This window comes from Ictidomys tridecemlineatus, chromosome X, assembly GCF_052094955.1.
Source record: "Ictidomys tridecemlineatus isolate mIctTri1 chromosome X, mIctTri1.hap1, whole genome shotgun sequence".
In the NCBI taxonomy this organism is placed as follows: Eukaryota; Metazoa; Chordata; class Mammalia; order Rodentia; family Sciuridae; genus Ictidomys; species Ictidomys tridecemlineatus.
Window position 1 is genome coordinate 46,708,474 of NC_135493.1, and position 72,089 is coordinate 46,780,562.

At 34.8% G+C, this 72,089-nt stretch overlaps 2 pseudogenes; one reads left to right on the forward strand and one right to left on the reverse strand.

The window, feature by feature from the left end:
* Positions 1-16,321: 16,321 nt before the first annotated feature.
* LOC101960470 (pseudouridylate synthase RPUSD4, mitochondrial-like) lies at positions 16,322-22,559 on the reverse strand (annotated as a pseudogene).
* A 1,912-nt stretch (positions 22,560-24,471) lies between these two features.
* LOC101960765 (11-beta-hydroxysteroid dehydrogenase type 2 pseudogene) lies at positions 24,472-31,293 on the forward strand (annotated as a pseudogene).
* The last annotated feature ends 40,796 nt before the right edge of the window (positions 31,294-72,089 follow it).

Below are 72,089 nucleotides of genomic sequence, written 5' to 3' on the forward strand. Positions count from 1 at the left end.
ATTCTGCAATTCTCCAACAACAATCAAACTTTTGTCAATTTATTTCAATTCTGTAACTAATTCCTGGAGTTATTTCTGGCAGAACTTATAGGTTAAGAACTACCTCCTGTAAGACATATCCTATTTCAGATTCCAGTCACAAATAGAGTTTCCAAGGTAACCATATTTCTTCCTGATCATATACAAGTTTAGAGGGATTTTATAGCCTTTTCTAAAGGATCAATAGTTTTCTAGAATGTCTTACAGTCCTCAGTGTTGCCAAAAGTTTGGTGTTTATCCTCAAAACCAATTCAATAATAAAAACAAGAAAAAGAAAAAAAAGTTTTTTTTTTTGTTTTGTTTTTTTTTTTTTTTTTTACTAACAAAGGAGAAACACAGGGGACTCCTGTCCCAGAGTATATGAATCTGATCATCAGGGGGAACAGGATTTTTTTTTTTTGCGAGGGGGGGGTACCAGGAATTGAACTTGGATGCCCTGAGCCACATCCCTAGCCTACTTTGTGTTTTGTTTAGAGATAGGTCTCCCTGAGTTGCTTAGTGCCTTGCTTTTGCTAAGTCTGGGTTTGAACTCCCAATCCTCCTGCCTCATTCCAAGCAACTAGGAATACAGGTGTGCACCACTGTGCCCAGTAAAAGAGGTTTTATTGAAGAGGTGATTCAAAGTCTACATTCCAAGTGTGTCATTTTTGGGATTGTAATTCACTTAATTTGGGATATGTCTGTTTCTTAGGTCTTCTGGTGTCATCACTAAAGTCTAAATTACTCATTCTTGTGGTATGTGTGATTGTTCAAGGACAGATTACTCAGCCTAGGATAGGAAGAAGGGTAATTTTGCTTCCACGAAGATTTGGAGAGGGAGAGGGAGAAGAGAAGGAAGGAAAAAATAAGTCAGTTTTAAAATAAACTGCAGTGGCAGAGAGTAAGGGTTAAGTTCACAGTATGAAGTGTGTCCCTGTTACATTTCCTTATTGTCAATTTTTATTTTCCTTTTCTATGAAAAAAATGGGTGATGACATCTGCAAGCTAATTAATGCTGAAAATAGATGATGAAAGGGGTCTTAGATTGGAAGGTTCTACTTGTAATATTTTTTCTTTTGGAACTTTACTGCAAGGAATGGAGAGGTGACTTCAACCTTGGTGGGGACCTGGAAGAGCAGTTAATATTTGACTGAAAGTTGTACAGACTTCTTAAATCTAGTCTATTTCTTGATAGCCACATTTTCCCTTCTCTCTAGGAAAGCAGAAATTGTCTCTAAAGTATTATTTCTTTTGGGGATCAGTTTAAGTTTGCTTCCAGAGATACCCTTATTGAGGAGAACAATTGGCAAAACCTTAACCCATTGCAGACAGGTTTCTTGGTATAATTTAACCACCATATCTTAAGGTACGATTATATATTTTTGGTTTTCCCTGTAAATCAGGGTCTCCAAGGTATATGTAACTTCCATTGACTATTCACTGTCTGTTCATTTGGTGGGTCACTTGTAAAATGAAATATGTTCCATTGTCACTTTGTATCAAGGAAGGGAGCCCATATAGGATCAATTCCTTCAAGAGGACTCTGGTGATTTCTGTAGACTTTTCTGTTCTGGTAGGATAAACCTTGATTCATCTAAAGGAGAAATCCATCAGTACAAGCAAATATATGAAGTTCTTGTGGTACAGGGCATTTGGTTATAATATCTACTTGTCAATCATTAAAATGCTGTATTATTGCACATTATGTACCTTTTATATTAGGCTGCTTTTATGTTTTCAGATGGTTTTCGATGCATAAAACACAGTTCTCTCTCACTCAATAGTCTTTTGGAGGTATGGCCTTCCCAAGTTGGGCTTGATAAAATTCATCAAGCTATCTCCCCCATAGTGCATACTCTAATGTTAGTGGTTTATGTTGAGTGCAGAGCAGGCTGAACTGTGTTGTCTGCAGGGCAGGCTGAGCAGATGTTGGCTGCAAGATAGCCCATGCACTCAAATCCCCCTCTATCTGGTCCTTTATCATCTGTTTGCTTCAAGTCTGAACATTCAACCCTGCTCAAGGCTGAACACTTAACCCCCCCCCTTGGGCCAAGAAGGCAGCTTGCAGACCCAGAGGCCCCATTAGATTTGGGCTATAAAAACTTCCTCCTGCCAGGCCTCCCTCTCTCTTGCTCTCTCTATCGCTCTTTCTCTTGCTCTTTATCTTTCTTGTGTGTGCTCTCTGTCTCTCTCTTGCTCTTGCTCTCTCCCTGTTCATCTCTTCTCTTCTTTCTCTCTCTCCTTCTTTCCTTCTTTCTTTTCTCTTTGTTGCACTGCTGCAATAAAGATCTTTTGGTTGCTCTGAGTGTTGTGGTCTCTTTCCTTTCAGTCTACTAACCGTCAGACTAGTCTTTCAGGCAGGGGAATAAGCCCCTGGGAATTTTGTCTCCAATTGGTACTTCTAGCACAAGAGTTAAAACCTTATATTTTAGCTCAATTTTTTGTCACCTCACTATAAAGGGGTTTGTATTGGTTCATTTCTAATTGAGATATTAGGATGTCAATAAATTGTTGATATTTGAATTGTTTGATAGGATGGCATGTTACCTCTTCATCCTCTTAGCACTCAGTCACTACTCATGTTTCTGCCCTGTGGTTAATCAGGTTTGACAAATAGGCCATTGGTCAGAATGTCTCCCAATGCCTGTAAGAGAATTTTAAAAGCTAATCTTTGTTTCTCATGCACATATACTCTGAATTCCTTTTGTTTGTAAAACTTAAGGAAAGAGCTTTCATGAGGCTTTGTTTGAACTTCTCAAAGGCAGCTAAGCACTCTGGGATTAAAGATTCTATCTTTGTTACTTTTAATGCCTCATATAGGGTTTTCTCTATTAATCTAAAATTATGGATCAAGATAGAGTGGAATCCTGGCATTCTAAGGAACCCACAAAACTACCTCCAGTTCCTAGGTTCCCAAAGGCTCAAGATAGTCTGCTTTCAATGTGACTTTGAACTTAAGGTTCCTTGGCTAATCTGTAATCTCCAATAAATGACTTCTTTGCAAATCTGACCATTTTAATTGACATCTTATATCTACATGAAGGTAGATAGTTTAGTGTAGTAATAGTGTCTGAAAGAAAGTGTCCATAGATGGGGCTGGCTATAAGCAGGGCCACATACTTCCAAGGAATTCCCAATATATATTCCTTTTCAGTGTTTTCCTTGATTTTCATTAAGCAGAGTTGGTTATTTTTTTTTCTTTTGAGTACTTGAGAATTAACCCAGGGTCACTTAACCACTTAGCCACATCATCAGCCCATATATATATATATATATATATATATATATATATATATATACTGAGATATTAGTGTATATATATACTGAGATATTAGTATATATATATATATATATATATATATATATATAACATTTTGAGACAATTGTTGAGAGCCACAGCCAAGTCGGAATGGCCCCTGGCATTTTGCCAGAAGTAATGGTTGAGAGGTGAGCCATTAGATGATGATAATTAAGTTAAACTGTGTATAATTTCTGTGACTGGATGATGCTGGATTGAAACAGGCCGTGTATTCAGTTGTATATAGACCCCTGCTGTCCAGCAATAGGGAGGCTCTGGCAATAGGGCAGCTCCTGCTGCCTCGGTGCCTGCTAATTTGGAGTTCTCGCAGGGTTCCCAGTGAGTTCTTGAGGAGCCCGGTAGAGGGAGTTCCAGTTGGTGTGTGGTATGCCTGAGAGGGCTGCGTGGGTGGAGTTCACGTGAGTTTGGAAATAAAGTTTGTTCCTGCTTGAGTGGCTTGTGATTTGTGCCCAGACAGACTGTGGCAGACAAGATTTGGCTAAGTTGCTTAGAGCCTTGCTAAGTTGCTGAGACTGGTCTTGAACTTATGATCCTCCTGTCTCAGCTTCCCAAGTCACTGGATTACAGATGTGTGCCATCATGCCCAGCAGAGTAGGAGAAATTTTAAATCTCTGAAGTATAACAGTCCAGAAATACTGGGTTTTTACTTGGTATGGGGTCCTAACACTCAAAAGCATATAGTTATTGGACTTCCTTTCCAAGGGGATAGCAAAAAAAAAAAAAAAAAATGCATGGTTTAACTCTTGAACTGTGAACCAGCCATAGTACTGGGGATTGAACTCAAGGGCACTCAACCACTGAGCCACATCCTTAGCCCTATTTTGTATTTTATTTAGAGATAGGGTCTCACTGAATTGCTTAGTGCATTGCTTTTTCTGAGTTTGGCTTTGAACTCAAGATCCTTATGTCTCAGCCACCCAGGCTGCTTGGATTACAGGCATGCTCCACAGTACCTAGCCACAGTGAAGTTTCTTAACAGGCAGAATATTGTTTGGTATTTGGCAAAGCCAACTCAATCTATATTTTTAAAATTTGTTCAGGAAAAGATGGATTCCCATTAATGCCTCCTCTTAATGATATTTTCTTTCTGCCTGGAGCTATTACCACCTTCTCAAATTCTAGATTAATATAACATTAGTCAACTTTCATTTTGCCCAAATGGCCTTATTTACTTTTAGCAGACTTCCAGCAGAGGAGGCTTTGTTTCCTTTTCCCAGATGGCACACAGGAGCTGGAATCACCGTCTGCACTCTGGAGTTTCTTGCAAATAGATTTATTACTTTTCCGATAAGAAGATTATCTGAGTAATTGATTTACACAACAAATTTCACTCCAGGAGAGGGATCAATTTGGCATATAAAAAAATTGTGCCTTCATTGATATCTTCCCATGGTATATTCAAGGAGTTAGAGCACAGGACATTGTGGAGCCTGGCTTGTTAGTCTTATCACAATGATATCACTATTAAGTGAGTTTCTCACCATTAATTTTACCCAGAACCACTTTTGAGGTCTTTTCTTATGGTGGGTATATTGATATTAAATGGCGAAGACCCTTTCCATCCTTTACTTCAGACTCCCTGGAAGATCCCTTTGTAGAGGCTGCCAAAGTTTCTATTCTTACAGAAATTATATACCATAAAGACAATATCAACTAGCTATAAGGAGTTCATGTCAGTTTGTCACACTGAAGCTTCTTTTTCTTATGTCTAGGGCACTCTGTCTAATGTTGGTCACATTAACTATACAGTCATTGTTAGGGATCTTTCTCTGCAAAAACCAACAGAACCAAAAGGCAGGTGACTGCAAACATGAGGACTCAAGGAGGTCCTTGTATTTCAGCTCTGTGGAAAGCAAGCATGCACTCCACCAGAAGTGTCTCCTGGCATGTAAAAAACTCACCAGTTGATTCAGTTGTTTCAGGCTCCCAAGGTGGCGGAGCATGCACAGGCTGCTTTGGTCTCAGTTTTTATGATATAGTTAGAGCCTGAGGAGCTTAGTCCATAGGGTGGAGTCCAGACAGATGATTCCTCTTTATCTCTATGTGAGCACAACTCCTGCTGTCTGTGATGCAGCTGCAGTTTAGCCAAAGCAGTCCAGGCAAGGTCTCTACTTTTTCAAGCTGAACCTTAGGAACTTGTAGTTAGTTGCTTGCTCCAATTTTCATAGTTACTGCTTTTGTTCAGAGTTCAGGAGTTTGCATTTTTTTATTTACTTTGCCCATCTCCTATCAAGCTGCAAGCTGTTTTTTTCTTTCTTTTTCTTTTCTGTGTATAGGTGTTTATCCTATTAGTCCACCCTTAAATTTAGTTTGATGGGATGCTGTCAGAGCAAAAATATATTCCCCAGAAACAGATATTCCATGAGCAAATGGGGTGTCCTATCAGATTTTAAAAGGGAGACAATTCCTGTCCCCAAGTCACAATCTAACAGTGTTGAACCCATTTCCACATACTTTGTGGATGGTAGCCTCCACCACTCAAGGGCAAAAGGAGCACAAAGGCAGGGCAGAGGCCAGGTCCTCTGCCCATTTCTTAAAGCCCTGCCAGCTTTCCTGGTTTTTGTTCTTCAAGCATAAGATGGGTATCCCTAATCCCTAATGAGATGATCTGTAGCTTCCTGGGGCCAGATTGAGAATCAGTGCCAGGATTACTAGCACTGGGTTGAAGGGATTAAAATTGTTTTTTAATACTCTCTTCTGGTGTTCTGCTACTAAGCACATCAGAGACATTGCCTTTTTGCATTGTTGACTTAGTTCCTAGCTATTCAGACTCCTTATCCTGCAACTGCATAAATGCCTGCACATAAAAAATCTCTTTTACTTTGCCTCTGATAGAAAACTCTAACTGCAAGATTGTATAATTTGTAAAACCAGTCAAAGTCCCGATTGTATTACAGTAAAACATCATATTTTTCTCTAGACAGGTTTATACCTATAGGTGGCCATTTCAGTCACGATTTTTCCCAAGAGACTACCAGTAGGATCAACACAGCATTGTCCATGTCTTAAATGCCAATAACAGATACAAACAATAACACAGAGACATACAACCAGAGAGGCTCCACAAAATTATGACTGACAGATGAGAACCTCTAAAACAGACAGACCAGATGGCAAAGGGGGATTTCCTAAGTTTCATGTTTCCACTTAACCATTACTCCTATGCTAGTGGTGTCACAGATATTCCCATGGATCACATGTTTCCACATAGGGGAACGAGATATGTGCAATCAAGGGTCTCAGTGTGTACACCAAGGGAACTTACCAGATAACCAAGGTTTCACACATTTATTGCATTAAGTTTTGTTTTTCTCAAAGTAGACCAATTGAAGGAAAAAGCCCTACTGTTCAGGGAGAGAAGACAGGGGTTCCCCAAAGCAAATGGAGACTTGGCATTTGCTGAGATGATCCTGCCTTTTACTTAAAGGAACAGCTCCTTCATGTTGGCCTGAGGCAAACTCACACCTTTTCTTGATTTTCCAGCAGTGGTCTCTCAACAAGTTCACCAGACATATTGCATCCTCAGCATGGAAAGGGGCATTGCTTGGAGTACCACACCTATTCAAGAAAAACAAAGTGGGGCTGCTCTCAGGTCTCATATGTGTTGCTGATTTGTTACAAAAATCTTGATCCTTCTCAATATCAATTCATAAATGAAGAAAGGTTTTGAGGGGAATAAAGGAAAAAGCAGTTTCATTTTTTTGCTAACAAAGGAGAAACACAGGGGACTGCTGTCCATGTGGCTATGAATCTGATCCTCAGGGTGAACACAGTGTTTAAAGAGGTAATTCAAAAGATACATTCCAGGTGTGCCCTTTTGAAGGGGTGCATAACCCACCTGATTTGGGAATATCCTGAATAGCTATTAAGTGAAATTTAAGTATATTTCCATACTTTATTCAGATCTTCTTCAAGAAAGTTACGTCCTATAAAACTTGCTTAAATTAAAGAAAATCTTTTTCCAATTAGTCTGCTTTACAAGACACATGACCTGAATCTGAGATCACTTACATATTCCTGACTATATTGTTATTTACCTCCAAAAAATAAATGGAATAGTTTGCTCTTATGTACTGTGATTTGATCTTGGCTACTTCTGAAATAAGTCAAGAAACCTCAAAAATTTAAGACAGAAACAAAATATGCACCGATTAATATTTTTTGACCAGAAGGATTATAACTAACTTCTTGTAAGAAAATAAGTTATGATTTAAAGTTTTTTAAATTGAAAAAAAAGACAGTTACAAAGGATTATGAACACCCTCTCTTCCAATGAAGATCTGCCTGATGACAGCTTCTAAATACACAAGCCCTGAAGGTAGGTAGTTCATACAACACTTTTCATTTCAAAATGTATGTAAATACAATAAAAATTAATTCTTGATTGAAAGGTGATGAGAAATCCCTAACAAAATAAATTTTTAATGGGTCTCTACCAGTTTACTATCATTGCCTCTTGATTATGAAAGCACATATATACAACAATTCAAACTCTTTTTCTACTGGCACAGCGATGTGCACAAAAGCATATAGCTCTCCTAGATTTCTTATTTTTAACAAAATTCTTGTATGTCTTACTTCATTCAAATTAACACTAGGTTAAAATTCTTCTTTATAATTTGTTTGAAGGGGTCACTGAAAACCACTTTAATCATCTTTTTTTTACAATTCTAAGGTTGATAGAGGGTGCATAATAAAGAGTTGGTGCAAATGAATTATTATGTAGAAGTAATTGAGCTTGATGTTTCCCTAAGGCTGGTAGACCACATGCATTATAATTTTCTATTTTTAGAGAAGCTGTAGAATTAGATTTGACTAGGAAACAAAATTATATAAGGTCTCTCTAACCCTTGGGAAAGATGAAATTAAATTTTTTAAGATGATTCTATTAAAATAGTACTGTGTAGTTTGAAATTTGGACTTAGAAATATTCATTGAATTTCTAACATAATTTTCAAAAAGTAATATATGTATTAAAAGATCTTAAAAATTTCTGAATTTCTCAATCCTATCTAAAGGGCAAAATTTTGGCACCCCAAAAAAGTAATTTGTCTTCATGTTATTGGCTACCAATAGGAAATTGTTTAAGAAAAGGCTGGATGCATGGATCAGCTAACAAATTTTTATTTTATTAACTCTGAAAAAGAAAACTCAACCTGAGACATCAGATAATTACATACAAACATACATACATACACACATATACATGCATATTTAATGCATATAATTTTGTGTTTAGATAAAAGCATACACAAGTGAAATTATCATCATATCATCAGAATCTAAATATTTCCATATATTCATCATGACCTGAAGTTTCTCATGTCCACCTTTTGTGTGTGCACACACAAGTGTTCATGTATATAATCAGAACATGAGACACACTCTCTTATTTTTTAACTATACCATAGAGTGTTGTTTACTATACATTATTGTTCTACATTATTCAACAGACATCTAAAATTTATTCATTTGTATAAACAACACTATAGGTATTAAATAACATCTACATACTTTCCTTATTACCATCCTCTGAAAAAGACCATTGTAATCTCTGCTTCTATGAGTTTTATCATTTTACATTGCACATTTTTTGGAGAAGCATGCAGAACTTGACCCTGATGACTATCTTATCTCACTTAGCAAAATATCCTTCATATTCATCAATATTGTCACATATTTCAGAATTTCCTTCATTTTAATGCTGAATGATAGTACATATATACTCAGCAGAAACAATACATGTTCTGATTTTATTTATTTATTTATTTATTTATTTATTTAATATCTATCTATTTATTACCAGAGATTGAACCCTGGGGCACTTAATCACTAAGCTACATCCCATCCTTTTTCAATTTTTATATTGAGATAGGCTTTCACTAAGTTGCTTAGGGCCTTACTAAATAGTTGAGACTAGCCTTGAACTTGCAATCTTCCTGCCTCATCGTACTAAGCCACTGGTATTATAGACATGTGCCACCAACAGTCTGATAATTTATATATACATGGTTATAATCTTCAAGTCTTCCTGATGGGTTCACTCTCATACCTTTATACTATTTCTTTCTTGTCCCTTGTGCCAGTGTTTAATTTATTGCCTATTTTGTATAGTATAACTATCATCACTCTGGTTTCTTTTCTTTACCATTTACATTAATATATATATATATATATATATATATATATATATATATATATATATATATATTTCTTTATTTCTGTCCCTCACTTTTCATCTTAAGAGTGTCTGTAACTATATAACTATAAAGTAGGTCTCTTCTAAATAGCACATGGTTTGTTTTCTTTTCTTTTCAAATAATTTAACCAGTTTACACTTTTTGATTGAGCTGTATTCACTTCATTTAAAGTATGCATATGAAAAACATCTTACTATTTTCAATTCACAAATTGTTTTCTGTCCAATTTATATGCTTTTCTTCTTCTATTCTTACCTTCCTGTCTTCTTCTTTGTCTTTCACTGCTTTATTTATTTATTTATTTGTTTGTTTGTTTATTTATTTATTTATTTATTTTTGGTATCAGGGATTGAACCCAGCAGTGCTGAACCACTGAGTCATATCACCAGCCCTTAAAAAAATAAATTTTGAAAAAGGATCTCACTAAGTTGCTTAAGGCCTCTCTAAGTTGCTGAGGCTGTCTTTGAAATTGCAATTATCCTGCCTCACCCTTCTAATTCACTGAAATTTCAGATGTGCCCTGTGCTTGGCTTACTAATTCTTTTTTATTTTATTTTATTTTTTTCTATTGTGAATCTTTGATGGGTTTTCTTTGCAGTTTCCATGAGGCTTACATAAAAATTTTATGATATAATAGTCAATTTTAAGCTGATACACATAAACTACAGTATCATACAAAATCATTACATTTTTATTTCTTTCCTCAACACACATTTCATGTTATTGATGTCAAATTTTATATTTTGTGTATTGTATGTACTATAATAAATTTGTGTTTTTATAGTAATTCTTAATACACTTATCCTTAAACTCTTATATTAAATTAAAATTGATTTATACATCAAATTTGCAATATTAAATTATTATATATGTCTATATATTTACCTTTACTAATGAGTTTTATGCTATCCAATGATCCCTTATTTCTTTTAGCATCATTTTTTTTAAAATATTTTTTTTTTAGGTATAGATGGACACAATACAATTCCTTTATTTTATTTTTTTTTTTATGTGGTACTGAGGGTCTAACCCAGGTCCCACCCATGCTATGCGAGCGCTCTACTGTTGAGCCACAATCCCAGCCCTAGCATCATTTTCTTTCAATAAAGAACTCCCTTTGCCATTTCTTATAAGGCATGCATGATGAACTTCTTCAACTTTTGTTTGGGTAAAAGAAATTTCTCTCATTCCTTTAGGAAATAATGATTCGCATGGTATAGTATTTAGGGCTGAATTTTTTTTTATCCCTTTGAAAGTGTCATTCCATACTGTCCTGGCCTTCCAAATTATCAGTTAGAAATTTCTGATTATCTTCTGGGATCCTATCAGTCTTTAGGGAATGATTTTGAGAGGGAAACACTTTTTATTCAGCCTTACAATAGTATCTAAGAGTCTTTAAAACTTTTCTATGGATGTGCATGCTCTACTTTTCCCTGTGTCATGTGAAAGAAGTCTGAGGTTTTGTGCTTTCTTCCAATCTTGCAGAGCTGTGCTGGCCATAGTGAGCGACCTTCCCCTTTTCCCTAGGACACTGCAGTAAAAGAATGAGATATTGTTGCATGCTTACATCCTCATCTTCCTTCAGAAGAGGAGGGAAGTTGCAGTGTTTGTTCCTTTTTCTATTCTCTCACAGCCATATTATCCATGTCATCTATCTTTGTGTCCTTTGTGCTGCTACAATAAAAATACACAAGACTGGATAATTTATGAAGAAAAAAACATTTTTTTTACATTTCTGGGGGCTGGAAGTCCAAGATCAAGGAGTCAGTAGGTTTTATTGGTAAAGAATGTTTTCTGTTTTTAAGAATATGTATGAATACTGTATCTTTCTAAGGAGAAATATGATGTGTCCTCACATAGTGGAAGAGACAGAAGGGCAAAAAGCTAACAACCTCTCTTTCTAAAGCCCTTTCATAATTGAAATAATCAATATAGGAAGAGCCCTTATGGCTCTAGTACCTCCCCAAAGGCACCAACTAGCAAAATTATTAAATTGGGGATTAAGTTTCCAATAGAAAAATTTGGGGAGACATATTTATATCATATCACTATCCCTGTGATCTTAGCAATAGTTTTCTCACTGTTCTGGATTAGTTAAATAGAGTTCATTTTGACAGTGCTCTGAAATGCAGGGATGTTTCAAATATGGTCCACTAACTCCTTCCCTCCAGTTGGAGGAGTAATGAACCAAGGTGATTCCTCAGTGCTTTGAGCTGAACTGGCTTGAGGAAAGGAGTGATGAATATAAAATGAAATTGCTTTTCTTAGTATGTTTCAATATGCTTTTTCCCAATTTTGTGCTTTTCTGAGGTTTTGGAACTTATCAACTGCATTCTGTACTTCTTATAAAGATATTTTCTTACATGTATTGTTATTAAATTAGTGTTTCTGCAAGGATCTGAGTACTGGGGCTTTCTAGTCTTTGTTTTTTTTTTTTATATTACTCCCTGACAAATTCAATGTTGCATGTTATTCCACTAAAAAGGTCAATAAAACATTATTCCCTTTTCACACAGAAAATCTGATGAAAAACACACAAAAAATAAATGTACATAAACCAACACTTTATTTGTAAAGGCATTGTACATTATGTAGTATTTCAGAAGTAGCCAACATTAGTAAAAATCATTTACTAGACATTAGTAAAATGTTATGAATTAGAACAATAATTTTTATATTCTGGATGAAGTATTTTGAGAGTTCATTTTAATATTGTTTATTTTTAGTCCTGTAACATTTATTAGCATATATTATTAAGAAATATGCTGTATGTGAACTGACCTTGCTCATAAGAACAGAAAAAAATGTTTTAAAATAAATTAGATAAATCTGTATGTGAGCATCTAGTAGTCTAGTAACTAATATTTTGCTTTTTAATGTAATATCACAGAGAGAGCCATAAGACATCAATACCCTGGGTCAAATTCAGATATACAAGTAGGTCTAGAATATCCTGGCAAATAATAGGCAAATATTGCTTATCATTTGTGGTTCTTTGAACCCATCCTGAATGGTCACAATTTATAATAGTATGCATAATTTTATACAATGTTTAACAAGATTTGGGTGATTAATTTATAATGTATGATATTGATTCAGAATCAATACAGCTACAAAATTGAAATTCTGATTTAAGAGACGTAAAGTGCTGACAGGTAAATAATAAATAAAGCATAGTGTCTTATGTAAGTAATTTTCAGTAGAGTAACAAAGCAGATGGTGTTTGAGTATACATAAATATATAATTATGGCCTGATATGAATGAATAGATTTTAAAAATTAATCAATTTATCATTCATATGCTGATGATGAAATATTCATTTTAAACAACAATGCTTAAAAACCTAAATGTTTCCCTTTATGGGTACAATGTAAACCTCCAATATTGACGCTGCAAAATTAATTTCCATTATTAATTGGCCAGGTATTCAAGATAGGCTAATTTTCTATTTCGTTTGGAACTAGATAAAGATACTGAAAATTAAAATTTATTAAAAACATAAAAATATGTTCATATACACTGTTACATTTCAATATTTGAGAGGCACAAATTTTCACAGGTCATTCTATTTTAAGGAATAATAGAATTTTATCACAGAACACTAAATATTTGTATTGATATTATCTGAGTAACCATAAACTAACAGCTATCGATTAGCAATGTTGCCTAAAGATGGCAATAGAAAGCAAACACTATTCTAACTTTAGTGGTCAACTCTTAGTAGATTAATTATAAACAAGTACCTCTGAAAGGAGAAAAGGGGACTACTTCTCTTAGTTCCAAGTATGCTAGGATTTTTATTTTTTAATCATCTAATTATCTCAGGATTACCAATTATGCCTGTTAAAATGCAGATTGCTGCATGTCATCATAGATATCCTGAAATAGAGTATCTGGGATGGTCATAAAATTGTACATGCTGATAAGTCTCAAAGGTATGATGATGTAAATAAAATGCTGAGTAATTTTGTGCAAAGGCAAAGGTAGCCAGAAAGCTGCAATGATCAAGTAAGGTGCTGACTCAGAGACAGATTTTCTATTCAGGATTCAATTTAGATTCAATATTTTGAGATAAGATGGGATAGATAAATGTAATGCTATAGTAAGACACTTTAAAAGCTCTATATTGTCTTTGTCTTTTAAAAGGCAATCCATCCTAGTTACTCACAGTTCCAGAATTTTACTTGCATCTGTTAGGCAAGGACTTCTCAAGAAAGGTATTTCCAGACTATAAAAGAATTAAATGAAATTAAATTAATTCACACTGTATGATAAAACTTTTGATGATCTTGTAAACATTTTTCTTAAGGATAATTTATACAATGGAGTCTTAGTGTTAAATGATATTTCTGAAAATATCTATTCTGTTCTCTAAAAATTGATGAAACTACATTGTAGTTAAGAGTGTTCTCCTTTCCATCATATTATGGATTACTCTTATGATGTTATTTAGCTTGTCCAGTTTTATTTCTCATGACCCCTACCATATCTTAAATCCTGAATTAGTATTTTTTTAAAAACATTGCATTCTTTATAAACTTATTCAAAGTTCACTTCACATTCAGAATTATTACTAATTGCTTACATAATTTCTGAATCATTCTAAGTTCTTTGCAAAAATGCTTTTCTTCACATTTGTTATTTTTCTCTTAATTTATGAAGTCTTCCACATTTTTCTAACTAGTCTTAAGCACTTTTAATTTTTTGCCTCCTGTATGTGCTATAGCAGTGGAGGAAACTTAAAAACATAATTTCTTTGGCTAAAATGATAAAAATGATACTTACAGAAAAAGAACAAAGCTGAAAAGAGATTGCCCAGTGAGTAAAAACATGAGTAACATATCTCCTATTTAGCATAATAAAACCCTACAGACATTTCCCACTCTTAGTCTCCATGAAGCTTTAATTTTTAACTGTTTCTCTGTTAAGATTATTTAAGCTATGTAAGTACCAGAGAACAAATCTTGGTGTGAATAAAGTAAGCAGTGTGCCAAGATTGGAGTTTGAGTAGTGACAAGTTCTTAGGTGGAGAGCTATATAATGTAATCTATAAGCTAAATATTTAAAAAGAAGGCTAAGTGAATAACTGTATACAGCTCAAGAGTATGGTCTGAAAATAAGGCAGAAATGGTCTTTAGGGTTTCTTGCAAATAGATATGTGAGTAGGAAAACACTTAGAAATGATCAAAATTCAGGAAAATTTTGCTAGAAAAGACAATTCAAATTATGGTTTTGGCTAGGAAAATATGTATTTTTTAAGCTATGTGAATGGTTTATTACAAGTATAAATGCTACGAGAACACCAATACTTTGATACTTATACAGGTGATCTGATAACTGAGAGAGCTATTAAGTGGCTAGACAGGTAGCATATACAGAATGGATATACTGGCAAAGTGATGATTCACATCCCAAATGGGTTGGAGAGAGATAATGTAAGAGTTTTATCCTGATAATCAGAATAGTGTGCAATTTAAAACTTAGGAATAATTTCCGAAAAATTTCATCTAATATTTCCAGACTGTGATTGATCACAGGTAAACTGAAACCGTGGAATAAGAAATCATAAATAGAAGGGACAATTTAGATACAGAGGTAACATATAAAAGCTGTTCTGGGGCTTCTCCTTCTGGTGGTGCTGTCACTCCAGCTTTCTTCAGCTCAGCCCAAAGTAGTATGCAATGTATCTATGTATAATATTGAACTGTGTGCAAGAAGTAAAAAGAGAACTGGATGGATAAAATGAGCTGGGAGGCCAAAATATTTGTATCTTATTGGTGTTGCAAATGGCCATCTCAGTCCTGAGAACTAAGAACAGGAAGTTTGCTTCCAAAACAAAGTTTTTGTTTGAAATGGTAGCTCCCTTATAATCACATTCTTATGGATTAACCAAAACAATATCATATTCTAGAAAGGGCATACAGTTTAGGCAATTGAAATGCCAACTACTAATCCCAAACTTTAAAGATGGCTTCTCTTCAAAAACTTCTGAACTATTCATTAAACACAGATTGCTAACTATCAACCTGCAGACAAAATTCATTCTGTAAATATGTTTGGCTAAGTGTCTTTTTAATTTTTTTTTCAGCTGGCAATGGATTAGGAGATTTCACATAAGTATCTAGTTTTCCTGATAATTTGAAAAAAAATAGAAAATATGCTCCCACAGGGCAACAACCTTTTTAACAATTATTAAAAAGGTGTGAGCTACTTGTTTATTGTCCACACTACTGATTTGCACCCTGCCAGCTTCACTTATTTATATTATTTGCCTGCCAATTTGCATCTGCTTTCTTATCAAATGGCCGACCTCAACCAGACCCTGAACACTCCCTTCCTATACTCCATAATCACTAGTGCAGTGAGGTAACCATGGGATAGGAGAAAACAATCTCTTGAATTCATAATATGTGTTTAACCATTATGTTCTTTACAATGACAGGAATCTTCCTGATGGCTACAGAGCTTTCTGTGGGATGAAAACAGTTCCTGACCACAGATTGTGTCCTTCCATTCTCCTTTTCCCATTACTGCACTAATCTCCCTGGTCCAGGTCTCTCTTGCATCTTGGCAAGGAAACCCTCTGGTGGGGAGATTTCCAGCAGGCTTTTTCATAGCATGACCAAATTCTCAGTGAATAGATTATATTCTCCATTAAAAGCCCCAATTCAGTTGAGTTTTTTGAGTTTTCTACCTGGCTTTTCTGGATACTGTTCCAAGTGAGAAATTAAAAGTGTACATGAAACAATGTAGAGTTCAGGAGTCAAAACTGTCCAAAAGTCTTCACTGTGCTCTTAGATGCCCCGCTTCATTCTCCCCAATTTGATCCTGTTTTGGCATCTCTAAACCCAGACAGTGCATAGAAGTGAGGATGTCTGCAGATCAAGTAGAGTTCCTCCTTCCCGGACACCAGAGCAGGCAGGGTCAGCTGCCGGGCAAGCAGGTAAATGGGGATGTGGTGTGCCTTCAACTGTTTCAGCCTCAACTTGTCAAATACCAACAGAAAGTCTCTGGAGTTGGGGGCAACTTGTTCTAATCTGGGTACTTGCATTTTCGAAGAACTGAGCAAACCAATCTAAAACACATGTGAACTCAAATTTTATGTTTCACTCCAGTAACAGGCTGGAGCTCCATAAGGGCAAAGATAAGAGCGTTACTTAGCACCTGGTACTGAGTTACAGCAACATGGGCATTTTGATTGATGCACACTTTCACCATCTTTCCTCTGTCCAAGGTAGCTCAGGGAGTGGAGACATCTTGTGGTGTTGTTGGTCTTGCACCTCCTTCGGGATGATGGGAATATTAACAACTCCTGGGTGGGCACAGGGACGTGTATACGCTCAGTGATGGCCAAGTACTTCTTTGCTACCTGATGGTTTCAAAATAACTCTTCGACTTGATTTGCTACATCCTTCTCTCAAGCCAAAACCTTATGCCTATGATGTTCTATCCTTGGATAGAAAAATATAGCTACAATATATTCATAGTTAAATAACTCAAACTGATTTTCTGATAAAAAACAATTTCATTCTTGGTCTTTTCTTTTCTTTTCTTTTTTTTTAGAGAGAGAAGGAGGGAGAGAGAGAGAGAGAGAATTTTAATATTTATTTTTTAGTTTTTGGCAGACACAACATCTTTGTTTGTATATGGTGCTGAGGATCGAACCTGGGCCGCATGCATGCCAGGGAGCACGCTGCCGCTTGAGCCACATCCCCAGCCCGGTGTTTTCTTTTCTGATGTAGTAAAATAATAATTTTACTTAAATTTAAAAAAATACTTTCTTCGACACATGGATTTTGAGCTTATATCTATAAAAGGAATTAAATAAATTTTACCCTTGTATATGATAAAAGCTTTTTTTTAAATAAGTTGTGTTAATTGTAATTAGATTAACTTTTGTTATATTAAAATGAAAATAATGTGAAAATTTTTATTGTCAAAAAACAATGACAGGGCTGGGGTTGTGGCTCAGCAGTAGTGTGCTTGCCTAGCATGTGCAAGGCCTTGAGTTTGATCCTCAGCACCATGTAAAAATAAATAAATAAAATAAAGGTATTGATAACAACCACTAAAAACATGACATTTCAGATGGTAGATTTAAGATATCACAACAGCTAAAAAAGACATACAGATACAATTAAAAATTTAAGATCAATACACAGGGATGCCAGATTTGAAAAATCAAAATATTAGATATCCAGATAAGTTTTAATTTCAGATGTTTTAGTATAATTATGTTCCAGAAACTACTTATACGAGACAAAAATTTTACTGTTTATCTGAAATTCAAATTAACTAGACATCCAATATTTTGTTTTGCTATCTTACATTGTTATACCAAAGGTATTTTATTTTAGGACTAATGGTTCCAGAGTGTCATGATTCTGACAAACTACTTAGGAAAATTTAAGTTGAATAAAATTCATGAATAAAATTATGCCTTTCTTTTGGTCAAAAAATTTCAATCTAGTTTCAAAGGATAAATAGTATTTTCATTAAATTTATTTTATTTTACTAAGAACCCTTGAAATGAGTGTCCCTCAGTTAAATTCCCTGTACTTCCCTGCAAAAAAAAAGTTCCTGAATTTCTAAATTAGGAGATTGAAGCAAGACAGACAGATAAACAGAGAAATCATAATGTTAGCTTTATTATGATATAAATTAATTTAGAGTGTACTTTGTTATTTCGGCAAATAGCCCTGTTGTTCTGTCACCCATATAATTTTTTTTGATGGTTCATAAATATCCAATTGTCACAGATACAATTAGATAACTGAATTCCTCCTTTCTACAAAAGCTTCATTTTTTAACACAAGTATCAGAATGTGAAAAACAATGTATTTTTGTAGGTAGACTGGCTCTAAAATAAAGCAATGAATTGAAGTGAATAAATTTCACTTTCTTACATAATTGTGATATTCTCTCCTATTAATAGTTTAAATATGTCTTGTTTCTCTTTCTTAAATTTTATGATGATATTTGAGTGCCATTTTGAGGCATTGGTAAATGGGGCCTTTAGGAGATAATTAGATATTTAAGATAAATTCATGCTTTTTTTCATGGGGCTCAGTTAATTCTAAGGGTACTGGATCAATTATCTCAATAGTAGGTTGTTAAAAATTTTGGTACCTCTATGGTTTTTCTCTTCCATATATACTCAGATGTCCTCCATTTTTCCACTATGTTATGCAGCACAAAGTGTATACTAGGTGTGGTTATTCAGCATCTTTTCATGAACATTTTGGTCATTTGTATATTTTATTCTTAGAAATGATTTTTTAAATTATTTTTGATATTTATTAGACTGGGTGGTTTATCCTTTGTCCTCTTAATGCACTGCGAGTGTTCTATATATGCTCTAGATATTACTCTCTTACCAGGTATATAATATGCAAATATTTTATCCCATTGTTTCACTTGTCTTTATATGGAGTCTGTGAAGCAATTTTACAAAAATTTTAAAAATTTTCATATAATCAGATTATTTATTCACTATAGTTTTTACTATGACATTTAAGATACCCTTATTAATGTAAATTAACAAAATTGTCTTTCAATCTTTTAAGTTTTATAGTTTTAGCTTTTAAATTTAAATCTTAATAGCAATATATTGTGAGGTGGTGGTACAATTTAATTTGGTGTTTTGAATTTTAATACCCAGTTGTATCACAAGATATTTCTATGATAATATTTTTCTTAGTGCATTCTAATTACACATAATAGTGGAGTTCGTTTTGACAATTTTAATTTTAATTTTAACTATTTTAAATTTTTTATTGGTACCTTCTAGTCATAAATGATAGTGGTGATTCATTATGATATATTTGCATAGGTACATACTGTTATGGACCAGGCCATATGGGCAATGACCAAACAGACTCCATTTTGCCTTGAGACTCCATATCATGTGAAAACTACTACTTCCATGGGAACACTCCACCTCTATACCGATCAATAGTTGCTTAACAACATGTTCAGCACCACAAAATGACAATTCTTATACAATTTAACATTTTTCTCTTTTTGGTTCCCATTTTTCTTGGACAACCTGTCAGAGGTTGATTTTCTAGATGTAACCATTCCTTAACTTGTACACAACTAGGGATGTTTTGACCCACTCCTCCTTTTCTGCTTATGATTTTAGATTTCATGACGGTAGTTTATGGTTTTGAATCATGGAAACAGCCACCTATGATTAATATGGTTTTGGACTGCAAAAGGTATATTCAAACCCCACTAGGTAGTTGAAGGAAGTAGACTTGCAGCCTACCCCTTGGCATGCCAGCTGGTGGATCCAGGCGACCAACTGATAAATACAATTTCTGTCTTCTTTAAGATGGACTTAGTGATTTTTTTGCAATCTTCCCATAACAATAACATAAAATGGTCCTTTTCATTCTTCCTTACTTTCCCTTTCCTTCATATTCATATTCATGTGTTCCTATATGACCCAGCTTTTGAGGAACCTTTATACTGACCTTAGTTTATTGACCTTATGACTAAATTAGTACATAGTGGCTATACTAATTTACCACCCTGACAACAAGGCATAAATATTCCTGTTTCTGTGCATCCTCACTAGCATTTATTATGTTTTATGCTACTCTAACTGGAATAAGATAAAATCTTGATGTAGTTTTTTTTTTAATTTTCATTCCATGAATACTAGAAATGTTGAATACTTTTTCATGTATTTTTTGACCATTTGTATATCTTCTGAGAGATGTCTGTTTAGCAATTGGCCATTTGTTGTTTGAGTTATTTATATCCATGGCCAAGATTTTTTGTTATTTATATGTTCTTGATTTTAATCCACTATCAAATAATATCTGACATAGTTTTTTCCCCATTTTGTATGTTTTCTGTTCACACACTTAAATGTTTCCTTTACTGTGAAGAACATTTTAAATTTGATGCCATTCTACTTATTGATTCTTGGTTTTATTTTCTGAGCTTTAGGAAGTTTATTAAGAAAGTTGATGGGGCTAGGGTTGTGGCTCAGTGGTAGAGTGCTCACCTTGCATGTGCAAGGCCTGGGGTTCAATCCTCAGCAACACATAAAAATAAATAAATAAAACAAAGGTATTGTGTACTACTATAATTAAAAAAAATAATTTTTTTAAAAAAGAAAGTTGATTTTTGTTTCTATATTTTGGAATGTTGACCCTTTTATCTTCTAGGAGTTTCAGAGTTTCAGACTGAATTCCTAGATTTTTGATCCACTTTGAGTTCAGTTTTGATTAGGGTAAGAGCTAGGAATCAAGTTGCATTCTTCTACATGTGGACATCCAGTTTCCCAACACCATTTCTTGAAAAGATTTTTTCTCCAATGTATGTTTTTGGCTTCTTTATCAAGCATCAGATGACTATATATATGAGGTTTGTCTTTGTAACTTTTTTTATTCCATTGTTCTGCATGTCTGTTTTTATCCAATGTCTTGCTGTTTTTGTGACCGTGGATCTATAGTATAATTTGAAATCAGAGATTGTGGTGGCTCCAGCATTGCCTTTTTTTCAAAAAATTATATATATACATTATATATATATATATATAGTTGTAGGTGAAGGTGAACACACAATATCTTTTCATGTGGTGCTTGCTGAGGATCAAACCCAGTACCTCACGCATGCTAGGCAAATGCTTTACCACTGAGCCACAACCCGAGCCCTCCAGTATTACTTTTACTTATCAGAATTGCTTTAGATATTCTTGTCCTTTTATCTTTGCATATAAATTTTAGGATTTTTTTCCAATTCTATGAAATATTTCATTATTATTTTCATGGGCTTTGCATTTAACATGTATATCACTTTTAGTTAAATAGCATTTTTGCATTATTTTTTTGCCTATCTAGGATCATGGGGGAGCATTTAAATATTCAAATTATTCTATAATGATCATCTAAATTTTAAAGATGTCTATGATAATATCTAATTTTTCCTTAATTTTATTAATTTTCTTCTTTTTTGGTATGTTTATGAACTAATTTGTCAATATTAAATTTTTCAAAGTGCCATTAAGTCTTTTTTTAAATATTTATTTATTTTTTAGGTATAGAAGGACACAACTCAACACCTTTATTTTTATGTGGTGCTGAGGACCGAACCTGGGTCCCGGCCATGCTAGGTGAGTGCTCTACCACTGAGCCACAATCCCAGCCCCCCATTAAGTCTTTTTATTCTTTTTATTATCTATTTCACTAATTGTGCATCTTAAGTATTTCATTTCTTCTGTTGATTTTAGAATTGTTTTGCCATTGTTTTAATATTATCTTGTGATGTATCATGAGGTTATCTGGAATCTCTATGATTTTTTTATGGAATCACTCATAGCTATGAACTTATCTCTTAGAATCAATTTCATCGTATCTTTGAGTTTTTAGTATGTGGCATCTCTATTCTCATTTGAGTCTAGAATATCTTGAATTTATTTCTTATTTCAACTATAATCTATTAATCATTGCAAGTGTATTTTGTTCAATCTATGTAGTTATACAATTTCTTTTGTTTTTCCTTCTGCTAATGTCCAATTTTATTCCAGGTGTTCTGATAAATTGCAAGGGTTTATGTTGATGATTCAGTACTAGGTGAGCATTGTTTTGTGTGTTAACTTATGGTCTGTTTTGAAGATGCTTCCATGGGTAGATGAGAGGAAGTTAAATTCAAATATTTTGGGGGTGAAATAGTCCATAGATATTTGTTAGTTTCACTTGATTTATGGCATTTTTTAGGTCTGAAGAGTTTGTTGAATTTTTGTCTAGATGTCATCTCTAATAAGTAGAGGAGTCTATTAAAATCTCAGTCTTATTGTACTGGGATTTTTCTAAGACTTTATGTCAAATAGTATATTTTATGTAATTAGGTGTACTGAGATTGGAGGCATACGTACTATTACTGTTGTTATTATTATTGATTTGTTGTTATTGCTATTATTATTACAGCTTCTTGTTGAATTGATACCTCCATCAGCATGAAGAAAACATTATGTCTCTTCTGATTACGTTTGGCTTGAAGTCTTCATTGTCGTACATGCGTATCTTACTTTTGCTTGCTTTTTGCATTCCATTTTCATCACATATCTTTCCAATCTTTCGTTTTCAAATCTGTGGATGCTTTTATTTGAAAGATGAGTGTTTTAGAAACAATATATAGTTGGTTTGTGTTTGTTCATCTACTGTACAAATTTTGTCTTTTAGTAAGGGAACTTGAGCTTATTCACAATAAGTGTTATTATGAAAAACATTATTACTTAATGCCATTTTAATTCATTTCTGATGTTCAATCCATTCTTAGTTCACATTTGCTTAGTTAAATTTCTAATGAGATTCACATGTTTGGGAACCCTGAAGTCTGTTTTTTATTTATTCTGTGTGTAATATTTTTTGAGTATCCTATTTAGAACTGGCTTAGTTGGCATAGATTTTTTTAAGTTTATTTTTTAAGTTTTTTTTAAATTTTATAGTTATATAGAATTGTTTTTAATTCTGAAAAGTAACTTAGCTGGATATAGGAATCTTGGTTGAAAATTATTTACTTTAAAACTTAGAATTAATCCAGCCTTTCTAGCTTTTAGAGTCTCTCCTGAGAAATCAGAAATTATTTTAATTAGTTTATTTTTAGATGTGACCTAAAATTTTTTGCTTGAGTGATTTAAAATTTCATCCTTATTCTCTATATTAGTTATCTTAATTATAATTCATTATGGAAAGGTTATTTTTTAATATTTACTTTTTAGTTGTAGTTGGCAACAGTACCTTTATTTTATTTATTTGTACGTGGTGCTGAGGATCGAACCCAGGGACCCCCAAGTGCTAAGCAATCACTCTACTGCTGAGCCACAACCCCATCCCAGAGAGGTTAGTTTTGATCTTCTGTATTGGGATTATGTATGTCTTTTGTATAGATGTCCTCATTGTCAATGTTTGGAATTTTTTGTTATTATTTAATTAAAAAGATTATTCATGCCATTATCTAGTATCTCAAATCTTTTGTTCCCAATAATTCTTCAGTTTTGTCTCTTAGTGTCCCAGTGTTCTTGTGTATTTTGATCATGGTTTCTTGTATTATTTTCCCTATTACTAGTTGTGTTTTCCCATTCAATATATTTTATCTCCAAAACCTGAAATTCTGTCTCCTCTCTTCTATGTAGTCTAATTTACTGGTGAGGCTTTGAATACAATTTTTATTACATTTCTAGAATTTCATTTTTCAATTTCTTTCATTTCCATGATTTATGTTTTTATTTTTTTTTCAGAATTTCTATTTTTCATAGAAAACTCTTTCACTTCCTGTGGTTTTCATTTATTTTGTCTATTTCTCAGATCTGTTTTTAGATCATTGAATATGTTAACCATCAGCTTTTTGAATTATTTGTTTGGGACTTCATCCCCCATCAATATCTGATTTTACAGTTCTGGCACATTAATAATTTTTGGACATGTGTCATTATTCTCTTTCTACATAAATGTAAACATGTGTTTGTGCATCTTCTGGAATAGATTCATATTACTATTTTATATGAATGGTTTTTAGTGAGTAATGATCTGAATAATAAGCCTTGGCTAGAGATATATCTTAGATTCCACATATCTATATAATAAGTGTAAATTTCAAACATCTTAGCCTCTTTTAAAGGAAAATAACTTCCAGTTATATTGAAAATGTAAGAGCAAAACATATATCAACATATGCTACACAAGCTGTTATTTACTTATCTCTACAACTCTATTGACTAAAGAGGAATATGAGCAAGAATTTTGAATAAGTGAACAAGAGTAAGTATTAATGACAACATAATAGCTTGCATTGGATGAAGGGATTAGACAGCTTCTCCTTTATTGAGAAAACACACATAGCTAATATAATGTACAGGAGCCAATCAGGATAAAGGTCAACAGGATGGGGAGAGTTCACTTGTACACCTACAAGCAGTAATGGGTGACACGAGCTGTCCACGAGGGCGGAAAAGTTCTGAGCCTATCCTAGAGGTGGACGGATTTTTTGTCACAACCCATGACAACAACTTCTGGCTGATCACCAGGCTCTATCTTAGCCACATGTGGCCTCAGGACCAGGAAGCGGGTAGCAGCCAGCAAGTTAGGTTTCCTCTTTTCTGATGCAACATGCCCTACATGTTGTATGACCTACATCAAGTTAGGTTTCCTCCCTTCTTTTTTTTTTTTTTTTAAAGACAGAGTGAGAGAGGAGAGAGAGAGAGAGAGAGAGAATTTTTAATATTTATTTTTCAGTTCTAGGAGGACACAGCATCTTTGTTTGTATGTGGTGCTGAGGATCGAACCCGGGTCGCACGCATACCAGGCGAGCGCGCTACCGCTTGAGCCACATCCCCAGCCCAGGTTTCCTCCTTTCTGATGCAACATGCCTCACATGTTACATCATGCCCTACACTTCTCAATGCCAATCCAATAAGAGATCAAAGTTTTAAGAAAATGGAAAAATAAGATAGATTTATTGCTTTCATATATATATTTATTTCTGCTTTATCATTTATAGCATTTCTTCAATGTAATCATTTTTTCATACTCTGATTTTTGAGGGTTAGGGCTATTGATTAGTATATTTTGGATTGATTTTTGTATCATCTTTTTCACAACTCTATTTCCCTTTGTTTCTGTTTCTCTCTCTTTTCTCTTGATAATACCCAAATTCTATTTTTCTTTTATTCTTTCTTTAATTCTTTTAATTCTATTTCTTTCTCCTCCCCCACCATAAACAAAACATCCTGTGTTTCCTCTGCATTTGTGCTATTCACCTCTTGAAACTACAAATCCTTTTTCTACCCCATCACTTCTTCTTTTCTACCCCTTATCATCTTCATATATTTTAATGAACTCTACCTTTAAATTGTTCTAATACTAATTGGCTTATAAAATACTAGACCCTACCTCTAATGGTATAGCAACATTTGATACAATGGAAGTTATAAATACACCTATTGCTTCATTTATGCTAGAAATAATTCATTATTACTTACTGGTTTTACAGATATAAATTTCTGAGCCTTCTATTGTTATTTATTGTGTCAATTAGCTTTGTGTCAAAATAAAAATCAAGTACTTAATTTGGTGTTATATTTGTATTCATAGTTGTTTGCAATTATTTGGCTCCTTCCTAATCTGTGAGGCAAAAGAAAACTGCCAGATCACTAAAATCATATAGAATTGAAGCTCTGTTGCTTCAGATACACTTGACTACATGGCTCGATACACAGACAATATGAAAAAAACATGGGGAAAATAAAAGCAGAATGACTCAAGAGCAAACTTCACAAACACCACAGTGGATGATATATCAAAGAGAAGGAATTTAGAAAGTTCATAGAAAATACAAGTGAAATATCACTTCAATAAGGAGATAGTCTGATGTAGAATCAATCAGAAATCCTCAAAATAAAGGAATCAATAAACCAAGTTAAAAATTCAATTGAAAGCATTACCTTTGGAAGAGAGATTTTCAATCAAGGAAGTACATAATCTTGAAAATAAATTTAAACAAGTAGAAAAGATGATAAGAAACCATGAACAGAATTTTTAAGACATATGGGATAACATTAAAAAGCCAAATGTAAGATTCATAGGGGTAGCTGAAGGCTCAGAGATACAAATCAAAGAAATTTATGATCTTTTCAGTGAAATAATATATAATTTGTCAAATCTTAAAACTGAAATAGAAAATCATATACAGGAAGCATACATGATTCCAAATATAAAAAAAATTATAAAAGACCCATTGCTAGGAATATTAATATAAAAATGCCTAAAATATAGAATAAGGGTAGAACTGAAAAAGTGGCTAGAGATAAATAACAAATAACTGGCCACATTTAGATTTAAGCCAATCTAGATCTCAGCCGATTATTTTGACCCATACCTTATGAAAGAATGAACAAGGCTCATCATGGGAGAAAATGCCCGTTTATTGAGAACAGCTCTGCTTATTTATAGAGCTGGGGGTGGTTTGATAGCGAGGACAGTTTAATGGTTGAACGGTTTGACAGCTGGCATGGAGTGCTTTCTGATTAGTGGGTAAGGATCATGTGAGCCAGCAGGGCTAGTCTGATTGGTGGGTAAGGATCATGTGGGCCAGCAGGGCTCATCATTGGACAGCTCTTCTTGGGGGATGGGGAAGTTAGTCTTTGGAGCCAGGGCAACTCCTAACATCTTAAAAAATAAGAGATATTGGAATAATTTATACAAAGCTCTGAAAGAAAATGAATGTCAACCAAAAATACTATACTCAGAAAAATTAACCTTCAGATTTTAAGATGAGGTAAAATTCTTCCATGATAAAAAAAAAAAATTCACATCTAGAAATCTGTCACTATAAAACAAACTCAATAAAATACTTCATGAAGAAGAAATGGAGAATACCAGTGAAAACTGGCAGAAGGTGAAAATATAGGGGGAGAATTGTATATGAAAGGAGAATCTAATTCAACTTACAAATTAGGAATAAATGAAAATACCAGGAAATAAAAATCATCTCTCAGTACTAACAGAGATGTTAATGAACTAATCAATGAAAACACAAAGACTGGCAGATAGAAATTAAAAATAAATTTAAAATTTTTTAAAAAAGAAAATGCCTATTAAAGCCAAAAAGATATCTCATTATATACTTATTAAAGTATTAAAACTACAATAATTGGCCATACAAGAATTGACAAGAATTTGGGGCAGCTAAAACTTTCATTGATTGCTGTTAAGACTGTAAAAATGGTACAAAAACTTTGTAAACCAGTTTATTTCTTTTTGTTTTTTTTCTTTTTTTTTTTCTAATTAGTTTTACATGACATTAGAATGTATTTTGACACCTTGTACACAGATGGAGCGCAACTTCTCCTTTGTCTGGCTGTACATGGTGTACAGTCAAACCAGTAGTGTAGTCATACATGTGTATATAGATTAATAACAATTTTGCAATTTATTAAATTGTTAAACACACACACATCTCCCCAAAAAACAAGAGCCAACAATGTATTCTCTTCCTAATAGGCAAAGATATCCACATAAATGTCATAAACAAGCAAGGGTTTCTATTTTTGTATCTGATAAAGTAGACTTCAAGGCAAAGTTAATCAAAAGAGGTAGAGAAAGCAATTTCATGCTGGTTAAGAGAGTGAAAAAACAGCACAAATAAACAGTCATAAGTATCTATGCCCCCCCAAATGTAGCATTTACATATATCAAACAAACCTTTCTCAATAAAAAGAATTAAATAGACCACTGCACAACAATGTTGAGTGACTTTAACATGTATCTCATTACTAGAAATATCATCTGAGCAAAATCTAAATAAAGAAGCTACAGAACTACAAAAAAGGATAATTCATACTATATATATGAAGTGACTGAATACACTTTCTTTTCAGTTGCACATAGATCATTTTCCAAAATAGAGCATATTTTGGGACACAAAGAAACTCTTAGCAAATGCAATATATATATATATATATATGTGCATTATATAAAATCATAATGGATTAAAGAAATCAATGATATGATAAAAAATAGAAAGCACTTTAACACCTGGAAACTAAAGAATTCACTATTAACTTATGAATGGATAGCAGAATAAATCAGGGATAAATTTTATAAAGAATACTCAATGCTAAATGAGAATAATGATAAATGTATCAAAATCTCTGAGACACCATGAAGGCAGTTCTAAGAGAAAAGCTCAGAGCATTGAGCTCATAAATTAACAGAACAGAAAAATACCAAATAAATAAACTAACATTACATCTCAATGTCCTAGAAAATGAACAAACCAATACCCAAATCAGCAGAATACAGGAAATAATTAAAATTGAGCTGATGTCAATGATGTTGAGATTTTTTTAAATTAAAAAAAATCAATTCATAAAGTTTGTTCTTTGAAAAAAATCATGAAAATCAAAATTTATAAAACTTTAGCCAAAGTAGCCCAGAAAGATAAAATGCAAATTACTAAATCCATGATGAAAATGGAAATATCTCTGCAGATACACCTAAAATATGGAGGACAATCAGAAGCTATACTATATACTCCTGTAAGCTAGAAAATTTTGAAAACAGATAAATTTCTAGAGACATAGATCCTACCAAAATTGAAAAAGGAAGATATAGAAAATTTAAAAGATCAGTTTCAAGTAATGAGATCAAAGAAATCATCAAGAGCCTAGTGAAAAAGAAAAGCTAGAGGCATTCTCAGCTGAGTTCTACCAAATCTTTAAATAAGAACTAATACCAAAGGCTGGGTTTGTGGTTCAATGGTTGAGCATTTGTTCAGCATGTGTGTGGTACTGGGTTTGATCCTCTGCACTACATAAAATAATAAATAAATAAAATAAATTTATATAGAAAATAACTAATATCAATCCTTCTCAAATTATTACATGAAATAGAAAAGCAGGTAACCCTTTCAAACTCATTCTATAAAACTAATATCATCCTGATACCAAAAAACAGACAAAGGAAATAACTGATAAATATAGATGTAAAAGTTCTCCATTAAGTACTGGCAAATCTCATAAAAAATATTAAAAATACAATGTGCTATGATTAAGTGGGTTTCTTTCCAGGGATGGAAGTGTTGTTCAACATACAGAAAATAATAAATATAATCCATCATATCAATAGACTTAAAGATAAGAATCACATGATTAATTTAATAGATTCAGGAAAAAGCACTATACAGATTCAATGCAATTCTTATCAAAATTCTAATGACGTTCTTTATGGAAATAGAAAGAGCACTCATGAAATTCATCTGGATAAACAATGAGTCCTAGAGTAGCCAAAATAACCCTTAGCAAGAAAAGTGAAGGAGAAGGCATCAGAATAACAGAACTAAAATTATATTACTGAAGTATAGTAACAAAAACGGAATAGTATTAGAACCAAAACAGGCAATAAGATCAACAAAACAGAGTAGAAGACACAGAAACAAACCCACACAAACACAGTTACCACATACTAAACAAAGGTGCCAATAATAAATATTGGAGAAAAAGCCTCTTCAACAAATGGTGATGGGAAAACTGGAAATGCATGTGTAGAATACAATTTAATCTCTATTTCTCATCCTAAACTAAATTCAATTCAAAGTGTACCAAGGACCTAGGTATTAGACCAGTTTCCTGCACATATTAGAAGAAATGGTAGACCCCATACTCCAACATATCAACACAGGAACTGACTTTATAAGACCCCTAAAGTGCAGGAAGTAAAATCAATATTCAATATATGGGTGGTATCAAATGGAAAAACTTCTACATAGAAAAGGAAACAATCAAGAGCATGAAGAGAGACCCTACAGAATGGGAGAAAATCTTTGCCATCTGCACTTCAGATAAGTATTAATTTTCAGGATATATAAAGAACTAAAAGTACTTAAAACACACACACACACACACACACACAGAGAGAGAGAGAGAGAGAGAGAGAGAGAGAGAGAGAGAGAGAGAGAGAAATCAACAAATGGACAACGGAACTAAACAGACATCTCAAGAACGAAGAAATATGCATGGTCAACAAATTAGGAAAAAAATCAATATCTCTAGCAAGTAGAGAAATGCAAATTAAAACAACACTGAACAGCACTTGCCTTGGCTGTGGGGTGGCAACTGTTTGCTCTTGGTTGCCCATATGCTGCTGTAGTTACTGCGTGTAGACCTGTGACTGGGCTGCCAGTTGCTGGCTGCACTGGTGAACTGCTGGCCCCACTAGACTGACTATGCCAGAACCTTCTGCCCATGCTGGCCACACTGGCCATGTTGGCTGCTCCCAGTTGGATTGCTTGTCCTGCCTAGCACGCCTACTGCGTCTGCCACTGGCTTCTTGCCGAGTGCTCATCACTGGCTGTGACTCTGGTTTTGTCAAGGAGATGGCCAAGCAATTGGACACCAGGGTCTTCACATGCTGGCTACCATGTTAGAGTTCAAGAACCCCAATGCCCTAAAGCTGAGTGCCTGCTGTTTCCTTTGCCTAAGGCTATTGCAGATGGACCTCACTAAACTGCACACATTAGCTTTGCACTGAAGTTCACTAAGTCCCACACCAACAGCAGTGGTGTGTGAGACCTGGTCAATAATGCAGGCTTCAGTGATGTGAAGCTGTCTCCAATGGCCACATTCTGCAACTGCATGGAGGTGAACTTCTTTGACGCACTGTAGCTGACCAAGGGCCTCCTGCAGCTCTCACACCACTCAAAGGGTTGCATTGTGACAGTGGGCAGCCCAGCAGGGGACATGCTATATCCATGCTTGGCAGCCTATGGGACCTCCAAGGCAACCTTGACACTACTCAAGGAAACATTCAGCTGTAAACTTCTTTCCTGGAGGATCAAAGTCAGTGTCATCCAGCCTGATTTCTTCAAAACAGTCAGTGAGAAATGTGAGTCAATGGGAACAGTTCAAGCAATTAATATTACATTGAACACTTGCATGGGCAGTTTCTGCATTTTCTGTGCCTGGCCCTGCCCAACCTCAGCTTGGTTGCAGATGCCATCATTGACATGTTGCTGGCATCTAGACCACACCACCCGCTATTAACACAGGCCATTGCCTGGGGCTCATGTATTTCATCCACTACTACCTGCCAGAGGGCCTGTGGTGCTACTTCCTACAGAATATTTCCATCAGTCCTTGTCTTCCCAGAGCACTACAGCCTGGCCAGCCTGACCCTATTCCTTCCCAGGACACACCCTGGGACCCAAAACCCAACCCAAACCCTCCCCCTGTGTCAGCTCAGTAAGTGATATGTATATAAGGCCCAGCTGCTCCAGCACAGGAGGATCTGTGAGCCCTTGGCTCTTCCCTCTATATTATGAGCCTCCAGGTCTACCCTAGAGCATGGCCTAAACAATCCAAGCCCCATCCACTGCAGATGACCACTCCAGGCTCAGAAGGCTGAGGTTTTTTTCAGTAAGCCTCTGGGTCTCTCTACTGCTTCAAAAGCCCACAAAGACATCCTTTGGCATAGTGTTCTACCCTACAGCTTGTAGAACCCAGATGAATAGGGAGTTTAGTGCAAGATTTAGCTGTAGCCTTTGACAGGACCCTGCAGTCAGTGTCTCTGCAAACCAAAGAGTGACCAGGTGATTAGGGACCCCTCCAGGATTATTTCTCAGCACCAGTGCCTCAGTGTTGCAATTCCATGGTTAAATTCCAACTATATCTTGACCAGCTCAAGAATTAGAAGCCCAACATCCCTCCCTAAGCCATAAGGAACAGCATAATCAACATGCCCAATTGCTACTTTTTAAATAGAGAAAAAAGTATTAGGAAAAAAAATCTGCACTGAGATTCCATCTCACTGCAGTTGGAATGGCACTTTTCAAGAGTACAAGTAAAAATAAATGCTGGCAAGGATGTGTGGGAAATGGTACACTTCATACATTGTTGGTGGGACTACAAGTTGGTGCAAATACTATGGAAAGCAGTATGAATATTCCTCAAAAAACTTGGAATGGAACCACTATTTGACCAAGTTGTCTCACTCTTCAGTATATATCCAAAGGATTTAAAATCAGAATACTACAATGATGCAGTTACATCAATGTCTATAGCCCCTCAATTCATAATAGATAAGTTATAGAACCAAACTAAGTGCTCTTTAAAAAATAATTGGGTAAATAAAAGATGATATATATATATATATATATATATATATATATATATATAAAACACGCAGTATTGCTCAACCATAAAAAGAGTGACTCTATGGCATTTGCCACCAAATGCATGGATCTGGAGACTATCATGATGAGTGAAGTAAGCCAGTATCAAAAAACCAAAGGTACAATCTTTTCTCTGATATGTGGAAGCTAACCCCAAATAAGTAGGGTGGGGGTGAGGGGAAGAATAGAAGTGCAGTAAATTATACAAAAGGTAATAGAGGAAAAGGATGGAGTATAAGCAAATGAAAGACAGGATAATGAATCTGAAATAGTGTACTAAAAATAAATTTAAACGAAGGATATAAAGAGAAAATGTTTTTCACATCTCTATGAAGTGTTCATGCTCTAATTAAAGTGTTTTTACAAAAAAATAAATTTAAAAAAATATAAAAAATTACAGTAAGCTGAGCTTAATTCATTATTAAAAGATTTTTGTAAATTGAATGTAAATTAAATGTATAATGTTTATAAAGTCCAAAATGAGTATGGCAAAGACTTAGGCCTTCACAATCACTCATCCCTCATTCACTACTTACCTGGAAGAACTTCCAGTCACACAAGCTCCATCCAAATTAAGTGCCCTACACAGATGTATAATTTTTCAAACATGCTATACCACATTTTATCTGTTTCTTATCTATATTGAGATAAACAAATATTATTCTGCATAATTCATAAAATATTCACTATTGTAATGTGTTTTACAGGTTTGTTGCCTGGAAGCAATAGTATATACCATATATGTATGTATTAGACTATACCTTCTAGGTTTGAATAATTTATGATATCTGAACAATGATAGAATAAATTATTGATGGATTTCTTGGAATATATATCCATTGTTAAGTGACACATGATTGTAGTTGAGTAATAAAACAACATTTTTTTTCAGGAGAAGTTACTTATTAAATAAATACATGGGACATAGATAACATTGACTATTACCATTAATTGTTTTTAGTTTGCCATATAAGGTTTCTCATTTTATTAATATATACAGAATATTTTAGAATAGATTATTTTAATAGAGTTACTATATATCACAATTACATAAACACCTGTGTAAGTGTTTCTTATATTGCAATACTATAAACATAGCAAATGGAAGTAAGATATTTTGATACTTCTCAACTACCTACAGTATTTTAACATTTAAAATTATGAAAATATTCTGTCAATTTTAAGAATAATTTATTAATCAGAATCATCAAAATATTTTCTTTATAAGTTTTTATTGAATAAACTGTCAATAATTTAAGTGGTCTGCCTTCAGCATATTAGATACTCTGTGTGAGTAGACATTTGTTTTTGCTTTCAATTTATGTGGAATTGGGTGCTTACTTTTAAGCTGAATATTCAAGATGGTAAAAGCAGAAAAGATAAGAAACAATAACTACACAAAATCTAATGTATGTATATTAGAGAAGAGTGATAAAGCATCCACATTTCTGCTAATCTCCAGATAAACAGAAACATTCCTAATTTATAAAAAATCAGAATTGTTATACACCATAATGTAGACTTAAAATAATATTTTCAGCTGTATGAAACAGCCTCTTGAATTCTTAAAAATAAAACATTATTTTCTTTCAGGAAGAAATTAGTCATTTAGTTCAATTATCAATTTATTTTCATTCTTCTGTAACTTTACTAAGAAAAAATAGTAAATAGTCTCAAATTGAATTGCTTAATTATGAAGATGTTGTAAAATATCTCTGAAACAATAGAGCGATTTAAATAATTTCTGTCTATCCTTATCTATTCATATTGGCTTACACTAGGATTTCTTATGTGTTATTTTATCTTACATATTTAATTAATTATTAAATTCAAAACAAACAAATATTGGAGTGCCATGTAGATCTGTGGTAGAGCAGTTCACTACCATGAATAAGGATGTGTGTTCCACACTAAACACCACAAAATACTTTAATAATGCAAAATTTACTATAATTTTTATAATGAAAAGTAATAATGAAGCTATAATCATGCTATTTTAAATGGACTGAAAGAAAAAGGAAGGAGGAAAACTAAAAATAGATACATTGTCTACTCAGTGAGATATTTCCATAGATGTTACACAAAACCTAGGAAAAATTAAAATTATAGTCTTAATGTCAATTAAAAATATGGAATATCTCTTTTTTTTTCTCCAGAATTTCTTTCTGTGCCTTCATTTTTGTTTAACCTCAGTAGTTATTTGCTTATCCTATCCAAACGTAAGCATGCTTTTGCATTTCATGGGACTCCATTTGACTTATCCTTGAAAGTATTCAGACATTAACAAGTATGGTGGCACCTCTAATAATGAATGCTGTAATATATGTTGCAGTAATATTAACTTGATTAATTCTCCCTTTATGTATATGTATAAAATTACTCCCTCTCTTCTTTATTAATAGTTGTACATTAATGTTTAATTATGTGGCATTTTCTTTGCTTTGATTTATATAATGAGATTGTTCTTCTTTAGATTATTTATATATTATGTACATAGATTATTTAATTTGGGGCCAGCCTTGATTTTAAAAAAGCTTAGTTACTATATATATATATATATATATATATATATATATATATATATATATATATTTGTGTGTGTATACACATGTGTGTGTACTTATATATAAATATACATGTATATATAGATACATATTGAATTTGGTTCATTCATATTTTGATAAGAATTTATGTAATCTGTTAATCTGCAGTTTTTGTCTGGTGTTGGTATCAAGGTAATACTGGTATTGTAAAATGAGTTTGAAAAGTTTTCCTACAATTATATTTTATTGAAGAACTTATTTAGGATTAGAGTTAGTTTTTCTGCAATTACATTGTAGAAACATTTGAAATAGTGAAACCCACAGGACCGGAACACTTTTTAAGATAATTTTACTTATTTATTCAATTTATTTGAAAATTAAACAGCTGGTATGTTTATTTATTTTGCTAATTTTTAATTTGAATTTTGTTAGCTCTTTTTATTGTAATCAGTCCATTGTTTTAAATTGTAGAAGTCACAATATAAGTTTATATTTAGTATTACCTAATTATTATTTCTGCAAAACCTATTCAAATCTTGATTGCCATTTGTAATATTGGTGTTTTACATTTTCTTTATTTTTATCAGTATTAGTAGAGGCATATAGAAGTATAGTGTAGATATTCTCATATGTAATAAAGCAGATTTCAAACAAAAACTGTTAAAAAAAACACAAAGAAGGGCAGTACATGTTGGTAAGGGGAATGATTCAATAAGAAATTAACAATAGTAAATGTTTATGCCCCAAATATCAGTGCACAAAATTAACTAAAAATACTTCTAGTCACGAAATCCCAGATAGACCCAAATACAATAATTCTGGGTGATTTCAGTATTATATATATATCAGACACACACATATAATAATGAAATAAAACCAGAAAACAATAGCAAAAAATTATAGAAACCAAATAAACACATGGAGAATGAAATTACTCTTTTAAATTAGGAATGGATCATAGAGGAAATGAGAGAAGAAATCAAGAAATTTTTAGAAACAAATAAGAGCTTAGATATAATACAACAAATATCTTCACTGTATGAGTTCAGTTTTAAAATGAAAGCTTATAGCCTGGAGTGCCTACATTAAAAAAATAAGTAAATGAATAAAGCCAGGCACAATGGGACAGGCCTGAAATCCCAGAGGCTCAGGAAACTGAGGCAGGAGGATCATGAGTTCAGAGGCAGCCTCAGCAGAAGTGAGGTGCTAAGCAACTCAGTGATACACAGTCTCTAAATAAAATATAAAATAGGGCTGGGGATGGGGCTTAGGGGTCAAGTGCCCTTGAGTTCAATCTCTAGTAGCCACAGAAAAGAAAAAAAAAAGAAAGTAGAAACATCTCCCAAAAGTAAGCTAATGCTAAACCTCAAAGTTCTTGGAAAGGAAAGAAAAAAGTAACTCCAGAATCAGTAGAAGACATTAAAAAATTAAGATCAGAGTTGAAATTAATGAAAAGGAGAATTAGAAAACTACATGGGATCAACAGAAAAAGATTTGATTCTCTTAAAAGGTAAACAAGATGAATAAACCCTTAGTCACACTAACATAAAGACAGAATGGGAATACTCAAATTAATAAAATTTCAGATGAAATAAGAAATATCACCACAGGCATTTCTGAAATACACAGATTCATTGCAAACTATTTTGAAAATACATTCTCCAATAATTTGTAAAATCTAGAAGACATTGACAGATTTCTAGACATGTATGACCAGACCAGAATGAACAAGAAAATTATAGAAATCTTAAATAGAAAAATATCAAGTAATGAAATTTAAACAGCAATTAAAATATTTCCAACAAAGTCCAGAACTAGATGAATGCTTAGCTGAGCCAGTTATTCTTTAAAGAAGAACTAACCAGTATTCCTCAAATTATCCCATGATATTGAAAGGGAGAGAACTCTGAGAAATACATTCTATGAAGCTATTGTAACCCTGATATCAAAACAGACAAAGGCACATCAAGGAATGGAAAATACTGACAAAAATCCCTAATAAGCATAAATGCAAAAATCCTTAATAAAATATTAGCAAACCACACTCAAAAACACATCAAGAAGGTAGTGCACCATAATCAATTAGGCTTCATACCAAGAATGCAAGGGTGGTTCAACATTCCAAAATGTGTAAATGCAATTCATCTCATAAATAAAATTAATGACAAGAGTAATATGATTATATCACTAGGTAAAGAAAGGACATTGATAAATTCCAACACACATTCATGCTAAAAATGCTCAAAAACTAGTAATAGAGGTTACTTATCATAACATAATAAAGGCTATTATGAAAAACACAAAACTAACATCATAAGGAAGAGTTAAAAAATATTAAAAAAAACACTTCACCATAAGACTTCTAGAGCAGATATTCAAATATACAATTCCCTCCCCCAAAATAATTGAATACTTCACCTTATGACCTTACAAAAGGAAGAATGAAATAATAAATGATAAAAAGTATTGTAATATAAGATCAATATTCCCAAATCAGTAGCTTCCCAATACTCCAATAATGATTCTGCTGAGAAAAAAATATTAGGAAAAATATTCCATTTATAATAACTTCAAAAAATAAAATAAAATACTTGAAAAGTAACTTAAGCATGGAGGTGAAAGACTTCTACAACTAAAACTATAAAACAATGAAGAAAGAAATTGAAGAACTTAGAAGATGGAAAGATTCTTATATTCTTATATAAATTCAATTTTTAGACAAATTTCTTATTGTTTAAAATTATCTAGGAGAAATATAAACATAGCCACTAAAATAGAATAGAAATAAAGGGAGAGAGAAGATACAAAGAGTGATTTCTTTCCCCTTCAATATCAAATAATTTATTTTTAATATATATTTCAGAAACTTATTTGAATTGATGCATGAAAGAAAAAAATGTAAATGAAGAAAAATTAAATTATTGCTAAACTACATTTTAAAGCTTTCAGAAGTTAATTCTATTGATAATGATAAAAATAATAAGGATTCTATCCAACAATGTTTTAGTAAAAAACATATCCTAATTTTTTGTATCAAGAAAGTCCATTTTATCTCCTTCTAATTTGTCCATTTTTTTGAGGACTAGAAACTTACAATACTGATGCTTAAGAGTGTTTAACTACCTCTAAGCAAAAACGATCTAATGAGAAAACAAAAACAAGAGATCATACCTTAATCTCTGATGAAGCTTTGCCAAGGTGGTTTTTGTTTGTTTGTTTGTTTCTGAAACTGGGTGTTTTATCAGCTACCAGAAATTTTCAATAGTGTTCCCTGTGATTGATATTAATGTTGCTGTTGGCATTTTATTTCAATTGTGCCAGTTCATTTCCTGAAACCTTGTTAAAGGTCATACTGACAGACTGCTTAATTATTTAACACATTCACAAGATGAATACACTCACTTTGAATAAATAAAGTTAAATGCTAATGAGGAACTAAGTTTAAGATTTGGCTGCTTTAGATGATTATATTCATATTTAGCAGAAAAAAATGGAAAAACATGTTACGTTAGATATGAAGACCTCCAGATTCAAGATTTATAAGCATAATTGTTTCACAAGATATTTTTGAAAAGTTAATAGAATTGATTAAAGATTAATTTACTCAGAAAAAGGTCAATGTTCTGGCCCCTCAAAATTATACAGGTTTATTTAGTATAATTTTGTAAAATGGTCCATATGCATTTTCCATTACAATTTCATTCATACACCTAGATTCAGAAGTAAATTGTATTTTCATTTTTCCTTAATATAAAATATAATTATTTGAAAACATAAAAAATTGCAAATATAATACAGATTATTCCACATATTGTAACAGGGGTTCACGTTATGCTTTGACTATATATATCCCTTGTGGCTTTGAAATATATATATATATATATATATATATGTGTATATATATATATATATATTTTTTTTTTTCCTTTTTCCCAAATTTCTTCTTCCTGATCTTCTCATTCCTGTTCTTTCCTCCCTAATCTCATTTTCTCCAAATCACCTCTTTAACAAAAAATAAAAAATAAAAACAAAAATAAAAACTGTTTCTGCTGATGGGCAGAATCACAGCCTTTGGGAAAGGAGTCCCCATGTTTCTCCTTTACTAGCAAAGCAATAAACCAACTTTTTCCTTTTACTCAAAACTATGTCTTCATTATTAGATTGGCATCCAGGACAAGAACTAAGCTTTTGGCAACAAATCTGGCATCCCAGATGGTACCCAAGAGCAGCCCCTTCTCCAGTTTTCTTGGGCATGTTTGGTACTCCAAGTGACCCTCACTTCCATTCTGAGGATATAAAGTGGCTGGTGAGTTTGTTAAGAGCCCATCACTGGAGAAATTGGGAAACTATGAGTTTGCCTCCAACTGAACCAGAGGAGTTCTTCCTGTGAGTAAAGCAGGGAGGGAGGGAGCATCCCAGCAACTACGAAGCTCCTTTTGCTTCAAGGAAATCTCAGCTTCTCGTCCTGAACTGCTCAAGTTGCTCCATCGTTTGCTATACATTGAGAAAAAGGAAACTGAATTCAGGAAAGTCACAACACTGTTGGCCATTTGGTAAGTCTTACAATTTACATGCTGAGACCCTAGGTTCCATACACCTAGTTACTGTTTGTGGAAACATGTGGTCTCTCTTTCTGGGGACATCTGTGGCACCAGTGGTGTAGGAGTCATGGTTAATTGGGACTTGAGAACATAGGGATATGAAGTATTCCTTTCTGATCTGTTCTAGGTTCTAATCTTTTTGCTGGCCTTGGACTTAGGAATTCCCTCTGGTTGTCTGGTTTGTTTGTATCTGCTACTGTCCACTTTTATGACATGGCCATTACTGTATTGATTCTATTAGTAGTCACTTGGGAGAGATCTTGGCTGGTCAATTTAAATGATTCCATCTGTCAGCCATGTTTTGGAGCTCTCATGGTGTTCTCTCTGTGTTTCTTTTTTGTACAATCTTGCAGTTGGAGTTGGTCTTTCAAAGGTAAAGCGAGTAAAACAAATTTGTATGTGCAGGTTTGTCTGTTTTAAAGTTTCCCATCTATCATCCCTGGTTTTGGTGATCCTATCTTGTCCTTTTTCCTGTATTATTTCCCCTTTAAGAAATGGGACATGCTGCATTTATCTTAAGGGTTGTGACTTGAACAAAAAGATCTTGGCTGCATGGGCCACCTATAAGTATAAGCCTGCCTAAGAAAAAGAGGGTTTACTGTAACACAATATGGCTTTTAAATGGTTTTTCTGGATTATTGTACAATCTTGATGTTGAAGTTGGTGCCTCAGGGGTAAAGTATATAGAAGAGATTCTGTATGTACAGGTATTTATGCAGTTGCATTATAACGGGTCTGAACAGTCAGAATCTAAGTTGAAGGTGCCAAAAAGCACTGCCTCTGATGTGCAAGGATAGAAGGACATCAGCAGAAATGATTAAAAGGATTTCAATCTTTTAAACCACGTGTTGGCACTGTGAGCATGATTTCTCAGCCTGGCCCCAGGCAGATCATTTTACTGTGGTCAAGCACACTAGTCTTAAACTGGGGACAAATTCCCAGAAAAGCTGTCTGAGCTGTAGAAAAATGGCCAAAGAAAATGTGACCTCTTTTCTGCCTTCTAGGCCTTTTTACCCAAGGAGGGTGAAGATTCATGGCTATAAGGATGTGGCAGTAGTTTCCAGCACTATCAGTTTATGACCTGGGGACAGGAACAGTTTCCCCTTTTAAGATCTGATAGGAGACCCCTTTTGGCCAGGGGATATTCATCACTGGGGCAAAACAATTCTTGCTATAATAATATCCTATCAAACTCAATGCCTGGGGAGACTGGTAGAATACATAACTGCACCCAGAAAGGAAAAAGAAACTGATGCCAACCTGTAGGCAGCCTGAGCACAGGAATCTTTAAGGAGGCCCAAAGAAAAGGATGGAAAGGTCCTCCTCCATTGCATATTAGTATGTCTAATATAAGAAAAAGGTCCAAAAGGAACCTCTAGGTAAAATTGACATTGGAGGACTCAGTTAAAGTTGATGACATTGTGATAATGATAACAGATACAGGTCAAGTTCAAAAATATTCTGTGCTCCAAACCTTTGAATGCAACCTGGAAGAAAAAAAAATATTAAGACACAGATTTTTTTTTTTATATGCTGGATTGTCAAATTCGCTCCTGGGATAAAATTTGTTGTCTAAATTAAAAACACCAATACCATTCATAAGAACAGTTTCAGAATCTGAATTTAAGAATGGGTTCAAACTAGAGAAGATAAAAGAAAGTTATATGTATGGAAATCTATTTTAGTATGGGAAATTAGAAGCTATCTTGTTTTCAGGATTTATTGCCTTTATTGGAATGAAAGAAAAGGCTGGTTATTTTCTATTTTATAATATTTTTAAATTATAAAGTCAATATTTACATGAATAATACTCTTGGATAAAAATGCAAATACAATAGCAAAATGCCAAGCATATAACAAAAGTGAGCAAAGTATCATTTTGCTCAAACTTGATGTTAAATTTGTTTCTTATTTAAATTTAATATTGATTTAAGATAAAATAATGTTGTTTATGTGACACATTGTGATAATGTTTTCCCCTGTAAAATTTTGAATTTTAGTCTACAGATTGAATATTTATATGTCTGTCTTAAAAAATATATAAAATGTATAACGATGTCTAATTGACATCAGAATCAAATGCAATTATAGCAATTCACAAATTAAAGATGTTTATTGAGTATAAAAGTTAATATCAAATGGTGTTTCATTGTGCTAATATATGAAAGGATATTTGGTGTACAGAATGATATATCCTATGGATACAAGTCACCTTCTTTCCACAATAAAGCCAGTACTCAAGGGGCTCATAGGCAGAGTACACATGATGGCAAGAATGGTGACAATTGTAACACAGGGTTATATGTTTTCTGGAGGGTTCTTATCCCATGCAGGTGAAAAATGAAGTATGCAAATGATGGATGGTTAGAATTCAGTAGCAGATTTATTAGAAGATTGCATGGAAGATTTCTTCATCTAGGTGTCTTTATATTGTTTAGATGGAGAATGAACCTTTCATTGGAGGGTTCCCCTTTGTTGTTCTTTTTTTTTTCTAATTCAGTTGAAAGTATGTAATTTTAATTTCTTATTATCATAATAGGACAATTTAATGTGTATATTAACCTGAGTTTGTCCTGTACTTGTTCCTTAAAACAAAGAATTACTTGAAGCTCTAAAATAAGCCACAATTCCCTGTGGTTGAATAATGCTAGGGACGTCAAGGAAGCCTGGGAAAACAACAGAATGTATGCGCATTTAAGCATGTGTAGGGCCTTGCAGTCAGGCAGCCAAAACTAAACAACAAAAACAAGCTCTATCCTAGGCTTTTAATGTGGGATGGTGGTCCTATCTAATTTTCCCCTCTGAATAGGTATCCCTGACTGCTATCAGGGGAAAGTGTTGATGACTATTCTGCTTCTTCAAGCTGATGTTGGGCTGTGGCAATCAGGGATACCTCCCACAGAAGGCATTATTAAAAGGCCTTAGTAGAAGTCAGGAGGCAGTTCCACGTACTGTTATATTTAAATTAAAGAGCTGTTGCCTTTTGTTCTTAAAGTCCATTTGTGACTGTACTTTGTTTATACTTTCCTGTCAGTTTTATGAGCCCAAGTTTTTCAAAATTGATTTTTCTCCTGTGTACTGTAAAGAGTCCACTGATATTAGTCAGAGGTCACACTTGGAAATTTTGAAAACCCAATTGGTTCCTTTAGCTTTCTTCTAACATTTGTATCATCTGCCAAGATGAGTCAGGGGCTTGCTAACCACACATGCTTCCCTGAAGCATCAGAGATATTTCCCTTTTCAATGGCCCTTGTCTTTGAAGAATATGCACTGATTGTCTTTCTGTTCTCTTGATAACCCTGAGAGGGAAATTGGGAGACTCACTGGAGTTGTGAGACCCTTAGAAAAGTCCTGTTGATCCCTGAGTTCTCCCAGACTTTAGATGGCAAAGACCAAAGTATTGCTTGTTCTTCCTTAGCCCTTTTAGTTCCTTAGCCTTAGTCTCCAAATTTTTGTTTTAAGCATCCAACAGACCAGTTTAACCATTTTTAAAGTGGGATTAATGGATTTTTACTTCAATGCCTATAATTTTACAGGTACCTATTTGCTTAATTAAGGGTTAATATTAGTACTAGGAAACAGCATTATATCTTACCTGTATTGGAGGTGATGCCTAATTGTCTTAACTATGGCTGTTCTATTTTTGCATCCTCCAAGGTTTGGGAGGTAGAGAGTGAGAAGAGGGAAAAAAAAAACAGCTCTAAAATAAGCCACAGTTTCAGGACAACAAGGGTTACATTTAAAGCATGAAATGAACCCTTATTAAGAAAAAAAAAAGCGAATCAGACAAATTTTTTGAGATTTAACATTTACAGATTTTTTTTAACTTAATGTAGATACTATAACTTGCTTACACCTTTTGTTTTCTGAATTTATTTGAAAATTAACCCTGGAATATTTCATTTCTAAATAAAGATATCAGGAAAAAGAAAAAGAAAACACAGAGGGCTAGAAACTCTACTTAGACAAAGTAAGACTAAGTAATGCAAGACCAAAAGTGAGCTAATAAATATAAATACATAAATTAAACAAAGCCAAAAAATGAAACAAAAATAACTTGAACTCAGAAGAAGACAGAGCCTTTGAAAACTGCAACAGCTATAATTGCTCCAGTAAAGGAATATATAGCACATCTTTATCAGACCAGAATGCAAGGAACTTACTGAAAGGACAGAATCCCAGAATATAAGAAAAGAAGAAACAGTATTTTATGTCCTACAGAGCTTGGATTTAACGTGACACCTATTTTTGCTCTGTTCTCAGAAGTTTTCAATACTTGCTCTGTAGCTTACATTTCAGTTGAACATCAGGCAGGCAGCTCATGAATAGGGAAAGCTGCCATTTTGAGCATGAGAGGTGAAAAGCTTATACATAATTTGACCATTTGTTTTTCTCTGTTGGTAAAAACAAAACTAGTGGTAAGATTATGTTATAATTTGTTTCCCCCAAGAGACAATTTCGTATCCATCCCGCAGGTAACAATTACGGCAACATAAGGTGCCAAGACATTTATTTCTTAAGGTCTGGGAATCACATTTATTGCCATTCCTTTAGAAGCATTCCAGAGGGGTGGAAGGAAATCTTATTTTCTATCTGTGAGATAAAGAATTCAGGGCAACCTCTGAAATCCCCTTTTCCTATAATCAAAATGTCCTCAGATTTTCATTCCTTGTCAGCAGATTCCCTTACATTTCATGGACAACCATGAAGGGAGACTGCATCCTATTTGAGATTATTCACCCTCAGCAATTTGACCCCATTTTGAACCTCCTCTGGTGTTCTGGATGGTTTTCTGTGGAGAGCAGATGAGATCTCAGTAATTGGCTGATCCTGTGGCATTGGTAAATGCCAAGCCTGGGAAATATTCCTTGCCAAAGGCCAGGATGTTATCTGCCTTGACTCTGGGTTCTGATGCTAACAGTTATCAGCCATCCTAGGACAATGTGTTTCCTGGTTGCTGCAGAATGTTCCTAGCAATGCAAGAGTAGAACAGCTGCAAAAAAATATTTTTAGCTCTCTAACTTTTTAGTGCACAAAGATGTCTCTGACAACTCACAGGCCTTAAACAATTTACAATGTCCCTATACAAAATTTTCTTATTATGATACCCTATATACTAAACTTGCAGAGCTAGTTCTGGGTCACTGTTCCTCCATCAGAGTGCAGTTTCCCATATGGCCTCAGCTTTACTTGATAATGTCTCTGTTTTTTTTTTCTTCGTCTCTGCATTTTTCTCCATCTCTAGTCCCCTCTCCTTGAGACTCCTTTGTGCATGCTGCATGAGTCATGGCAGATTTCTAACAGTTTGACTCTGTTCATTTCTGGGGTGCCTTGTTACAACCATGAAAGTAGCATTGGAGGTACTGTTGGAGATCTATCTAGAGGGACCTCAATAATTTTGTGAAATGAATTATACAAAGGGAGAAACAGTGAGATTCTATCCAAGTCCCTTTCTTAAGATCTATAGAAGGGGCTGGGGATGTGGCTCAAGCGGTAGCGCGCTCGCCTGGCATGCGTGTGGCCCGGGTTCGATCCTCAGCACCACATATCAACAAAGATGTTGTGTCCGCCAAAAAGTAAATAAATAAATAAATAAATTCTCTCTCTCTCTCTCTCTCTCTCTCTCTCTTTAAAAAAAAATAAAGTCTCTGAAACACCCTTTAAATGTTTTTTTAAAAAAAAAGATCTATAGAAACTCTCTGATACCTAGAAGGCTAGGGGATTAATTTTGGGAGGTAAGTCTCTGGGAAAGAGATCAAGAAGCTTGAAAAAAAAAACAATTTGCAGATTTGTGGAGGAGAACCCAAGATATTGGAAAAACATCCACCCAGAGTTATGTCATGGTGAAATCCAGTCACATGGGAAATGGAGTTATTCTCAACCTCCCAAGAAAATAGGCAAGTGAAAAATAAAGGGCAGGAGTCATTCTTGTCACTCTGATGGATAGTTGACAAGATTCAGATGCAGTTCAGGCCTTTATTTCACATCAGATAGTAGCTCCAACCTAAGACCCTCAGTTGCCCCTCGACTTATTCTTGATCCCTTGTGACATGCTGACTACACAAAGGTAAATTATTCACTCACTGAACCAACATTCCTGACAGAGTTGGGGGGATTAATTTCAGAGCACAGTAAGAAGTCTGTCATCTGACTCTTAAGACCAGCAGCATTGCTATTTACTTTTACCTGCCTGACAGGTGCCCAATATTTGGAGACATTTTGTCTATTAAGGAAAGCATCATCAAAAAGAGAAAGGAGAATGCCTTTGTCTATTTTACTCAACCCTCCATGGATTCAGGACAAGTCCCCAAAGATGTAACTCAGGGTCCTGTGAGTGCTGGAGGGTTCTAATCTTGCATACTTGAAAGAGGGTGAAAATTCAGTTGCAGATTTATTAGAAGTAAGCAAAGAAAGCATTCTCCCAGAGCAGGTAGTGGTTCCAAAGATGGTACTGTTGTACTCTCTGCCTAGAGGTTTTTACATTGTTTGATGAAGAACTAACTTTTTTATTGGAGAGTCCCCTTTGATTGTTCTCTTTCTCTGACTTAATCAAAAGTATATAAATTAAATATTTTATTCCCATAATGATATGATTTAATGTATATGTTAACCTGAGTTTGTCCTATACTTGTACCTTGAAACAAAAGAATTGCTTCAATTCAAAACAAGTATTTAGGATTGACTAATGTTACGATAGTTTAGGAAAATTGACACAACAAAATGTATGGGCATCCAAACATGAGTGGGAATTTTCAGTCAGACAGTCAAAAACAAACAAAAGAAGCTCTATGTAAGGATGTTAATCTGGGGTGGTCATGGATTTCCACTTACTAAGTTTCCTCTGGTTACCCTAGCTACTCAGTGTCTTACCTTCCAAAACCAGGTCAGAAATTGAATCAACAATAACAAAAAGAAGTATAGTATTATTTTCTTTTTTTAAGAGAGAGAGAGAGAGAGAGAGAGAGAATTTTTTAAAATATTTATTTTTTAGTTTTGGGCGGACACAACATCTTTGTTGGTATGTGGTGCTGAGGATCGAACCCAGGCCTCACGCATGCCAGGCGAGCCTGCTACTGCTTGAGCCACATCCCCAGCCCTATTTTCTTGAATTTGTGCTAAAACCTTTATTTGATATTATCTTAGATGAGTTTTTATCATGGTCTTGACAAGAAACAAATGCAACATTCCAAAAGGACTTTTGAAATGAATTTAACAAAAGACCTCTTTACAAGTATGAGTTGGATTAAGGGAAATTAATAAAGCATAATGAAATGTCCTAGGTCTGTCAATAATAGAGAGTTCTTAACATCTTTAAGATGAAAGGATAAAAAGACAAAGTGTGGTTGATAAAGACCTTAAGATAGTTCAAACAATAACTATAGGAGAGAGCTTCCCAGAAGTATCTGTAGTGGGGAGAGAAATGCACCACTTCGAATGCATGGTTGGAAAGAACTAAGCCAAGGGAATGAATAATTTAATGTTCTCTTTTATATTTTTAAATTGTTCTGAATATGCATCAGTTTTACAACCAAAAACCATAAGAAAAAGTAGTCTGATTATTGCAGTTCATAAAGATAAGTATTTTGATATACAAGGAGGGAGGAAAAAAGAAAAGAGTATAGGCAGAAGAAGTAAGTTCATATATTTAGTTGGATCCCAACTTTCCATTTTTGATTTTGTGTGGATTAAAAAAAATCATCCCAAACACAAGGATGACAAAAATTTTTTTTTAACTTCCCTTTCCCACATATAATCTAAAACACTGTGACTCATTAGAAGAGGATGGGTGTATAGTTAATATATCATGAAGCTTTTACCAATTCTGTTCCTTCTGTTATTTTCTCATGTTCTCATCCCCTTACCACGTCCTATTTTGCTTTTATGGTTAAAAAGCTACTGATCAGGAAATTGTATATAAAGGGTGACACAAGCAGAGTGGACAAATTGACTTTTCAAGATGCACTTGGTAAGAGTTCTGTTCCACTTAAAATAGCTGCTGAGTTATAACCAGATGTTAGCCACTTTAGAAGCAAGATCTGTGGATTTTCTGCTACTGAGCAAATGCCACACAGTAAGCATTATCAGAGGGATCTCATAATGCTATATCTCCATGATAAAAATATGCCAGATAGATTTCTATGTAAAAATTTCAAGATAAGTCCTTCATTTTCATCAGTATCAAAAGTTACAGTTACTATCCCTAAGCTTAGTGATTCTCTGTGTGGCTGAGAACATGAGAACAATAACGGAGGAAAAACTATAATCCCCAAGTATGTGTGTGTGTGTGTGTGTATATATATATATATATATATATATATATATATATATATATATATATATAGTCTTCCTTTCTTTTTGAGACAGTGTCTTACTAAATTGCTTAGGACCTTGCTACATTGCTGAAGCTTGCTTTGAACTTGGAATCCTCCTGCCTTAGTCTTTGAAATTGCTGGAATTCGAGGGTGCACCACTATGCCTGCTGATGTATTGATTCTTGATGCCAGACACAATCTGGAGATTTTGTTGTTGTTGTTGTTGTTGTTGTTGTTGTTGTTGTATGTAGAACAATGAAACTAGTCTTCCATCTTTCACCTTGCACAAAAGGCAACTGAAACTGGATCAAAGACCTAGGAATTAGGCCAGAAACCCCTGAACTGCTTGAAAAAAAATGCAGGTTCAACACTTTATTATCCTTGGCATAGTCCCAACTTCCTTAACAAAACTCATAAAGTGAGAGAAATAAAGCCAAGGATCAAAAAAGTGTGATTGTATCAAATAGTAAAGTTTTTTGCATAGCAAAGAACACAAGAGTATGAGAAAAGAGCATACAGAATGGAAGGATATTTTTGCCACCTGCTCCACAAATAGGGAATTAATATTCAAAATACATAAAGAAATCAAACTTTAAGATCAGGAAAACAAATGACCCAATTAATAAATGGGCAAAATAACTAAACAGACATTTCTCAAAAGAAGAAACACAAATGACTAACAGATAAATGAAAAAAAATTCTTAACATTGTTAGAATTTAAGGAAATGCAAATTAAAACTACTCTGAGATTTTATCTCATTCTAAACAGAATAGCAATTATCAAGTACATGAATAATAATTGCTAGTGAAGATATAGGGAAAAAAGCACAACCCATACATCATTGGTAGGATTGCAAATTAATACAACAACTCTGGCAAGCAGAATGGAGATTCCTCAAAAAAAATAGGAAAAGATCAAGCTACCCTACTCCTCAGTAGTTTCCCCCAAAGAATTAAAATTGCATGCTTAGTAATACAGCAAAATTAATGTTAAGTCTAATTCACAATAGCCAAATCATAGAACTAGTGCAGATTCCAATCAAGAGAAGAATGGACAGAGAAAATGTGGTACATATACACAAGGAAGTTTTTATCATTAAGAAAAATAAAATTATGATATTTGCTGGTAAATGGATAGAAATGGAGAATATCATGCTATGTGAAATAAGGCAATCTAAGAAAATTAAGGGTCATTTTTTTTTCTCACATGCAAAAACTAAATGAAAAATAAGGAAAAGAAATGGGAGTAAATATCCCATGGAAACAGAAGAGAAATCAGTGGAGTAGAAGAAGGAGACTAAGGATGAGGAAGGAAGAATAGGAAATGAGAGAAATGATGAAATAAAATTGACCAAATTATACTATATACATGTATGAATATATAACAGTAAATTTTACCTTTTTAATTTTTTTTTAGTTGCAGATGGACACAATTCCTTTATTTTTTTAATGTGGTGCTGAGAATTGAACCCAGTGCCCCACAAGTGTTAAGCAAGCACTCTACCACTGAGCCACAACCCCAGCCCTAAATTTCAACCTTATATAGCAATAAACATTAATTTAAAATAACCATATATAACTAGAAGGGAGGCCAGTAGAATAGAATTAAGGAAACAGGCAGAAACAGGAAAGGAGGTAAAGGGGAAATACTGGGAACAATATTGGAGCAACTTATAAGTTCATGCTTTTACAATTACATCAATAGGACCCACAATATTATGCATAACTAAAGTGCATTAATACCAAAATTATCTTTTTACATTTTAGCTTCAAAAGTCATCTGGGAAGATCCAAGATGGTGGGCCAGAGGGAGGCAGCATTCTGTGTAGCTCCATGACCTGGGACTCAAGTAGTGAGAATACTGCTTCTCTGCAAGCAATATTTGTGCACCTGTGCAGGAATAATGGCCACTGTGTCTGCCCAGGGCTCCATGCCTCAGCATCAGAGTAGGTCTACCAACTACTCACCCACGAAAGATGTACTATGTACTCAAGCTGCATCATTGGCATCAGTACCCGCACGGAACTTTCAACCATCTATCCGAGCAGAAAGCACAAGGGCTACTCTCATGCATAACACCTGGCAGCCCCCCACATGCAGAAACTCCAGCCACCACTCCCATGTGGACTCCCATCTACCAATGTAGGACTCCCCAGGTTGCCTGCAGCTTGGGGCTCTGCAGCAGCGGAAGTAGTCTCCTACATGCAGTAGCCTGCCTGTATTAGGGAACTTCACACATGCTCTGAAGTTAACCAACAGCCACACACCACACTCCACAGAACTCATCTCTGAACTCATTATCCAATGCCATTGCCTAGCTCTGCCCATCTGACCTGACACCCCTTATCTGAAAGCAGGTGCCTCCATGTTGGGTCACTTTCATTACCATCTTCAGTGTGGGCAACTCCAAGTTTGGAACTCTGGCTGGCCAGGTACCAAGTTTCTAACTGCCCCCTCTCCCCAGCAGCTGCTAACCTGGCACGATGAGTGCCCAACACAAAACAGCTCTTAGTAGAGCAGGTGTGCAGGTTGCACAAAGTGCCACACTCAAGAGCCCTGGAGAGAAATGTCCCTCATTAAGAAGTAGTAAGGGAGAGAGTGAGTGTGGTACAGTTTACAGACTAACTCAGAGGCCAGGAACTGGGAGGTCTTCATGTGAGATAAGTAGATAATACCAGATACTCACATCATATGAATGGGCCCCCCAAAAGATCCTTGAGGTACAGTCTTCATTTGGGGATTGGTGGATCCCACACCCCACTTCCAGGTGCCCTCCAAGCAGGACCAACACTCCCACCATTGTCACCATCACCATCCTGAGGCTGGAGATACCAGCTAACAACAGAAAACCTCAACTTATTGAATGAGAAGGGAAGCAGGAAAGATACTGAACTACAACCAAAACAATCCCTGTTTCTTCCACCAAGATTTTATGTTCTTCTTCTCTTATTCTCCCACCCTCACATTCCAAACATATGTGAAACCAAGCACTTTGCATGAATTAGGATTTTGAGGATTGGGAAATCTGAAGAGTATATTACAGTTGTGTTGTATATTCTTTTGTTGATTTTGTTTTCTTTTTTCACCAATTTTTACTATTTTAACATTTTATATATATATATATGAGATTTTTGTATGCACTTGACTGTATTCACACTTACTTGTCTACCCCAAATTATATACTTTCTCTTTTTTTTGCTACTAATATTCCTTATTAGATTTCTCTTTCACACTTCCTAATATATAATAACTATATATCCTCACAACCTACCTCCTCATCATATCATTCTTGTCCTCACCCCATTATTAGTCCACCATCAGAAACTATAAACACTTTTACAAATGTATTGAATATATTGTAGATAATAATTAAATTCACCATTTCTGTACATTATGACCAGGCTGTAAATGACTTAATAGCAAGTATTTTTTAGGGTATATATTGTTTCTATTGGATGCAGTTAACATTGTCCTTTACCTCAATGGAGAGGTATTGGAACCCTATAGGGGCACTATAAGCCTATAGGGTAGAAATGGTAATTCCTCAGAACCACAGTGCTAGAAGGGAAGACACACAAGCCTATAGGGTGTGTGAAAGTGGAAGAACAATGGAAAAGACAATGGAAGAAAGTGAGCAAAATAAATCAAGACACCACAATATTAGAATTCATGGCAAGCACAGGAGAAGAAATGACAGAGAATGTGTTCAGGATGGACATAATTAAAATATTCTGTGAATTAAAGGATGATATAAGAGAGCAAACATGGGCCACAAAAGATCATTTTGACAAAGAGCTACATAAACAAATAAAAGAAGCAAAAGATTACTTCAATAGGGAGGTAGATGTTCTAAAAAACAAAATAAAACAAAATATCAACAAAAAACCCAGAAATATTTGAAATGAAAGAAACAATAAACCAAATTAAAATTTCAATTAAAAGTATCACCAACAGATTAGACCACTTGGAAGACAGGATCTCAGACAATGAAGACAAAATATATAACATTGAAAAGAATATAGACAACAAGTGAACATTGTAAGAAACCATGAGCGAGCAGAACATTTAAGAAATATGAGATAGCATAAAAAAAACAAATTTAATATTATTGGGATAGAGTAAGGCACAGAGTTACATACCAAAGGAATAAGCAATCTATTCAATGAAATAATATCAGAAAAAAATTTCCAAACATGAAGAATGAATTGGAAAACCAAATTCAAGTGGCTTACAGGATGCCAAATATACAAAATCACAACAAATGCACACCAAGACATATTATAATGAAAATGCATAACATAAGAAGAGAGTATTAAAATCCATGAGAGAAATGAATCGCATTACATAGAGGGGGAACCAATTAGATTATGTGCATATTTCTTACTCCAGACTATGAATGCTAGAAGATCCTAGAACAACATATATAAAGCTCTGAAAGAAAATGGATGCCAACCAAATTTTATGTCTAACAAAATTATGCTTTATATTTGATGATGAAATAAAAGGCTCCCATGATAAACAAAAGTTATAAGAATTTACAACCCAAAAGCCTGATTAGAAGACATCCTCTGCAAAATATTCAATGAAGCCAAATTGAAAAACAATGAAAATCAGAAAAAGGATGTATTATCCTGAAGGAAAAACTAATCAAAGGAGAAAACAAGTCAGTTAAATAACAAAAATACCTGGGAATGTAAATCACATCCCAACAATAACCCTGAACGTTAATGGCCTAAACTTACCAATCAAAAGACATACATTGTCAGATTAGATTAAAAAAAAATACCTAACAATATGCTGCCTCCAAAAGACTCATCAAATACAAAAACATATCAAAAAGACAGTACTCAACGATCAAGAGGGGTTCAACCAGGGATACAAGGGTGGTCCAACATAAGGAAATCAATAAATGTAGTTTATCACATCAATAGACTTAAGATTCATATGACCATCTCAAAAGATGCACAAAAAGGATTTGTCAAAATACAGCACCCCTTTATGTTCAAAACACTAGAAAAACTAGGGATAATAGGAACATATCTCAACATCATAAAAGCTCTCTATGCTAAGCCCCAAGTCAACATCATTCTAAATGAAGAAAAATTGAAAGCATTTTCTCTAAAAACTAGAACAAGACAGGGATGTCCTCTTTCACCACTTCTACTTAACATGGTTCTTGAAACACTGGCCAGAGCAATTAGAGAGATGAAAGAAATTAAAATGGTACAGATAGGAAAAGAAGAACTCAAATTAGCACTATTTTCTAACCATATGATTCTATAACAATAAGACACAAAAAATTTCACCAGAAAAATTTTAAAACAAGTAAATGAATCCAGCAAAATAGCAGGATACAAAATCAACACCCATAAATCAAAGGCATTTCTATATATCAGTAACAAATCCTCTGAAAGGGAAATGAGGAAAACTACCCCAGTTACAATAGCTTAAAAATAGATAAATAAAACACTTGGGAATTCCCCTAACAAAGTTGCGAAAGATTTCTGTAATGAAAACTACAGAAAGCTAATGAAATAAATTAAAGAAGACCTTATAAGATGGAAAGATCTACCTTGCTCTTGGATAGGCAGAATTAGCATCATCAAAATGACCATACTACCAAAGCACTATACAGATTTAGTAGAATTCCAATTAAAATCCCAATGGCATTCCTCATAAAAATAGAAAAATCAATCATAAAATTTATCTAGAAAAATAAGAGACCCAGAATAGCTAAAGTAATCTTTATGGAGAAGAGTGAAGCAGGTGGCATCACTATACCAGATCTTAAACTATACTACAGAACAATAGTAACAAAAAGAGCATGGCATTGCCATGAAAATTGACTGGTTCACCAATGGTACAGAGTAGAGGGCATAGAGATTAACCCACAAAAGTACAATTTTCTTATATCAGACAAAGGTGCTAGAAACATACATTGGAGAAAAGATAGCCTCTTCAACAAATGCTGCAAGAAAAACTGGAAACCCATATGCAACAAAATGAAATTAAACCCTATCTCTCACCATGCACAAAACTCAACTCAAAGTGGTTCAAGGATCTTGGAATAAAACAGAGACTCTGAGTCTAATAGAAGAAAAAGTAGGCTCCAAGCTCCATCATTGTGGATTAGATCCCAACTTCCTTAATAAGATTCCTATAGCAGAAGAATTTATAAATGTGATAGATTCAAACTCAAAAGCTTCTTCTCAGCCAAAGGAACAATCAGTAAGCTGAATAGACACCCTACTACTTGGAAGCAAATTTTGCAACTTGCTCATGTGATAGAGCACTAATTTCTAGGGTATATAAATAAGTCAAAAAGCTAAGCAGCAAAAAAACAAATAACCCAAATCAATAAATGGTCGAAGGAACTGAATAGACACTTCTCAAAAGGTGATATACATTCAATCAACAAATATATAAAAATATTCAACATCTCTAGCAATTAGAAAAACTCAAATCAAAACTACTATAAGATTTCATCTCACTCCACTCAAAATGGTAGCTATTAAGAGTACAAACAACAGAAGTTTTGGTAAGAATTTGGAGGAAAATGCACTCTCATACATTGTTGGTGGGGCTGCAAATTGTTGCAGCCAATATAGAATGCAGTATGGATATTCCTTGGAAAGCTGGGAGTGTAACCACATTTTGACCCAGCTATCCCATTTCTTAGTTTATATCCAAAGGACATAAAAATAGCATACTACAGGAACACAGCCACATCAATGTTTATAGCAACACAATTCACAATAGGTTAACTCTGGAACCAAACTAGATGCCCTTCAGTTGATGTATGAATAAATGAAAGGTGGTATATATACACAATTGAATGTTACTCAGCATTAAAAGAGAATAAAATCATGACACTTACAGATAAATGGATGGAGTTGGAGAATATAATGTTAAGTGAAGTTAGCCAATCCCAAAAAACCAAATGCTGAATGTTTTCTCTGATACAAAAAGGCTGATTCATAGTGAGATTGGGAAGGGGAGCATGGGTGGATTAGATGAACTCTAGATAGTACTAAGGGGTGGGAAGGGAAGGGAGGGGCATGGGGGTAGAAATGATGGTGGAATGAGGTGGACATTATTATCCTAAGTACATGTATGAAGACAGGAGTAGTGTGAATATACTTTGTATACAATCAAAGATATGAAAAATTCTGCTCTATATGTGTAATGTGAATTAAAATGCATTCTGCTGTCATGTAGGATATGTCGCAACATGTAGGGGCATGCTGCAACATGTAGGGCATGTTGCATCAGGAAACAGAAAGTCTTACTTGCTGGCTGCTATCCACTTCTGAGTCCTGGGGCCACATGTAGTTAAGATGGCGCCTGGCAATCACCCAAGAGGCAGTGCTATGGGTTGTGATGAAAAATCAGACCACCTCCAGGATAGGTCCAGGACTCTTCCACCCTCATGGACAGCTCCTGCCTTCCCCTACAAACCGTGGGATGGGTGTACATGTGGACTCTCCCGCCCCTCCGACCTTTATCCTGATTGTCTCCTGTGCATTATATAGGCTGTTTGTGCTTCCTCAATAAATTAGTTCCTGCCTTGATTGGTTTCCCTGATGCGTCTGATTGTCCTCCAGCAAGGGAGGCCTGAGTGTGGGCGGTCAGTTGGCCCTCTCCTTTCTTGGCTCATCCTGGTCTGGGCAGGCCCTCCCCATCTCTCCCACGGGTCAGGAGGAAACAGGAGGGGGGCGGTTTAAAAACCCCAACACTGTCATATATAACAAAGTAGAATAAAAAAATTAAAACTCTATTATTTGCTTTTATTAATACTTCATTTATTCATTCTGTTCTACATAAAATGTGAAAAGCCTCACTTGGGAATGTATAGGGAAAATTTTAGTAGCCCCCCCCACCCCCAATTGTTGGCCTTATTTTATTTAACTTGATTCCAAATTTTTAAAATACACATTGTGGGTTTTTTTTCCTTTTAGTAAAATTATTATTTTTTCTTCTGAATTGTTTGTAGCTCTGTCATGTTTTAATTTAGATTGGTAAGTTCATATTTCTTTGGAAATATTTAATATCTTCTTTCAAATTTAATTTTGATGACTAGATAAGCAATATAATCTGAAAAAAGTGCTAGATTCACAATTATTTCTGATATAGCTTTTTTTTCTTGCTCTAGTAGAAGTGAATTCTCATAAATAGTGTGAAAATATTTTCATTAAACTAGTGTATTTCCTGAATAATTTAGTATGATATCTATGTTTAGTTTCATTATTTGGCATAAAGTGCCTAAATGAAGTATAAAAAGAAACAAAGAAACACACACACACACACAAACACACACACAAACACACACACACCAGATAACAAACAATACAGATATAGGATACCTAATCTCTGAATCCCAAATCTAAAATGCTCAAACCCTGAATTTTTTTGTGTATTTATGTAATATCAAAAATGAAAAAATCCATTTTTGAACTAATATGACAATAACAGTGAAAATGCAACCTTACTAAACTTATTGTATATGGTAATTACCTTCAGGCCATGTGAATAATGAGCATGAAATCCACCCAATTCATAATATAGATTTTGTATTTAAAATTGTATCCCACTGGGCTAGGGGTTGTAGATCAGTTGAGAACACTTGCTTAGCATGTGTGAGGCACTGGGTTCACTCCTTAGCACCACATAAATATTAACAATAAAATAGTTATTAAGTTCATTTATAACTAAAAATATTTTTTAAAAGTTGGTTCTATCCTCATAATATGTCATTTTTTTTCATTTGTAAATATTACAAAATCTGAAAAAAAATGACACACTTCAAGCATTTCAGGTTCTAAGTGTTTTAGATAATATTTACTCAACCTGTATTAAGTGTTCTTAAATGAACATTTAAATGTTCTTTGTGTGTATTTGTATGTGTGTGTGTGTACATAAAGAAACTGTGGAGTCTTTCTTTGCACTCCATACTGTAAGCACTGTATAAGCATTAAAACTTAATATGTACACAAAGATACACACAAATAAACATGATAGGGAAATTATCATTTAAATTTTAAAGATAAGAAAACTGAAGCTTTCAAATATTAAGTAAATTTATCTAATACTAAAAGGCTTATAAGTGGAGGAGCTAAGATTTAAACATAGGGCAGAAAGATTTTATAGCATACCCAGGAATTGATTTATAATTTCTAGATACATAAATACAAAGTCAGTGTATAATCCTGGGCATTTTCCTTGTGAGGAGTGATGTTTCCTTACTGAATGAGTCAATAATTTGGATTTGGTACTGCAAAGGTTTTCCCTGGTCTTTTTTTATCTGTCTCTAGTATGGAGACATAATATTATGAAATATGTACAGGACTTTATCCTAGCTAGAATTCAAAATATACATGTGTGAAGTGAGATGGGAGGGTTACAAAACAAAATATCAGTATATTAACATGGGATAACCCCCCCCAAAAAAAATAAAGAAAAAAATAAATGTGAAAAAGGAAGAAATTTTGTTTCCTACAATCAAATATCATGAGTTCATTGTTGAAAAAAAACAATGGTCTAGAATAAATTCATATATCTATGTTATTTAACTTTCCATAAAATTTATATTTCAGAGAAACAGGTAAGTCAAAAACATTTGTCATAGTAATTTAAAAATAATGTTATGAATTTTTTGTCTTAAAATGACAGGCTATCAGTGACTTGAAATGTAATATTATTCAATCATATTTTAAAATCGCATATATTATATGTGATAAGTATTATATATATATGAATATGGTAAGTACTATATATATGTATATATATATAGAGAAACAAATCTATTTTTTTTATTGTTGGTCGTTCAAAACATTACATAGTTCTTAATATATTATATTTCACAGTTTGATTCAAGTGGGTTATGAACTCCCAATTTTACCCTGTATACAGATTGCTGTATCACATCAGTTACCCTTCCATTGATTTACATGTTGCCATTCTAGTGACTGATGTATTCTGCTGTCTATCCTATTCTCTACTATCCCCCCTCCCCTCCCCTCCCCTCCCCTCCCCTTTTCTCTCTCTACCCCCTCTACTGTAAATCATTTCTTCCACTTGTATTATCTTGTCTTACCCCTCCTTTCCTCTTATATGTAATTTTGTATAACCCTGAGGATCACCTTCCATTTCCATGCGATTTCCCTTCTCACTCCCTTTCCCTCCCACCTCTCATCCCTGTTTAATGTTAATCTTCTTCTCAAGCTCTTCGTCCCTACCCTGTTCTTGGTTAATCCCCTTATATCAAAGGAGTCATTTGGCATTTGTTTTTTAAAGATTGGCTAGTTTCACTTAGCATAATCTGCTCTAATGCCATCCATTTCCCTCCAAATTCTATGATTTTGTCATTTTTTAATGCAGAGTAATACTCCATTGTGTATAAATGCCACATTTTTTTATACATTCATCTATTGAAGGGCATCTAGGTTGGTTCCACAATCTTGCTATCATGAATTGTGCTGCTATGAACATCAATGTAGCAGTGTCCCTGGAGCATGCTCTTATTAGGTCTTTAGGGAATAGTCTGAGAAGGGGAATAGCTGGGTCAAATGGTGGTTCCATTCCCAGATTTCCAAGAAATCTCCATACTGCTTTACAAATTGGCTGCACCAATTTGCAGTCCCACCAACAATGAACAAGTGTACCCTTTTCCCTGCATCCTCTCCAGCACTTGTTGTTGTTGGACTTCATGATGGCTGCCAATCTTACTGGAGTGAGCTGGTATCTTAGGGTGGTTTTGATTTGCATTTCTCTGACTGCTAGCTATGGTGAGCATTTTTTCATGTACTTATTGATTGATTGTATGTCCTCCTCTGAGAAGTGTCTGTTCAGGTCCTTGGCCCATTTATTGATTGGGTTATTTGTTATCTTATTGTCTAAGTTTTTGAGTTCTTTGTATACTCTGGATATTAGGGCTCTATCTGAAGTATGTGGAGTAAATATTTGTTCCCAGGATGTAAGCTCCCTGTTTATCTCTCTTATTGTTTCTTTTGCTGAGAAAAAACTTTTTAGTTTGAGTAAGTCCCATTTGTTGATTCTAGTTGTTAACTCTTGTGCTATGGGTGTCCTATAGAGGAATTTGGAGCCCAACCCCACAGTATGTAGATCATAGCCAACTTTTTCTTCTATCAGACACCGTATCTCTGACTTAATATCAAGCTCCTTGATGCATTTTGAGTTAACTTTTGTGCATGGCGAGAGAAAGGGATTCAGATTCATTTTGATGCAAATGTATTTCCAGTTTTCCCAGCACCATTTGTTGAAGATGCTATCCTTCCTCCATTGCATGCTTTTAGCCCCTTTATCAAATATAAGATAGTTGTAGTTTTGTGGATTGGTTTCTGTGTCCTCTATTCTGTACCATTGGTCCACCCGCCTGTTTTGGTACCAGTACCATGCTGTTTTTGTTACTATTGCTCTGTAGTATAGTTTGAAGTCTGGTATCGCTATACCGCCTGATTCACACTTCCTGCTTAGCATTGTTTTTGCTATTCTGGGTCTTTTATTATTTCATATGAATTTCATGATTCTTTTATCTATTTCTACAAGAAATGCTGTTGGGATTTTGATTGGCATTGCATTGAACTTATAGAGGAATTTTGGTAAATATCGCCATTTTGATGATGTTAGTTCTGCCTATCCATGAACAGGATATATTTTTCCATCTTCTAAAGTCTTCTTCAATATCTCTCTTTAGGGTTCTGTAGTTTTCATTGTATAAGTCTTTCACCTCTTTTGTTAGGTTGATTCCCAAGTATTTTATTTTTTGAGGGGATATTGTGAATGGAGTAGTTGTCCTCATTTCCATTTCAGAGGATTTGTTGCTGATATACAGGAATGCATTTGATTTATGCATGTTGATCTTATATCCTGCCACTTTGCTGAATTCATTTATTAGCTCTAATAGTTTGTTTGTAGACCCTTTTGGGTCTGGTAGGTATAGAATCATGTCATGTGCAAATAGTGATAATTTAAGTTCTTCTTTTCCTATTTTTATGCCTTTAATTTCTTTCGTCTAATTGCTCTGGCCAGTGTTTCGAGAACTATGTTGAATAGAAGTGGTGAGAGAGGGCATCCCTGTCTTGTACCAGATCTTAGAGGGAATGCCTTCAATTTTTCTCCATTCAGAATGATGCTGGCCTGTGGCTTATCATAGATTGCTTTTACAATGTTGAGGTATAATCCTATTATCCCTAATTTTTCTAGCGTTTTAAACATAAAGGGATGCTGTACTTTGTTGAATGCTTTTTCTGCATCTATTGAGATGATCATATGGTTCTTATTTTTAAGTCTATTGATGTGGTGAATAACATTTATTGATTTCTGTATATTGAACCAGCCTTGCATCCCAGGGATGAATCCTACTTGATCATGGTGTATAATTTTTTTGATATGTTTTTTAATCCGATTCGCCAGAATTTTATTGAGGATTTTTGCGTCGAGGTTCATTAGAGATATTGGTCTGTAGTTTTCTTTCTTTGAAGTGTCTTTGTCTGGTTTAGGCATCAGGGTGATGTTGGCCTCGTAGAATGTATTTGGAAGTTTTTCCTCTTTTTCTATTTCCTGAAATAGCTTTAAAAGTATTGGTGTTAGTTCCTCTTTAAAAGTTTTGTAAAACTCTGCTGTATACCCATCCGGTCCTGGGCTTTTCTTAGTTTGTAGTCTTTTGATGGTTTCTTCTATTTCTTCTATTGTTATTGGTCTGTTTAGGTTGTCTATATCCTCCTGACTCAATCTGGGCAGATCATAAGACTTAAGGAATTTATCTATGCCTTCACTATCTTCTATTTTATTGGAGTATAAGTATTCAAAATAATTTCTGATTATCTTCTGTATTTCTGAAGTGTCTGTTGTGATATTGCCTTTTTCATCCCGTATGCTAGTAATCTGGGTTCTCTCTCTTCTCTTTGTTAGCATGGCTAAGGGTCTGTCGATTTTATTTATTTTTTCAAAGAACCAACTTTTAGTTTTGTCAATTTTTTCATTTGTTTCAATTTCATTAATTTCAGCTCTGATTATATTATTTATTGCCTTCTACTTCTTTTGCTGTTGTTTTGCTCTTCTTTTTCTAGGATTTTGAGATGAAGTATGAGATCATTTATTTTTTGGTTTTTTCTTTTTTTAAGGAATGAACTCCAAGCAATGAATTTTCCTCTTAGAACTCCTTTCAATGTGTCCCATATATTCCGATATATTGTGTATGTGTTTTCATTTAACTCTAAGAAGTTTTTAATTTCCTCTTTGATGTCTTCTAAAACCCATTGATTATTCAGTAACCTATTGTTCATTCTCCAAGTGACACATGATTTTTCCTTCTTTCTTTTATCATTGATTTTCAGTTTCATTCCATTATGATCAGATAAGATGCATGGTATTATCTCTACTCCTTTATATTATAAAAGAGTTGACCTGTGAAATAGTATATGATCTATTTTTGAGAAGATTCCATGTGCTGCTGAGAAAAAAGTGTAGCTACTTGATGTTGGGTGGTATAGTCTATATACGTCAAATAAGTCTAGGTTGTTAATTGTGTTATTGAGTTCTATAGTTTCCTTATTTAACTTTTGTTTGGAAGATCTGTCCAGTGGTGAGAGAGGTGTGTTGAAGTCTCCCATGATTATTTTTTGGTGGTCTATTAGACTCTTGAACTTGAAGAGAGTTTGCTTGACAAACATAGCTTCACCATTATTTAGGGCATATATATTTATGATTGTTATGACTTGTTGGTGTATGGTTCCCTTGAGCAGTATGAAGTGTCCTTCTTTATCCCTTTTGATTAACTTTGGCTTGAAATCTATTTTATTAGATATGAGTATGGACACTCCTGCTTGTTTCTGCAGTCCATATGAGTGGTATGATTTTTCCCAACCTTTCACCTTCAGTCTATGTATATCTTTTCCTATCAGATGCGTCTCCTGTAGGCAGCATATTGTTGGGTCTTGTTTTGTCATTTATTCAACTAGCCTGTGTCTCTTAATTGGTGAGATTAAGCCATTCACATTTAGGGTTATTATTGAGATATGGTTTGTTCTTCCAGCCATATTTGTTTATTAATGTTACTAAACCTGATTTGTTTTCCTCCTTGATTACTTTCCCCCCTTTACTGTCCTACCTCCCACTGTTGGTTTTCAATGTTATTTTCCATTTCCTCTTCCTGTAATGTTTTGCGAAGGATTTTTTGAAGAGATGGTTTTCTAGCTGCAAATTCTTTTAACTTTTGTTTATCGTGGAAGGTTTTAATTTCATCTTCCATCCTGAAGCTTAATTTCCCCGGATACACGATTCTTGGTTGGAACCCATTTTCTTTCAGTGTTTGAAATATGTTATTCCAGGATCTTCTAGCTTTCAGAGTCTGTGTTGAGACATCAGCTGTTATCCTGATTTGTTTACCCCTAAATGTAATCTGCTTCCTTTCTCTTGTAGCTTTTAAAATTCTCTCCTTATTCTGCATGTTGGACATCTTCATTATGATGTGTCTAGGTGTGGATCTCTTATGATTTTGCACATTCGGCGTCCTGTAGGCTTCTAGGATTTGAGATTATGTCTCATTCTTCAAGTCTGGGAAGTTTTCTTGTATTATTTCACTGAATAGATTGTTTATTCCTTTGGTTTGGAGCTCTGTTCCTTCCTGTATCCCAATGACTCTTAAATTTGGTCTTTTAATATTATCCCATAATTATTGAATGTTCTGATCATGGTTTCTTAGGACACTTGCTGAGCTGTCTATATTCTTTTCAAGTTGAAATACTTTGTCTTCATTGTCTGATGTTCTATCTTCTAAGTGATCTACTCTGCTGGTAGTATTCTCAATTGAGTTTTTAAGTTGGTTTATTGCTTCCTGCATTTCTAGGATTTCTATTTGTTTGTTTTTTATTACCTCTATTTCCCTGTGAAATTGATCTTTTACTTTCTGGATTTGTTTATGTAGTTCCTTGTCAATGTGATCTTTTATTGTCTGATTTTGCTGTCTCATGTCTTCGTTGTGACTCCAGATCATCTGAAGCATGTATATCCTGAACTCTTTATCTGACATTCCATCTGTTGCAGCTATTACCTCTTCTAAAGTTGAGTTGACCTGCATTGCTTGTGGTCCTTTCTTTCCTTGTCTTTTCATACTGCTCGCATTTCTTTCTGCTTTGTAAAACTGTTGTGTTTTTGAAATTTACCCCCTATTTATTTATATTGCTCTTGTATAGTTGGGAAGTCTCCCTTGCAGGGCGAGTAGTGGCTGTGCTCCTCCTCTAATTAGGGTGGTCTGTCTATCACGCTGGTCGGTCACAGGTCTGCCCACCCCTGCTGGCGCGGGTGGCAGCTCTACTCTGCCCCCACTCCAATTGGTGTGACGTGTCTACCACGCTGGCCGGCCTCTAGACCTGTTCCGCCGGTGGGTCACAGGTCTGCCCACCCTGCGGGCTCGGGCGGCAGTTCTGCACAGCCCCCACTCCCAATGGAGGTACCTGACTGCCTCTCCAATGGGTCGCTGAGCCCCCTCCGGACACGGGTGGTGGCCGTGCTCCACCTCCACTCCAACCAGTGTGACGTGACTGCCTTGGTGCTACGTGTCCCCCACGCTGGCAGGCTACCAGTCCTGTCCTGCCAGTGGGTCGCAGGTCTGCCTACCTTGCATGCTCAGACAGCAGCTCTGCACAGCCCCTACTCCAAATGGAGTTACTGGGCTACCGCGCCGTCGGGTCGCTGGTCCTATTCTAGGCGTGGGCGGCTACTCTCTTCGGCCCCAGCTGCAGTTCGGGTGTTGTGATACCACGCTGGTGGGTCACTTGGCCTGCTCTGGGCACAGGCGGCAGCTCCACTCTGTCCCCCCGGCCCCCACAGCACCCAGCAGGACCCTGACTGAGAAGCAGTCAAAGCAGGTTCCCCAGCCCTGGGCCAAAGCAGCTTCGGGAGCCAGAACCTGCCCTCTCTGATCCCAATGCACGCTCCGCTGGGGGTTGGCTCCAAGGAGCCCCCCCCTGCGGGTTCCCCAGCCCCAGGCCAAAGCAGCTCTGGGAGCCAGAGCCCGGCTGCTCCAAGCTCTCCAAACTCGGTGCACGCTCCGCGGGGCACAGGCTCAAAGACGCCGTCCCTGCGGGCTCCCCAGCCCCGGGCCAAAACTGTTCTGGGAGTCAGAACCCAGCCGCGCCAAGCTCAGCGCAGGCTCCACTTGGAGCTGGCCTCCACACACAGTCTCCGCAGGTTCCCCAACCCTGGGCCAAGGCAGCCCCGGGGACCAGAATCCGGCCACTCAGAGCCCAGCACACACCTTGCCAGGAACGAGCCTCCAGGAGTATTCTCCACAGGTTCTCCAGTCCCAAGCCTGAGCAATCTGTCTGCGAGACGCAGGCAAATACCAGCCTGAAATCACCTGTTCTGTAGCTGAATGCACTGAGATCAGCAGAAAACAGGGATGATTACATCATCTCTCCCAGATGGCAGCTGCTGTCCTCCTCCGTGATCTGACCGGTGTCGGGAACCCAACTGGACTGCTTCTCTCCTCTGTCTCAAAGCTGGAACTCAGCACTAAGCGCGGCCATTGTACCACTGGCTGGAGCCCCCAGAATCCGCATCGCTGTACCCCCAGTCCAGCACCTTGCTGCTTCCCCGCGCGCCGCAGACTCCAGCTGCAGGGCGTTCCCCCATCAGGCAATGCGACCCTCTGTGCAGAGAAATCGCAGAGAAATCACCCTCGACCGGGCTCCCGCAGCCGAACCTCGCGCGATGGAAATCTGTCCTCTAGATTCTGGAGAACCTCAATTCCACTGGAAATTCCCAATAAGATAGCCTTCAGCCGTTTCACCTCGTCTTTCTCCCACTCAGTGACGTGGCGCACTGGGGTGATGCACTCCCTTCGCCACCATCTTCCTCGAGAAACAAATCTAAAACAAGCTGCTTGAAAACTTAGGAAGAAGTTAATCATTTACCTTAATATTATTTAACTTGTTGAAGTCAAGAAGTAAAACTTGACATTTTTATTCTCCAAAAACATCAAAATACTTTTGGTGGCACTTGTTTTTTCCTAGTAGAATAGCACTTATCAAGAGTCATTTCTACCTAACTGCTAAAAAAAAGTAAATAAAGAAGTGGAAAGAGCAGGTTGTTTGTACAAGCTACCTCTGCTCTAACATTTACGTTCATGTTGAATATTTTAAGATATTTCAAATATCAAATTTATTTTTTTTAATCATAATACAAAGCATTTGGTGATATGTTTCAGGGGTTGATATAATGAATTTTTTGTTCCCAGTACATTCTTGAAATTCAAATGGGTTTGCGTGTGTGTGTATATGTGTTTGCTGTATTTTTACAAAGTATTAAGTTGACCACATAAAATGAAAAAAAAAATCTCTTAGCACTTGTTGTGCATGATACAGCTACTGTAGCTGGTAAAATAACATAATAGATCAATTGAAAAAATGACTGAACTGAATAAGCCTCATTTGTGCTTTGTCTCTGAAAAGGCTGAAACAGCTTCTCCCATAACATAATATCATAGGAAAGTAACACATTTCATCACCCCTGTGCACTAATTAAACTATTTTCTGGATTATTTTAGCATTATTCCTAGTCACAAATCCATAAACTGAAAATATAAATTTATTAAATATTTTACTGCAAATGATAAAAATTTATTTATAGTTGTTACTGAAACATTTGGCTCTCAATTTCATTTTTTTAATTAATCTGCTACATCATTTTAGATGCTTGCTTTACCAATAATATTTTGGCCTCCTTACAACTTTAGTAAAGAATTTCAGAAGTCTACTTCTAATGTGAGTTTTCAATTTGGCAATGTCATTTTCTGAGAATATGATATGTGTACAGGATATTTTGGTTTAATGACTTGTAGCATCCTGTTACTTTGATTCAAAGCCAAAAACAAAATGTAGTAGAAGCTATCCATGAAAATGCATGCTCATCCAATATTATAGATCTAGATTTTTAATGAGACCCCAGATATGATGTTTGGCTGCCATTCTAGTCTTCTGGCATTCATTTAGAATATGCAATGCTATTTCTTCTTATTAACAACTTTTTGAATTTGCTTTGTTTACAATTATTATTTGAATACTGAGACTAAAGAGCACATTAATATTGTAATGATGCTTGTTGGTTCACTAAAATATTTTTTGTCGCAACCCCCAGCCGGCAAAGGAAGACGGGACACAGGATTCTTCTTTCAGCAGTTTATTCAGGCCTTATCTCAGTCATGACTTCAAGCTTCTTCTCTCCCACCCGTGCCTCCCAGCCTTAATAAAGCACCCTGAGCCCCAATGCAAAGCTACCACGTGGATCTTTCTCATAGGGTGTTATCTCAAAACATGCCAACTCTCCCTAATAAGGAGTTGTTTATCACTGACCACAGTGGCAGCCAGTGCCATATTGTAATGGTGGCTATGGTCCGCAGAAACGGCTCACCACAATTTTTGACAATGAATAGTGTGCTAAGGAATTTTTTAGCTTCAACATAACCATGGATAATAAATTCAGTATTTCTTGTTTGGTATGCCTTTAGCTTGTGTAAAAATTTTGGGCTGTTAATAATTGAAATTTGTTCAGCTTTTTGGTATACTTAGGAGGTAGAGGCAGGAAGATCCTGAATTTAAGGCCAGCGTGGGAAATATAGTGAGACCTTCTCAAAACCAAACAAAAAAAAAAAAACACAAAAATTGTGGAGCTGAAAGAGTTGAATGTTGTCAACACTGTTTCAAATCAGATGTATATCACAATTGTACTTACTTAGTTTCCTAGAAGTTGCATTAAACCTTTGCCTTTTAACCTCAGCTTTTCATTAAGACAAAAAAGTATGAAAGATTTTTCAGTTGTTTAAAACATTTATGTTTTTTTTTAAATTCCATCTTGTATTTCTTGTTTATTTTAAAAAGTATGTATTGTCAATACCTATCCTCTGATTATGTTTTTCTGTATTCATGTTAAATATAAATATTACAATTAAATTTAAATATTTTGAAGCCTAGTAAAAATGAAACTATTGATAAGTAAATACTATTACTTGATGTCTAAGACAATGATCAATTTCATTCATTCAAATTCTAATTTAAGAGAAAGGATGAGGAGAACCACTTTCAAGTTTTGAAAGTAAAATGGCCAATTGAAACCATCAAGAAGTATATATAATAAATCGAAGTCATTTTTCTCCCTAGGGAGTAAAAGTTGCAATAACCATTTTAATGTAAGAAATAAAAATAAAGCTGGGATCAATGGCACATGCCTGTAATTCTAGCCGGTGAGAGGCTGAGGCAGGAGCATCACAAGTTCAAAGCCAGCCTCAGCAATTTAGCGAAGCTCTAAGTACTTACAAGATCCTGTCTCTAAATAAAAATATAAAAATTGGCTATATAGATGTGGCTCAGTGGTTGAGTAGACCTGGGTTCAATCTCTAGTATGAAAACACATAACAAAACAAAAACTAAAAAAATATAAGAACTATATACATTCTGTTAAGATCTTATTTTTAAAAGAAATCAACTTTAGGGCTGGGGTTGTGGCTCATAGGTAGAGCACTCACCTAGCACATGTGAGGTTCTGGGTTAGATCCTCAGCACCACATAAAAATAAATAAATAAAATAAAGGTATTATGTCCATCTACAACTAAAAAATAAACATTAAAAAAGAAATCAACTTGATTTAAAAACATTGATTAGCTTTTTCCTGACAACCATAGATTTTTTTTTGGTTACATATTATATCATCCATTTATGGTGACCTTTTTTTATTAGTTACACATGAACCATAGACATTTTGAAAAATAATTTCTAACTGTTAAATTTAAAACTATTTGTTGGAATATTTTTGGCATTATAAAATGAGATGATCATTTAGTAGACCATTTAAAAAAATTGTCAATCAGGACTTGAAGGACATGGCATGCATCTTTAAACTTACTTGAAATGGATTGATGAAATAGACAAATATTTAAGATGATTTACATTAAATTCTAATATCATCTGAAAAATCTAGCATATTTCAGTTTAATTTCCTTAATTTAAATCTTTATATTTATCTCATTTTGGTTTCCTACTTATTTATGGTTTTTTTAATGAAAGTGAGTTGTTTACATTGTAAAATTATTTTTCTTCAAATTAATATGACCACATTTTTTCACATGTGTATAAAGTAAGGTAAATCTTCAATTAGCACATTTCCTTCAAAAGCAATACTAATGCAGGGCTGTGAGCATTTGAAGGTGGCCAAAATTACTTTTGAAATTTGATCAAGTCATATGTGCTACAGATAGTTCTTTCATTGAATACAACTGTATCTCCAAAAGCATTTCTAAGTTCTTGAAACTTGTTTTTATGCTTTTTGTACATTAACTATTTCATGCAATATATTGAAATTTCCAGATTTCTCTTTTCAATTTAGGCTAAATCCAGGTTTGTTTATATTATAAACTTTTAATTTTCTGCTAGCAGATTTTCTGCATTATAGCTCAACTTTAACAAATCTTATTTTTAGCTTCTTAGAGACATTATTAGCAAAACTGTTTATTTTGTTTTTTTTGTTGTTGTTTTTTCTTTCATATTTATGTTACATGTTAGAAAATACTGGAAGAAGAGATGTTATTTTGTCCCTACTTATTCTGACCCATGCATCCTTTTGCTTAACAAGCGCTAAGTGTTGAAAATTAAAACATGAAATTGCTTTAATCTGTCCCAAAGCTAAATATGGGCAATCTATTAGATAATATTTATAGATAAAACAGAATTTAAAGAGCCTTTTTTTGGTGGGGGTTTGATAGCAGGGATTGAATTCAGGGGCACTCGACCACTGAGCGACACCCCTAGCTCTGTTTTGTATTTAAAGACAGGGTCTCACTGAGTGTTTAGCACCTCACTTTCGCTGGGGCTTGCTTTGAACTCAACATCTTCCTGCCTCAGCCTCCTGAGCTGCTGGAATTATAAGTGTGTGCCACCATGCCTGGCCAAGAGATTATTACTAAGAGGAAAACACATAACAGTTTTAGAAATTTTGTTTTTCTACAATATGACATGAAAAATAGATAAATTTGTGAATACTACAGAAAACAGAATATATTGTGGGCCATTATAAATTTGGGTTTTATATCATAGGCTATCTACTGCCAAAAAAATATTATCTTGAAATTAATCAAAACACTTAAGGAATATCCAGTTCTGTTGATTGGCTTACTTTAACTAATCAATGCCTTCTAAATTACAGTATAAAAATTCATAGTGACACTTCAGAGTATTATGGTTTGCATCTGGAATGTCCTCCAAAATATTACGTGTTGAAGGCTTGGTCCCTAATTCAGCAATGCTTGGAAATGGGACTTGGGGGAAATAATTAAATCATGAGTGCTCTGAGTAGATCAGTTGATTAATCCATTGATAGCTGAATTGATTATTGGGATGTGATGGCAATTGTAGGAAGCTGAGACTTCATTAAAGTGTGTAGGCCACTGGGGATATGCCCTTGGGAACTATATATTTCCCTGCTCCCTTCTTCTTACTCTTCTGCTTCATGGATGCCATGAACTGAGAAACTTTTCTATGCTTCACAGTTCTGCCATAAACTTTATGACTATGAACTTAAACTTCTGATCCAAAATAAACTCTTCTTTCTTTGTGTTTCTTTGCTATTTGTCATAGAAACAAAAAATAACATAAAAGCATGTATTTAATTTGGGTAAAAATCTCATCTTCATTTCCTTCACATTTTATTTTTTACCTACTAAACTGAACAATTCTCCTCAGGTGTAGTCTTTGACTCTACTGTATTTTTCCTTGGATAATTTTAAATGATTGGGAAAATATTTCAGGGATAAAGCCTCTTCATAGTTAATGGTGGAGAGTTACAGGAAAAATAAATAAAAAAATAAATTATTTCCAATTGATTAAACAAAATGTGATAAAAAAAGAAATAGAAAACCTTTGGGTAGGTATGTTTGGGTAGGTACACACACAAACCTGTGATATCAGTTACTTGGGAAGTTGAGATGGATGATTACAATTTCAACTATCGCCTCAGAAATTTAGCAAGACCCTGTCACAAAACATGGGGGGAGGTGCTGGAGATTTATTTCAGCAGTACACTGCCTCTGAATTCAATTTCCATTAATGAAAAACAAATAAAAAATTCCATATATTTTATGGAACTGATGAAGACCCCAAATCATGACTCTGATAGGTAAGAAGATTAATGTGCTTCACCTGGATATTGTAGTGCTTTGTAAAACACAATATCATTATAAAGGCAAAATTTACTGGGTTTAAAAAAATAGAAATTTCTGTTTTCAATAGAGATGAGAAAATTGACTAAATTGGGTTTGAGCTTTGCAGAGTAGATTATTTCTCTGCATTTTCCTTGAAATTTATCTGGTAGTGGTTTCAAAACTTACATTTCTTATCAGATTCTCTGATACTTCTTTAGTAATCAGAAGAGGCTATTTTATGTATTTTGGTTACTAATTTTCTTGCATCCTCATATTTGAAAGTGTTTATTAAATTGAAATAAAATTTTCCTTTCACAAATTTTTCTTTCTAAAAAACAATGGTTCCTTTGTCATTTTATCAGGTAACATATCACCAATATATTTTTATTTTCATATTGAAAATGTCCTAATTTTCCCTTGAAAATTGAATCATATTATATTACTAATATTAAAAAAATAATCTGAAATGTTAGGAATTAACTATATTTAGTGATGAGTTTCTTGGCAGTTTATAGGGTTAGTAATACACCTGGACATACTCTTGACATTTAAAAACAAAATAAAATTATTTTCTAGGTTAAGAGAATGAATCATTTTTATGATTATAAAACACATTGCCTTGCTCCCACATTTACCCATAAAGATACCTTGGCAACTTCCTTAATGTGTATTTCTATATTAAGATGTAAAATAGTATTTTCAAACTTTTGTGTTCCAACCCTGAACTCAAGCAAGGGAAAAATCATCCAGACAGTTGCCCATCCAGACTAAATCTGCCAAAGACAATAAAATGCAATTACTATAATACCACTGTAAATATATCCATAGCCAGCTCATCTTTAATGATAATTTTGTGCCCTGTGTTATGCAAATCGTGTTGTCATGAATTGATGCCACAGTCTGGCTGGGCACAAAATCACTAGCCACTCACAGCTTTGTAGATTCAAACAGCAATTCTTTATTCCTGAACTCACACCGGCCCTCTACAAACACGTTCTGGGGAAATCCACGTTCTTCTGCAAAATTCACGTACTCCACCAGGCTTTGAATCCCAAATACTTTCTGAATCCCATGAGAAGTCAATGGGAACTCAAGGGTCGGGCATGCCTGAGGCAGCAGGATATTCCCGGAAGGGTACACCTTAAACCTGGAATCGCCCTAAACCCAAGGAGTGGGATACTCCCTAAAACCTGATCCGCCCTAAACCCGAATCCGCCCTGGTCCTTGAGCAAGGTCACCTTACTCAAGCATACATGCAATGTCACAGCAAATGTCCAAGGCAAGTCCATTTCCACGACTCCTTCATCTAAGCAACATGGGGTACACTGGCAAGGAAATTTTGATGCGTCATTCCTACTTAGCAATAGCTCTCAGCATCTCCCCCCTTCTGATTAATTAAACAACAAGCAATATGGCTTAAGGACCATGCCTGGGGCTGGGGATGTGGCTCAAGCGGTTGCGCGCTCGCCTGGCATGCGTGCGGCCCAGGTTCAATCCTCAGCACCACATACCAAGAAAGATGTTGTGTCTGCCGAGAACTAAAAAATAAATATTAAAAATCTCTCTCTCTCTCTCTCTCTCTCTCTCTCTCTCTCTCTCTCTCTCTCTCTCTCTCCTCTCTATCTTAAAAAAAATTTAAAATAAAAAAAAATAAAAAAAAAAATAAAAAAAAAGGACCATGCCTGGTAGGTTGTCCAATTCAACATATGGTTCTTACCCATCATGGGAAAAACTGACCTCTAGGCATCAGCCTCCTGTCTTAGGTTGATACCACTGCAATTGGATCATACCCATCACTGACTACCAGTCCAGGCAGCCATACTTGTGGATAGGCCTATGCACCAGTGGGGGGTGAGGTTCTTGCCTCACCTCTGTTGGCCCCCAAATTTAGCCTTGGTGCCAGTGGGGGGGTGAGATTCTTTGCCTCATCTCTGTTGGCCCCCAAATTTTAGACCATCACTAGTAGAAGGGAGGAGGATACAGAAATGCCATGACACCAAGCCAATTGATGGCTCCTTTGGAAAAATTGCATCACTGCTGACACCATCAGCAAAGATATGCCAGCACTACCACAATTAACATGGGGTGCACTGGCAAGGAAATAAAAATTGCATCACTGGTGACACCATCAGCAAAGATATGCCAGCACTACCACAATTCGCTGCTCCAAACGATAGTTCACAATGCATACAAGTGATATATAGTCC